The following is a 60,948-nucleotide window of genomic DNA, read 5'->3' as shown; positions in this document are numbered from 1 at the left end:
GTGAGTGCATACGAGTTCAGTGTCAGACGGAAAAAATCGTTACCTAAGCCCACACCATTAATGATGTCTATAAAAGTGAGCCAGCAGGGAGCACATTCAAACGGACATTTAAGTGACTGTGTAACTTTCAGCCTAGCAGATTGTGTGATGTAAAGGATGTTTCTTGGCTGACTCACTCATACCTTTGTTGAGATAACCCATGACATCACCTAAAAGTGTGCTTATTTTAACCATTTTGTGAGCTGTTTGCACATCTGTGAGGCTACTTCCGAGCAGTTTAGTGGTCTAATGTGTGGCACCATGTGGAACACCTGGGGGAAAATGAAAGACTGTGCACCTAAATCTCACCAAGAACCAGCACAAAGGAGACAAAATCGTTGTGCAAAGAAATGGTGATAAACAGTGTCACCCATTTTCTCACCATGCTCAGAAAGTAAGTGTGCTCATCCTTAATCACATTCTCCAGGAGTGGAGAGGCTTTCAAACAATAAAGGAGGCACTTCTGGAGGTAGCACGCTAATAGAGAAAGAGCTACATAAATCATGTGAACAGCTAACACAAGCACAGCCATAATCATGTAATTAGATTTGATTTATTTGTCCCATTCTCACACACAAGTGATTTAAATCTGAATGCCAGATACCAAAAAAAAAAATAAGAATGCATATTATATCATGGCTCTTTTTTTTAGGCGCCACAACATGTAGTGCATGGACATACAGTACAGTAAGTGGGTACATGAGTATTTAAACACTTACACACACCTGAATAGACCTCCAGAAAGATCAGAATAAGCTCCCCTGAGAGGGGTATAAGTGCAGGAATCAGTTTAAAGTATATTCATGTCAATAAGGTACACATCACCAAAATCAATACAAAGCAAAGAGAATGATCATGTTAATGTGCGTTATTAAGTAGTGGTAACGACACTTTTATTGACCAAATACCTGCTAAAAAGTTGCATTTAGAGTACTGAATCTTGAAATTGCATGCACCTATACTCAATCTTCCTCAAGGAGCTATAAAATTAGCCTTGGCAATCTATCTGCAAGCTAAAGTATTTCAATCTTTCATCTTACTCTCATACACTATCATCACACTTATTAGTAGCTATTCCCAATCTCACTCCAGCAGCCAAGCACGAAACCCAGCAGATGGCAGCTAAACTTTACAAGACGACCTTGTTTTCAAAGGCCATTTCTTGCTAACTCCACTTAATTATTTTGTTCTTAGCTTGTCAACATTGAGTGTTTTGATAAAATAAATTGCTAAATGGTAGTAAGAGGATACCTCTGGTCAGGAGAGGCCTTGAGCAGCTACGCTTTTTTTGAGGTGGATTGAGCATCACCTAAGAGGACTGCACATATTTATAATTTATATTACCTCAATGCTGGATATCTAAAAGTAGATGCTGAGTCAGCATGAAGAAGAAGAACTTGCAAGGACTTGCCGGGGGCACGGAGAGGGTTATGGTTCATGAAAAACACTGTTAAATGAAGTCTGCTGAAAAAGGCAAACTGGGTAAGAGGCAAGCAATCCTCTTCAGAAGAACACATTCAGTTGGTCAGTCGCACAAAGCCAAGCCAATAAACTTGCAGACTAACTCTAAGGATACGGCTGTTGGATTGTGCTAGACCTGGGGCATGGAGTATTGGCATTATTTATGGCTTTATACATTTAGAACAGTATAGAAATGTAATAAGAGTAATAAAACGATGAGCAATGCACGTAAAGATTATGGTTAGACTCTTATAATAAACAGGAGTACTTCGTACCAAATGACTTTTGGTAATGTAGAAGAAATTTGTATAGTACAGTAAATTTAGAAACTGCTTCCTCGCTTGGAATGGCTGTAGCTTTTGTTATCATCATTTAAAATAAAATTCAAATTGTGCAAATAAGCATTGCATAAAGTACCAATGTAAAGAATTAAAATCTCATCTAGAAGGTTTAATTCATTGTTAAAGTACCATGGGTTAAAGTTGTATAGGCTGAAGCAGTTAAAAATATATAAACTTTCCCTCACTAAAACTGAAGAATAAAGTTCCTTGGATCACCCCACACCTTATCAGGATTAAATGTTTCTGTTAATAAACAAAAAATGAGGACAGTGCTTCTAACTTTAAACAAACAGGCCAGTAAGAGCTAGATGTAAACGTCAGATGGCATTGAAAGTTGCCCCTGCTGACACAGACTTGCTCATCATGACTGGCACCATCGACTGCCCCGCCTCTTCCGACACCTCTCCACCAATCAGATGCTGTCTGTGCAGGTTCAGGATTGAGTCAGCAATGATACGTGCTGTCTTCTTCTGGTAGCCGCCTGACGTCACCATGAGAATGGGGATCCCTCTCCTCCGTGCAGCCCTAAACACGATCTCATCTCTCTTCACGATGCCCTGAGAGCAGAGGAAAAACACGATGCACTTATTGCCATAAAGACTGTGATAACACTAACTAAGCAAAAACTCTCAGAACCATTACTATAATAAAGCTCTTGTCTAGCTTGTCAGAATGATACAATAATTATTAAGTAAGGAATAAAACTCTTCAGGATGTGCTGTTACAGGAAAATAATCAATGACAGATGCCAATACCACTCAGATTTCCAATAAAAGCAAATCCTGTTGTGCATTATTTCTCTTAAATCACAGCAATTTGCCAAAGATTAATTAATTATTATTGTAATTAATTGTAATGATTTTTATTTATTAAAGAATGACACACTTTTTTTCATACTTATGTTTAATATTGTGGAATGTCCGTGAAACATTTTAGCTCCTGTTATCCTTATGCAATAGCAGCTAAAAACAATCCACCAGCCTCTCTTTTTTTTCTCCCTCTTGTTTTTGACGACAAAAAAACATAGCTTTATCATGTTTATCATGTTACTGAGAAACCACAACTGTCCTGAGCCTTAAAGTTACAGCTTTACCTCTGAGTGTTATAAAATGCTCACACCAGAGACTCCTTCTATAAATGCTAAATGAATGTCTCTGCACAGAAAACTTCGACATACTATTATAGGTTTTTAACCCTTTTATGTGGTGTACAAGTCATTTTGAATGAGCTGTTACTATGGAAACCTTAGAAAGATTTGAATTACAGCCGACACAGCTGTCAGAGTTGTGCTGTTATAGAATATTAATCAATGTCTTTTGATCAGAACATAGAATTTAACAGTGTTGTGGTAGAGGCAGCTATAATTCATATGAACATGTTAATGCTCCGTTTGTATTAGAGGAGAAAATGTAACATTGCCCAGTATATCACCAGTACGAGCTATTATTATAGTTTTGTATGTCATGGCATCTGTGCACACCTTTTAAATCTAAAAGAAAAAGATCCTACTCCAGGGACACAGATGTGTACAACAGATACTCTTAATGATTCAGGTCACGATTCATTACTGAACACTCTTGGCCTTTGCCACCCTTTGTGTTCGTATTAAAATGTATTTTTCTAAATACTTAAAAAGGATTTTTTTAAAAAGGTTTTTGAAGTCCTTCATGTACTCAAACTTTGTCTGGTAGAATTTAATAAAGCACATTTTGTGTAAAACAGCTCCTTATGCAGAAGTCTAATTCAATATTGCCTCTATATTTATATCCAACCCAATATTTTACCTGCAAAATAAACCTAATATTAAACCTGGTTACATAACACCATATTTGAATAGAAAACCTAATAGACCTGGTTCAATAAAATCACCTTGGCATACAGCTAAGCTATTGTGAAACTACTTCTCAAATAGTTCAAATAAAGATGTCTATATCTCTGGGTTCTGTACCTGAGGGGAAATGGCCAGGCCTCCAAGAGGATCACCATCCAGGATATCAGTACCCGCATTGTACACAATTACGTCAGGTCTGATCTCATTCAATGTGCCCTCACAGTGGAGCTCCACCTTCTGGAGATACTCGGTGTCTTCTGTGCCCCAGTCCAGCTCCACTTTCCTCTTAATGGCCCCTATACAAACAAATGAGGTCCAATTATTCTTTCATCTCAGTTTTCAGCTTCAATCACTCATTCATACATTCATTCTTCTTCAGTAACCATTTTAGCGGAAGCGGTGACTGGTGAGGCAACAACACTGCATGCTGCACCACCATGTCACCCTCACAGTACAAATTACTACCCTAAATAATGTTATTACTATTACTAAACTAACCTTTCTGCTTGGTCTTTGACCCAATATATAATATTAATGACATCGTACAGATTTTCCTATGAAACTGCAACATTTTTCCTGCTTTGCTCGACTGTCAGGTCATTTTCATACAAGAAGTGGATTTGCATGTTAATTTTTTTAATACTTTTTGCTCATATGGCCAATGATTGAAATAAAATTTGCACTGCTGTAAAATGAGAACAGATGACCTAGATTACTAGGACATCCAAAATTAAACATTGTGTAATGGCATGGAGACAAAGCACTTTTAAACACTTTCAAGACATAATTAAGCACTTTTGCCTTTCAGTGCAGATGAAGACATGGCTGGAAAAAGTTTTTGAAAAGCAAGCCACTTTCTATTTAAACACAGCATAATGTCACTGAAGGAAAATGTCTCAAAAAGGAAGTGAAAAAAAAACAAAGCCAAAAACACACCTTATCTTGGGAACCCAGGCTGCACTTTCTAATGAATATGTAGGATTGATGGACAAATTCATTCATATATTCATATAATAGAGCTTTTGTTTAGAAAATAAAGACTAGAACTTTTGAAAAAAAGAAACTACATATTCACTGGAATTGACAGGTTGAGTTTGTGGAGAAGAATATGGAATAATGTATATGCTGCCACTCAGCTCTACCACAGCGCTACACAGCATTAGTGACACACAGTAGAGTTAATATACATTAGGGTGCAAAAGTCTTATAAGTGTAATAAGTGGATCTGCAGGAACGCTGGATGCGAGGCAAGAATACCAGGAATGCCAGTCCATCGCAAGGCGCGATACACACACATTCATTCACACCTAGGGGCAATATAGAGTCACCAATCCATGGGCGGAAACCAGAGAACCTGGAGAAAACTCATACGAATACACACGGAGAACACGCAAAACTCCACACAGACAGCAACCTGAGTTCAGTGTCAAACTGGGAGTTGTGAGGTGGCAATGCTATCTGTGCCAATGTACACCATCATAACACATGTAGGTTCCTAAAAAAAAAAAAACAATATTAACTATTGATGTGTCTTAATGATCACATCTTGTAATGAATTAATTAGTGCATAGTATAGTCCTATATGCCAGTGGAGCCAGTTCTGAAGTACGGTGTACCTTAATGCTGAAGATTTTATTGTCTTCTCTGACCCCAAACACCTGATCCAGCTAATCAGCTTACTAACAGGCCTTACCTGAGTCAGTACTGGCATGCTGGAGTAGGAAAAACACTAAAAGGAAGGGGTACTACAAGTTGCTTAACATGTACTAGAAAATCATTTCATTTGGCAGCCTGTTACCTGTAGAATCGGCTACGAAATTTTATTACTAGTTTTTAAATCTCTTAATAGATAGCACTTACATCTATATCTGTGAGTGCCTGATAAACTGTGTTCTAGTCTTCTCCACTTTACATGTATGAAACATAACAAACAGCCTTATTTTTACACCAGTGATCTGGAACACATTACCATTAAACATTTATCAGGCTCCATCTACCTCTGTTTGAAAAAAAAATAATAATAATAAAACATAGTTTCGTTCACAACAGCATTTAACTAACTTTTAATACTTGCCTTACTTTTACTGGCACATATATTTTACTCTTATTATTTATAATTTTTAATTCACTATTTATTATTTATTCTATTCTACACACTTATTATGATATATTTTTACATTTTTATATCGTTGATATTTTCTTCTTTCTGTCACAGCTATTATTTATTGTATTATTATTATTATTATTATTATTATTATTAGTTGTGTATTTTATACTTTTTTTTTCTTTACATCTGTTTTTTTACTTTCCATGGTAAAACATGTTGTACTGTATTTTAAAAGTATGGTATATGTAGTATATTAATAGTTTATTACTGTTATTATTATGTTATTATTGCTGTTTATTACTCAGTTTAGTGAAGAATGATGTAAGAATGACGTAAAGTACCGTACCATTAACGGATAAAAACTCTCGTATCACACTTCATCATTTTGTGCTATATTGCTACACAAGAATAAGAACACTTTTGCAAGATCACATAACATTGCAAAATAGCTCTTCTGCACAACACTGCCCCCTAAAGGGGGCAGTAGATGCACTGTTCCCTAACTGAATGTAAGGTCTGGGTTCCCTGTTTCTCTCTCTGACTAACTGTATATGCAAATGCTAATCATAACTGTGCAGAATTGCTCAAAGTGCCATAATACAGGATTACAGTTTTTCATATCAAAGCCATCTTCAGATAATCCCTTTATGTGATGTGATTTTAAGATCGAAGCTTTGAACACTTACTCTTGGCGTATCCGTCCCCAGGGTAGATGTGCCGATTGTAGACGTCCATTATGTAAACCCGTCTGTCATCCAAGAAATCCCTCTCATGTCCATTTCCCTGGACAACAAAAGGAGAGAGCAAAATACATAAAAGTTCACATACTTAGAAAGTAAAGTGAATCTAGTTGAATTTATCCAACACTGAGATTATGATAAAACAAAGTATTCACATGTCTTCAGTTTTTGCACACCTTATTGTGTTATAGATTTAGAGCAAAAACAGGTTTTTAGATATTTCTGCAAATTTATTAAAAATCAAAAACTAATTCTCTCATTTAGTTAAGTATACACACCCTTTATTCAGTGCTTTGTTGAAGCATCTTTGGCAGCAATTACTGAAGTATAAGTCTTTTTGGGTAAGTCTTCAAGCTTTGTACACCTAGATTTGGGCAATTTCTCCAATTATTCTTTAGGTCCTTGTCAATTCTGAGAGGTGAAACTTCACCCCAGTTTGAGGTTGAGCACACTCTGGAGCATGTTTTCTTCAAGGACCTCTCTGTGTTTGGATGCATGTATCCTTCCCTCAATTCTCCCTGCAGTGAGAAGTACCCCATAACACGAGGCTGCCACCACCATGCTTCACTGTAGGGCTGGTATTAACCAGTTTCTGAGCAGTACCTGGTTTAGCCATTCTACCATAAAGGCCTGATTGAGATTGAGTATTGCTGGTTATCCTTGCAACAGGTTTTCCTATATATGAAGCTCTGTTAGAGGGGCACTTGTCACTTTTTTGACCACAGCCTTTCCAGCCCAGTTAGTTTGGCCTGATGGCCAGCTTTAGGAACAGTCCTGATAGTTCCAAACTCCATTTCACAATGATGGAGCCCACTGTGCTACCTTGGCAGCTACAGCTTTGAGATGTCTATGGTAAGATGTAATTTGTTTTTTTTGCAGCATTGTGGTTCAATTTTGGCCCATTCCTCTGGCCAAAGCATCGTCAAGTTCCCAAGGGTGCAAAGGGCGTTTTGATAGGCTTACAATTTCAAAATCCTACATAAATTTTCAATGGGTTTCAACTCAGGATGTTGGCTAGGCCATGCAAGGCCTCCTTGAGTTATTTTCACTGTATGTTTGGGGTCATTGTCTTGAAGATCATCTTTTCATCTTTTCCCCAGATTTAGTTTCTAGACTGATAATGAGGTGAAATTCTCTTCTAGTATATCCCAGTACATCGCTCCATTCATGTTTCCTTCACTGATGTGTAATGCCATATGACCAGTTGCAGAGAAGCAGCCCCATATCATGATCCTCCCACCTCTGTACTTCACTGTAGTATGTTCTTGGGATCTCCCTCTTTCTCCAAACATGACAAGTTGAATAACTGCCAAAGAGTTCTAGTTTTGTTTTGTCTGACCAGAGTATATTGTTTCTGATTTGTTTAAATGCTTTCAGATGCACACCTCTGTGCTTTATTTATTTATTTATTTTTAGCTGGGGTGTAAGAACGATGACGACTGCAGTGCAGTTCATTGGTTATTGTTCTCTGTGTAACTGTTGTTCCTGCTGTTTCAAGTCGTCCTGCAAACATGACTGCTGTCTTCTCTCTTTCCTTCCTTATCATTACTATGAGAGCATGAAATCTCATGTAGCGCACCTGTCCAGGGACGATTAGTTGCAGTTCCATGAACTTTCCACCTGCATATTATTGAAAAAAAATTGTACTGACAGGGATGATTAAGGGCTTTTCTATGGCTCCGAAACTTTTTCTAAGCATGTTGCTTAATAATATTGTCCCTGAGAACTTTAGGAAGCACCTTTCCCTTGCGACTTTTTACGGGAAATCTTCCCAACCAATGGCAACGCCTTTTATAACGACACCAGGTGCAATTTGCAGGAGGCCATTTCTTGCAGCATTTATATTTTGATTTATGGCCAGTGTATGTACATTATATACAGTGCCTTGCACTGTATTATGCACTGTATTTATTTTTCATAAAAATATTTCCCAACATAATGTCACAAAATATCAAACAGAATGAAATTTCAATGTACCACTTGTAATTCAGTAATACGAGAGAATTGGTCAGGGCTCTGAATACTTCTGCAAGGCACCGTGTTTGTGTGTGTATATTAGATCAAAATTATTTTTTCCCCTATCAGTTTCATTTCTTAAATCTTTTTATGCTTATAAATTTATATCACATTGGATCAGGTTTGACAGCAAACTGCAGAGCAGAGCAAACAGCCATGGACCAAGACGACTAACATGAAATGAAATTCCTTCCCTGACTGCTTAGTAAAAAAGCCTAGAGTGTGATACCAACAATCGTAATGAAGCCTGTATAATCTGGGGCTATGATGAATGAGCAGACATAGCAGACCACTTTGCCATGGGAGCTTTGTGCCACTAGGACAGATTTTAATTACTCTGTGCTCTTTGATGTACTGTATAAACTGCCAAAACTGGAGGAAAAGCTCATTCATTAACACAGAACTGTGTGCAGTATTGCTTCACAATTTAGAGAAAAACCTCAGGTGTTTTGAGAAGTTTGCCCTATAGGGACTTCTTTTCATTTATTATTACAGTGACATGAATTTTCTGTTTTCTCTCTCTCTCTATCCTAATTAATCCAGAAACTCTCAAACAATATTGACAGTATACCTCTTTGTACATAACAGGTGAAAAACTGTACTGTTTTTTGTAAAGTATAACTGATGATTACATGCATGATGAACACTTCCTGTCTGATCACAGACGTGTCACCAAAACCTCTCTCTTTATTATCCCTACTCCTTCCATCACAACCAGTGTTCAAGTGATCGCTCTCACATTTTCATTTATGTCTTAAAACATGTCAATATTGCTTTCAGAACAAAGTCTCTAAGAGAGACCGCTGGTTAATTATGAGAACAAAAACACACATTAAGGACAAATCCCATTCTTTTCAAAGCTCAATCCGTGCAATGAAGCAGTAAAATTCTATTCAGCTTCCAAAAGCAGGAAGATACATCCATAAAGCTCCTCTAATCACCTTCATCAACGGTGTAGCAGGTTACTATTCAAACCAACTGAAATGTGAAGGCTATCAAAAATTAATCTTTGAATAGGAAAATAAAGGCAGCCTAGTTACGTCCCTCAGCAGAAAATAGAACAGCCGATCTGCTTTTGTGTTTTATATGCTGATGAAAATGAATACAGGATCACCGAGATCTTATTTTTCCGCATTCTCTAATTACAGCATGGAATCCATCCACTGGAAAACTGAACAAATGGAGACTTTGAAACAGGAAAATGTTAATTTTCTGCATACAATTGGGCTAATGGACATGATCTTTTAATCCCAATGCTGTCCCGGACAATTAGAGGTGAACCATTGTAGACAGAGAGCACCGTCCTGGTGAAGCAAAGGGGACAGTTCTGCTATTGCATAAAAAGCATTGAATCACCTACAGGCTCTATGGCCCAAACACTATTTATAGCACATGATGAACCTGTCAGATGGACCTGTGGTGAGTTTTATTGTTCTTGGCTATTTTTCAACTCCTGAACTGCCCCCAGGCTAAGCAGCAGCCATCAAAGGAGTCGTGTAATGGCAGTGTGATGACAGAAGCTGCCACAATAACTATAAAATAGTTATGTGAAGGGACTGAGAGCATTTTGCGCATCGTAACTCATTCTCAGAACAGTAAATGGCAGAAATCCTAGATCCCAGAATCCTAGTAACTTGTTCTTATACAAGACTCTGTCAGTCACTCTTGGATTGGTACGCCAAGTCCTATCCTGGTGCTCTGCTGAAAATCCTTCTAGTCTTCAGGCTAATCATGATTTTATTGGCTTTTCATGGGTTTCAACATAGGGTTGATGTGGATAACGTTTATGGATTACACCACTTCACACTTCACGCTAGATGGCTTCAATATAAGCCTGATATATTTCATCTTCCAAAGATGGCAGTTTCCATAGGAACCCATGTAACACAATAGGTTCAGTGGTGGGAGATCCACACTGGTCTGTTCTCCCAGCCATGGAGCATTCTAATGATCATCTAATGATCAAAATTGATCATTGTTCATATATATTGCAAGCGATTTGCTCTTTCATTGTGCATCTAATTAGCACTTATGAATTCATATATGGAAAGTACTTTGCCGGCAGAGATCATTTCCCGAAATAACATGTCATAATTCTGGTTGGTTAATTTGCATTTTAATGCCAGCTTTGCACCTCTCTGTATTCTCTACAGCCTCTAAGCAGAGCTGAGACAGAGCTTTCATGCCTGTTTATAAGCCCACAAGCACATTTGGACTCTTGTTTCCCATGTGGACCTTCATGAATTATTTACTCTGTGTGTGCATTGATTCACTTCCACCTTGTCTTCATCGATAAGCAAAAGACCATAATTATAATCAAGCTATGATTCAAATTGCTTATGGCACTTCTGTGGACAGAAGCCAAAACACAGAGAAAGTGCTCAGCCCATCATCCATTAAATGGCCTGCCTCATTAACAGAGTCATTACAGTGATGGGGCACAGTTAAATAGAAACTAAGATTCCAATTGCCTGCTTGGCAAAGATTAAGAAAAATAATAGAAAAAAATTCACTCCATGGTCCATATTCACACAAAACAAGTTACTGTAGTGAATAATTACATATTAACACCCCTTTAAAACATGCTATTATCACAAATAAAGACTGCACCTGCATCACAATTTTCTCCTCCATTAAAGACATTAGGTATGATTACTGATTGCTGTGTTCTACAATAAACATGTAAATGTTCCATAAACAAACACTGACATTGGTCAAAAAAAGTCTGAATCATAATTACCTATAGCACAGCATTGTTAAATTCTCTAATTTGACTGATGAAGATGTGCTGATAAAGAGCAGCTCTGACAGTAGTCTCAGCTGTAATTAAAACCACAGCTTTATAATAATGCACTTGTTCTAATGCCGTATCATTTCTTTCGTAACAACTTTTTGAGAGGGACTTGAATGGCCAACAGTCCACATAACCTAAAGCTAACGATAACCAAGAAAAACATGTCATCTTTTTATAAAGCTTTCTGTATAAGGAGACGGATTACGGTTATTTAACATTTATGGAAGGAGTCTCCAGTGTCAGAGCTTTGGTAACATGACAAGCTGCTTTTTGTCTTATTAACTTCAAGAGAGAAAAAACTGAGAGGTTGGTGATGGAGTGCCTGCTTACAGCTGCTATAACTTCTCTCACAGACATTCCACTAAATACACTATATTAACAAAAGTATTGGGACACCCCTCCAAATCATTGAATTCAGGTGTTCCAATCACTTCCATGGCCACAGGTGTATAAAATCAAGCACCTAGGCATGCAGACTGCTTATACAAACATTTGTGAAAGAATGGGTCACTCTCAGGAGCTCAGTGAATTCAAGTGTGGTACCGTGATAGGTTGCCACCTGTGCAATAAGTCCATTCGTAAAATTTCCTCACTACTAAATATTCCACGGTCAACTGTTAGTGGTATTATAACAAAGTGAAAGCAATTGTGAACAACAGCAACTCAGCCACGAAGTGGTAGGCGACGTAAAGTCACAGAGCGGGGTCAGCGCATGCTGAAGTGCAGTGCGCAGAAGTCTACAACTTTCTGCAGAGTCAATAGCTACAGACCTCCAAACTTCGTGTGGCCTTCAGATTAGCTCAAGAATAGTGCGTAGAGAGCTTCGTGGAATGGGTTTCCATGGCCGAGCAGCTTCATCCAAGCCTTACATCACCAAGTGCAATGCAAAGCGTCGGATGCAGTGGTGTAAAGCACGCCGCCACTGGACTCTAGAGCAGTGGAGACGTGTCGCGCTTCTCTGTCTGGCAATCTGATGGACGAGTCTGGGTTTGGCGGTTGCCAGGAGAACGGTACTTGCCTGACTGCACTGTGCCAAGTGTAAAGTTTGTTGGTGGAGGATTATGGTGTGGGGTTGTTTTTCAGGGGTTGGGCTTGGCCCCAGTTTGGGGATCGTCTCTTCCTGTTCCAACATGACTGCGCACCAGTGCACAAAGCAAGGTCCATAAAGACATGGATGAGCGAGTTTGGTGTGGAGGAACTTGACTGGCCTGCACAGAGTCCTGACCTCAACCCGACAGAACACCTTTGGGACGAGCCAGGCCTTCTCGTCCAACATCAGTGCCTGACCTCACAAATGCGCTTCTAGAAGAATGGTCAAAAATTCCCATAAACACACTCCTAAACTTTGTGGAAAGCCTTCCCAAAAGAGTTGAAGCTGGACCAACTCTATATTAAACCCTACGGATTAAGAATGGGATGTCATTAAATTTCATGTGCATGTAAAGGCAGACGTCCCAAAACTTTTGGCAATACAGTGTATGTGAATGTTATGGGTGTAATGATAAACAAATTTAAATTTAAAACACAAAACAGTGGTGACTCAATACGTTACATTTTCAATACATCAAAAATAAGCACTGTCTGAATATGTGCCTTAGGTTTTGATTTTCAATTGATTAAAACATTCAACATTTTAAAAGGAAATTAATTGAAACTTAATAAAGACAATTTTTGTATAATCCATTCAGTCACTTAGCAGCATATAACAAAACAAAAGCTTTACATTAGAATGTAACAAAATTAAAACATGGCTAATTAAACACGAACACTCTGGCCAAGCCTTCACTGATGTGCAGGGTTGCCAGGTCTTTGAAAAAATCCACCCCAACTACATCTCAAAAACTACACAAGACCTGAATCTAGGTCAAAAAGTTTAGGCACTGGAAAAAGGAGACACATTCTTCTTCTTTTTCTTTGTGTCTTTACTGACTTAAATTCCACCACGCCACACCCCTGCTAGCGTGACTCTCAAAGGGGGTGTTTGAGTCAGGCAGCTCTCTGTAGCTCAAACTTGGTTTTGAACCCTGCGTTCTCCACTAGTGAGCAAAGTCTCATATCTGCAGCTATGAACTTCCCAACCGCCATGGTAATTTCTTTAACCCGGATAGAACCAGCCAGGAAAAGCAGTGACAGAGAGAGAGAGAGAGAGAGAGAGAGAGAGTGTCTTGATGTTCGTCTACAGTACATGATGTTGGTGCAGATGCAACGGTATTAGTGCCAGCTAGTTTTCTAATGTATTAGCTCATTAAAAAAAACTGTGCTTAGGGGGTGTGTTTTTACTTAAACCCTGTTGCCTCTCCTGATTTGAAATAAAGAAGACGTTACTTTTTCAGAGGGAGTGAGTTTAAGTATATAACAGATATTTTATGAAGAACTGTTAAGACTGTTAAATGTATCATTTGATACTTCGACACATTGAATCGAGATATTTCATATCGTGGTGTACATGCCATATCGTGATGTATAGACCATATTGTGGTGTATAAGTCATATCGTTACACACTTGGAATGACATGTCATTTATTTTAATAAATTAAAAATTTAAATTGTTGGTAAACTGGTGTGGTGTAAGAGGAACAAAAGACTTTGGTCATGCTGTTATTGGAAAATAATCAACTTCGGGGTGGGCACTGTAGCTCTGATATGCATCCGGATGCATCACTTCACCCCATCTTTGATTATTTTCCAAAAACATCATGTCTCATTGTGTTTTATTATTTAATTTATTACCTTACTTAACCACTTGCATGACAAAATATTTGCAGCTTTGTCATCTGCAATATAGGTCCATTTTAATTGGCCATATATTTTCCAGTTTATTAGGTACACATTCTTTTTACTGACACTCAATGTCCATTTAATCAAACATCAGTGTAGGTCCATTTTGTAGGTATAAAATTACAGTCTATTGTAATAAAAAGAGGCTTTCTGACTGACCGGGCAAATCATAAATTGCTGTTTTTGCCTCATGTACAGGGGAGAGAGTTGGGAAAACGTCAGCAAACATACAAAGATATCACATTTCCTTGCCACTAATTGATTTAAACAGAACATCTCAAAAACTTTTTTTTAATACCTTTCCCTGGAAAGCTCATTACTGTTACAGTGTTCTGATGTTTGTTTCTCCATTGGAGTGATTAAAAAAATGAAAGCACAGAAGCAAATGCATACATCTACCATTAGCTAATGAGATTGTAAATGACTAGATAAGTGTAGAGTATACATCAGACAGCCAGTGAGCTGACTATCTCATGCTGACACTACCACAAGACTAACAATTTGAAAAGACATGTCAAACATACAGTCAGGTCCATAAATATTGGGACATCGACACAATTCTAACATTTTTGGCTCTATACACCACCACAATGGATTTCAAATGAAACGAACAAGATGTGCTTTAACTGCAGACTGTCAGCTTTAATTTGAGGGTACTTACATCCAAATCAGGTGAACGGTGTAGAAATTGCAACAGTTTGCATATGTGCCTCCCACTTGTTAAAGGACCAAAAGTAATGGGACAATTGGCTTCTCAGCTGTGGTGGTGTATAGAGCCAAAAATGTTAGAATTGTGTCGATGTCTCAATATTTATGGACCTGACTGTAAGCAATAGTCAGTCTCTTAATATAAACAACATGTGTCTAGTAAGTATGAGATGATCCATTAGCAAAATAATATCTGGTCAGCTGTGGTGTTATGGTGGCTTTTTTCCACTGAAGGATGGGGCAGAGAGACAAAACTGTAAAACTGTAACTAGGTTTTCCACCACACACAAAACTTTGCAGGACAGAGGAGTTTACACTTTGCTGTTTCTCTGTAACAGGACAAGCTTCATTTTTTGTCTTAACTGCATTTTTATCTTAATTAATGACTTTAAAAATGGCTAATGAAGAAAAGACGTTTAAACGAAGTTTACAGCTGTAAACTGTTATAATGTAAGTGAGAACAGGGTCTTGTTTTGCAAATTTTCCACAGCATTAAATGTAACTATGAACAGCTCAAAAGCATAAAGTGTCATTCATTAAAAAATTAAAAATCACAACTTCTGGCAAATAGCTGTGGTGTAAGCAGAATAGAACACTTTGGGACATGCTGTTATAGGAAAATAATCAGCATATACCCCGTCATGTTTTATTCCCTCCTTGGAACATTCTAAAGCTAGATACTGTATAATTCTCATAGAAAATTTGTTACCTGGTGAGAAAAATTACATCACACGGCACTGTATGTATTAAGAATGTTTCTGTCTCCTAATGTTTCTGTCTCTCCTTTTGTCCTGTCTTCCCTCGGGTGCTCACTGATATCTCTCTCTCTCTGCTCACCTTCACTTGTCCTGGGCTCCTGGGCTGAGAGCTAAAGAACTAAAAATCCTCAGGTGACATGCATGAGTCTCGTAAGGTCTTAATCACGGTTGCGTAGCTTCAGGTGACTTGTGATATGACAGTCTCTAAATGAACAGCAGAGCCTGTGGCTGCTGGTGAAGGATTATTCTCAACGTGCTAATTTTTTAAATGAAGAAAATCTGCCATGCTAGTGTAGTTGGAAAGTACAAAAAGTGCCCAAGCACAGGGACATTAACAGAGAATGAACAGCTGACTAATCTAGCAATGAATGCAAGAATGGTACGCAAAATCATCTGCAGAGTTGATAATCATTCTAAGCTTTGTGTCATTCAGCATATTGCATGCACGCACACACGCACACACACGCACACACACGCACACACACAGAGTCAAGTCCATAAGTATTAGGACAGTGACACAATTTTTGTCATTTTGCCTCTGTACACCACCACAGTGGATTTGAAATGAAGCAGCATTTGACTGAATCTGAGCAGAAAGTATGGTTCTATACACTTCAGTATTCATCCTGCTACTTCTATCAGCACTCACATCACCAATAAACACCAGTGACCCAGTTCCACTGGCAGCCATACATGCCCATGCCATAACACTTCCTCCACATGTTTGACAGATGATGTCGAATCTTTGGATCATTAGCCCTTCCTTTCCTTCTCTATACTCTTCTCTTCCCATTATTATTATTTATTATCATTATTATTATTATTATTATTATTAATAACCTCCACGCTTCTTTCCACTGAATTTCGGAGCATGGCTGTGGTGATTTGCTCATTCAGTCACAAGAGCATTACCGAGATCAGGTGCTGATGTCAGGTGATGTGCTAGAACAGGTTTGGACTTCTTCCTTCTAGTGAAGGGAAACTGTAATGCTTCAGCATACAAAGACATCCTATGCGATTGTGTGCTTCTAAATTTGTTTTCCTGATATTTACATCTAGATGTGTCAAACAACTTGGAACATGGTACCTCTGGTGGCTGATCATCTAATTTATAGCCAAGCAAAATTATTGGACAATTTTAAAGTAATTTAAAGTACATAACGTAATATTTGGTTGCATATTACTGCAACTATAACTATATCAAGTCGGTGACCTGTTGATATCACCAAACTGTTAAATTCTTCTTTTGTGTTGCTTTTACAGGCTTGTACTGCAGCTTCTTTCAGTTGATGTTTGTTTTTTGGCATTTCTCCCTTCAGTCTCCTCTTCAGGAGGTGAAATACATGCTCACTTGGGTTAAGGTCTGGTGATTGACATGGCCAGTCTAAAACCTTTTCATCCCTGGTAAAGTCTTTGGTTGTGCTGGCAGTGCGTTTTGGGTCATTGTCTTGCTGCATGATGAGGTTCCTTCCAATTAGATTGGATGCATTTCGCTGTAACTTGGCACACAGAATGATTCTGTAGACTTCTGAATTCATTCTGCTGCTACCATCATGAGTTGCATCATTAATAAAGAATAGTGAGCCCATTCCAGAAGCAGCCATGCCCAAGCCATGACACTACCTCCACTGTGCTTGACCGATGAGATATGTTTTATATCATTAGCAGATCCTTTCTTTCTCCACACTTTGGCCATCTTTTTCCATGTAAATTGACTTTTGATTTCATTTTCCTGCTATCAGCATAAGTTACATTATCAATAAAGATTAGTGAACCTGTTCCAGAAGCAGCCATTCAAACCCAGGCCATGACACTACCGCCACAGTGCTTGACCGATGAGCTTGTAGGTTTTGGATCATGAGCAGATCCTTTCTTTCTCCACACCTTGGCCTTTCCATCACTCCATCACTGGTAGGGGTTTATCTTGGTTCCAGAATTTTTGTGGCTCATCTCTGCATTTCTTTGCAAATTCCAATCTGGTCTTCCAGTTCTTCCTGTCTGTTTGCATCTTGTGGTACGACCTCTATATTTCACTAGAATTTTGTTGGTTACTATTTCACATTAAAAGTAGAAAAAGCTCTGACATGATTTGTCTTTTCATTTTTTTTTATCTTTTATCTATCTCTTCTTTATCTATTACTTCACAAAAAACTGCAATTTTAACAGTGTTTTTATATCCACTGTATACCCACTTCAGGTTTAAAAAAAAAAAAAAAAGGAGACAGTGAAGGACATAACATTAATGATGTTTCTGCTTCCACTGCTAGTTGTTATGATGGAAGCAATTAAGTGAGAAAACATAGGAAAAAGAGCTCATCTACACTCTCAGCACTTTGAAGCCCCATGAAATGAATGTCATGTTTTGACAACAGCTATTTTCATCATCAACCATTCTGAATATCTACTGAGATCACCTTCTACAGCCTCAGAATCACTCTGTTTGCACAGCTGATGAAGGACATGTATCCAAAACATCATGTGTCTTTGGAAACTTTCTGTACTACACCTAAAATATAATGTGCAGGGGTTCCTATTAAACATCTGAAAAACAGGCATAAGTATTTACAGTAAATATCATCCTTTCTGTCATTATCGTACAGTAATTATCCTGCAATTATTGTAATAGCACACTGAAAACTTGGCAACAGACAGTCCAACTGATTGCAGTGCTATACAGGAAGTATTATCTTGTCTATAGCGTCAATTCCTTTGCAGCATCTCAGAAAATTACTGCTGCTCACCTGATGAGCATCCAGATCGATGATGGTGGCCCTGGAGACGCCCTCCACTCGCTCGAACAGAAACTGTAGAGAGAAAACACACAACGGTCGGATTTTACAGTTTCACAAGAAAAAAGACGCCGTGCTTGTGTGTACATTTACATGCCAACAATCAGTATGTATGTGGGAGAGGAGGGCAAAACAGAGAAAAAGACTGATGTCTGAGATATTTATGCATTTGTTGAAAGAATTCTTTTTTTTTTCCTTATTTAATGATGGCTATACCATAATAAAATATATTTTTAAAAAATGACATTTGTATTAAATGGCATTTGATGTTCTTGGCTCACTTCCTTTTGAGCTGAGTTATTAAATGTTTACAAAATGACTAGTCTTAAAAATAAAAATGGTTAATATATTCCCAGTCACATTTCTTTTATTTGCACCCTATGGGACAATTTGTGCCTCTGCGTACAAAGAGTATCCATGATGCTGTTTATTTGAGTAAGGTCTATATGTAGACTGCAAGCTGGGGAGATAAACCCTTTAATGTTAGTGAAGATTATGTACATCCCCGAATACGAGCTAAAATCCTCTCAGAAGACCTGTCTGCTCGGCTCATATTAACTAGCTGGCTATTGCTAGTGGTGACTATTTTGATTATTTATTTAAAAAAAAAAAAAAAAAAGCCTGGTTATCTAATGTTATCTAGCTGACTAATATATGCAGTGCATATTCAGATCATATATAAATATGACTTAAATTTCTCAGAAGTTATATCTAGATGGTTCATTCCAAAATCTGTGAAGATACAAGGAGAAGCTGTATATGGAACACATTCTTCCTATTTCCTACTTCCTGTGGTCTGTGATCTGCAGACAGACATTATTGGTTTATTTTGCTAATAATGCAGATATGTATATATTGGATATTTTAAATAAATATTCTAATTATGTTGCCCAAAAAATGAAAAATGATTACTTGTACGTTACATTCTATGCTAAGCAGTGAACGGAATGTGACAGTTAAATGGCCTAAAACAGAGGATAATCTACATCTGCTGCTACATCTGCAGCCTATTATTCAAAAAAAGGATGTTTTGAAATGCTTGTGCTGTACCTTAATAGCAAGTGTGATGTCGGCGTACGCACAGAAACCCCCTCCCTTGTCGCTGGAACAGTGGTGAAAGCCTCCTCCTGAGACAGAAAGATAGAAAGGCAGATCGAGTGCTATCAGCCATACACAGCCCCTCAGGAGATCCCATTAAAAAAAAAAGAGTCCCACTGGGCGGATAGCAGGACTGAGGTGCAATAACAAAAAAGGATCCTGTTTTCCAATACAACAACAAAGCTTATCACCTGGGTAATTCATGCTAAACAGCGATTTACATGTTTATCTGAAGACAGAGGTTCCCAACTCCAGTCCTGGAAAGCTGGAATTCAGCACAGTTTGGAGATTTCCCTGCTCAAAAACATCAAATTCAGCTCAATCATGTTTAGCGGGTGTGTTAGATCAGTTTCTAACCCAAGCACCAATGTTGGCTAGATGTTTTTAAGTTGACGCCTACTCTCAACCTGTTGAGGTGTTTAAAATATGCTGCTGCTACCAACACAACACACACTAACATCTCCATTTTACTACTGTGTTAGGAATAATCCACTACCCAAATAATATCAGGAATATCACAGCTAGTGGAACAGTGGATTTACCCAGGTGAAGGTGAATAGCAACACTTTTCCATGTCTTAACGTTATATTTACAGCTTAGGACACAAATAAAAATAAATATATGCCAAATATAAACATAATGTAAACTTACGATGAATCACTAGACATAGCAGGCTTTTTTAAACTAGATCGCCTGTGTGTCTAAGCAGAGAAAATCTCCAGGTTAACACTTCTGGGGTTTGCTACACTGATTGTGATTTGCTGAGTAAGAGAAAGCAAAAAAAAAGGCCAGTGATTGGTCATTTTGTTTAGTAGCCGTATGTTTCCCTGATTAGCTTTACGATTTATTAAAAAGTTTATTTAAAAAATGCATGACCTTTGCAGCACTGTGAAGTGCATTATGATTAAACATGCATAATAAATTTAAACTTCTGTTCTGAAAAGGTCAGAAGGAAGTAGAGTTTATTTTCCTCCTCTGGTTGCTGAACATACTTATCCACCAGGCAACTATGAATAAGAATCTAACAGCCCAGATATGGATTCTGCTTGTCCCAGGCACCTGAACTACTGATCTGTACAACCCTGTAATTCTGGAAATATCAAGGTCTGAAGTTTCTCTAAGTGCTTTATAATAACATAGTCAGAACACAGAATGGAGTACAACTTAGCAAACATTTCATCCTAATCGCTCTATTTATGTCACAACAGTGCTTTTGTTAAATAATAATTTTTAATAACAACTCACGGTAATTACACAAAATAACAAACAAATGAAACATACGCGCTGACTAACATTACCATTTAACATTGCCTAAACAGCCTGATAACAAGATAACACTGTAGGCTAAACAAAATTAAAGACTATGAAAAAGAACTCACCCACGTTAATTGCCCATCCTCTGTCCATGGCGAGCTTTCCAGCCTATAAAACAAAAGAAATCTGAAGTAATCCATTATATACACACATATATACATATACATACACACACATAATGTGTGTGTGTGTATGTATATGTATATATGTGTGTATGTATATGTATATACACACATATATATACACACACACACAGACACAGACATTCTAGGGAGACGCCACACGTAAATAAGTTTTTTGAAGAGTTTTTGGAGTGTCTGAAGAGTTATGAAAGGGCCATGCTTCAGGATCTGTGACTACATTATGCACGATGATGCAATTTTAACACAGGCTTTGAAACATGCTCTTATTAAATCTATGGAATTTGGAGGGTTGGCTGCTGTAAAAAAAAAAAAAAAAAAAAAAAAAAAAAGAAAAAGAAAAAATTGCAAATGTTGAAATTAAAATAGCAAGTGCTTTTCTGAGGAAGGCCGTTAGCACTGATTTATTGGCACAAATCAACAGTCAAATACTTAAAGTTTCCAAAAACCTCACACTGTTCTATTCACTGCAATCCTTAAGCATTTCATAGCTACTAAAGTACATACATAAAGAATGAAAGTCCTCATGGTAAAGTTTTAAACTTGCAATCATGATGTTAAAAATGGGTCTATCCTAAAACAAGACAACCATCAGAAACATAAGACGAAATCAAAAATCTTGAAAAATATTTGAAATGGTTTCCATAACCCTCTCAGTCTCCAGAGTTTATCTGTAGAAGGCAGTGTATGACTGAGTTAGACATTCACCGGCCACTTTAACAGGAACACCTGTGCCCTTGCATATTCATGCAATTATCCAATCAGCCAGTCAAGTTGCAGCAACACAATACATAAAATCATGCAGATACACGTCAACAGCTTCAGCTAATGCTCACAACAAACACCAGAATGAGGTCAGAATGTGATCTCAGTGATATGTGGTATGGTTATTGGCGCCAGACAAGCTGGTTTGTGTATTTCACAAACTGCTGATCTCCAAGTATTTTCACACACAACAGTCTCTAGAGTTTACACAGAATGGTGCAAAAAAAAAAATCCATTGAGAAGAAGTTCTTTTGATGAAAGAAGTCAGACCAGGAAGGCTACAGTAATTCAAGTATCCACCCTTTACAGGAGTGTTGAGCAGTCAGTCAAGAAGAGGAATCTGAGGCTACAGTGGGCACAGGTTCACTGAAACTAGACAGCTGAAGATTCAGTGAGTCTGTGCAGGTGTACTAGTGTTCCTACTGAAGATGTCAGTCATTGTATCTCAAAATCTGGAAAGAATAATGGGAAAAGGATCCAAAAGATGTTCAGAGAATATGAAAGGCACTTATAAAAACGTTGCCATACAACGTTGCTGTAGAAAACGTTGCCATACAAGTTATTAGAGAATATATACAGAAAGGCAGGTGCAAGCTTTTGAACTGACAAGGTATTATTTTCTCACTATTAATATTGTGCATATTTTGGCTATTTTACCATGTAAATGGTCAAGTAAAGAATAAAACTGCTTATGTAAAAAATATGTAGAAAAGATTCCATAACATGCAAGCAGAATTCCTAACAGGCTCTACAGAGGATTGCATCACAAGTAAAAATGCATAATGAATATGCAATTTGGAGTGTTTCTAATTTGGAGTGTAAATTAATACAACAGAAGGGTAGGTATTCAATTTGTAAAAGCTGATTTCTGTCATTTGGACCAAAGATAAGGCAAACATATTCAAGTTTCTTGAAATCATTATTTAATATTACAGCAGTAAATGTGATTTCATATTAGATTGCACGGCCGAAGCCAACAGGATTCAAAAAAGCCATTATAAAGTTTTTTTTTAATAGTATATTTAAAAGAACATACAATCATGTCTAACCTCTTTTCTCTTATATTTTTTGAAAAGTTTTGTGTTTCGTCGCCTTTAAATCTGTTATCACTGAGCCATATTTATGCAAATGTCAGCAAGTTTCACATGAAAACCTAATTTCCATACTGCTTCATCCATTATATAGCACGTAACATCATTCAGCGATGTTTAGCAATTTAGCAATCTTAGTAAATGTGGCTTCAGTAAAGAAGACATTCATTCAAGGGTGCATATTCAAGAGCGAAATACGTGGATGAGGTACGGATAAATGTTTCTCTTAAATTGCTATATCTTCTCAATTGTATATTTCAGACACTTTTTCTGTAGTGTAAGGTCGTATAAAAAATATTACCATAACGTGCATGTCTGTTGGAAATTGCTTTTACTGGAGCATGTGTACAACATTTATAAACTCTACGTAACAGTTTATAAAAAATCTGGAAAGTAATTATGACACAAAAATGTGGTCAAAAAAAGAAATTTACAGGTACATTTACAGCCAGTGCAGGTACATTAACAGGTTAAATGGTTACGGCTCTGGGTTACTGATAAAAAGGTCGAGGGTTCAAGCCTCAGCACTGCCAAGCAGCCACTGTTAGGCCCTTGAGCAAGACCCTTAACCTTCTCTGCTCCAGGGGCACCATACTGTATATGTGAACAAAAGAATTTCACTGTAATGTATATGTGACAAATAAAGGCTTCTTCTAATGCATATCTCTCTGATGTTGTTAGACATTTATACCAGAATTTTTAGCAATTGTCAATTTATTATTTCTACTTCCAGTACACACAAGTTTATGTGCAAGTTCAGGTAGTAATCCAGAGGCAAGCACTGGTGAGAAAAGTCCATGTAATCAATATACCATACACTAATGCCCCTCTCCTGTGAGGAAGCCACAGCAGGAAATAGAGAACCTCACTCACACATTTTCTACAGTTACACTAAGAAACCGCACATGCATGCACACACACACACACACACAGATACAGCCTTATTAATACAGTGATTTTCCCGAGTCCCAGTACAAGGCTTTGCATGATGACAAAGTTATCAAGGTGTTGGCTCCAAGAGGCACATCCCTCCCTCTCTCACTCCTCTCTCTCTTTCTCGCCCACCACTCTAAATAACTAATTCCTCTCTCTCTCTCTATGTTGTTCTTCACCCTTTGTTTCTCTACCAATAGTTCCCCTCTCTTTCTTTCCTTTTCTCAGCCTCCATCTCCTTGATACTGGACCCACCTGCTAGAGCATACGATGTTTGAAATTGCAATCATCCTTCACCAATTTGGGGAGAATAGCTCGCATATATTGGCCTATGTATTACATTTTTGGAAAGCTATTAAGCTGCCGCTCCAAATGTCAAGCAGAATCATTTTGATGGAACCATCAATCACTGACACATCTCATACCTCTCCACAACCCTCATTCACACACATTAAGCTGAGAGGAAGCGTCACACATGGCTGCCAGCGGCAAACAGCCACGGCAGCTACAGACTGCACTGCCTGTGTCAGCGTGGCCGAAAAAATGCCACGTGTTGTTTTTTGTTGTTTTTTTTCCTGCAAGATGGATGGAAGCAGTTTGGCTCTTTTTAAAGTCCTAAAAGGGAGACTAGGCGCTGCCTACATCCACTTTTATGTCTCTTCTTTATTTCTGTACCACTGCTGCCTCTCAGGACAGTGTAAATTCAGACCATGTCATATCCACCCCAGTCTTGATGAAGAAGAAAAGCAAGAAAAGAACTGCAGCTGAAACATATATTGTACACAAACAAAGCACACACACACACACACACACACACACACACACACACACACACACACACACACACACACACACACAGAGTCCCAGTCTAACTTCCTCCATAATGGCCTGGAGAATTTAATTAAGAGGTTTGGGAAAAGGTTTGAAGCCTCTCTGTCCCTGTGGTACAGCAAACCAATTCCAAACAACACCTACACACAAACTCTTCCCTCAAAGCTCTGCCACATGCTGCTCCACAGCCAGACGAGACCGGTGGTCAATTAGCAGTGCGTGGATGCTAGTGAGAAGGGCTAGACGGGTGGCGTAATTACACTCTCCATCTCAGAGACAGAAAGAGTGATGTGAAGCAGACTTATCACAAGCTCCAACCATTATGGATGAGTCCACCAAGGCGCAGGTGCCCCACCATCACCATCTGGCACAGCTATATAGGAAAAACTGATGTATTTCTGAAATCTCTCTCTCACTCACTCATTCACTAGTTATTATTTATACTGAAGTGCTATTGAATTCTCTGTTGTGATTGGTCAAAAAGTGTTGATTAATTTTCTATAACAGTACAGATCTGACAGTAATGCTGTCAGACGTCCCTAATAAATATAGAAATCTGATGCTGAAAATATACTTGTCTAACGTTAGCTAAGATGAATATATTCTGACAGATTTTATTTCACATTAATGAACTGAAAATATTCTCCATTTACCATGAGGGAGCCCATGCGAGCATCTTCTTGTGAGATGACTTGTGAGTGTGCATGAGATTGGTGGAAGGTGTGTGGAGCTTAAAGGAAGTGTGTAAATATTGGTAAGCTCAAAACACCTCCTACGCAAAACGCATATGAAGTTGGCAGATCTGGTACTTCAATATAATCTGCGATAAATGTCACTGGATATCATAGTAACATAATATTGTGTAGGTCATCAAACCGCTCCAAACTGGTTCTGAAGCAGCTGAAACCTGGTCAGCAGGAGCCATCCCTGGTCTTCAGGACTATTTTGTGCACACTAACTGGTACATGGTCAGGGAGGCTGCATCCAATGGCGACTCCACCAACTTGGAGGAGTACATGGCATCAGTGACCAGCTACATCAACAAGTGCATTGATGATATAACTGTCTCCATGACCATCACTACACACTCCAACCAAAAGCCATGGATGACTCCAGAAGTGCGTGTGCTGCTGAGGACCTGAGACTCCACCTTCAGAGCAGGTGACAAGGTGGCCCTAACAGTGAGGGCCAAACTCTCCCAGGCCATCAGAGAGGCAAAGTGCACACACGTCCAGAGAATCCGCAGCCATATCCAGGACAGCGGCTACATGCGGCACATGTGGCAGGGCATCCAGGCCATCGCCAGCTACAGGACATCACCACCTGCCTCTGACAATGGTGCCTCACTTCCAGATGTGCTGAACAACTTCTACACTCTGTTTGAGGCGCAGAATGACATGGTGGTGAGGGAGACCACCCCTCCTCCAAATGACCAGGTGCTGTGTCTTACCACGGCAGATGTAAGAAAAACTTGCAGAGTCAACCCACAGAAGGCTGCTTAACCAGACGGCATTCCTGGCAGAGTGCTCAGAGGATGTGCAGACCAGCTGGCATATGTTCCCACTGACATTTTCTCAATGAAGTCTTCAGTGTCCTGCCTCAATGACTACTGTCCTGGCGCACTCACACGCATCATCATGATATGCTTCGAGATGCTTGTCATGAGGCACATCAAGACCCTGCTGCCCCTCATGAGGCACATCAAGACCCTGCTGCCCATCCAGACAACGCCATCAACACCACTCTCCATCTGGCCCTCACCCATTTGGACAAAAACATATGTTTGAATGCTGTTCACAGACTTCAGTTCAGCATTCAACACAATCTTTCCTGAATGGAAAGCTAAGCCTGCTGGGCCTGAACACCTCTCTCTGCAACTGGAGCCTGGACTTCCTGACTGGGAGACCTCAGTCAGTCCAGATTGGGAGCAGCATCTCTAACACCACCACACTGAGCACTGGGCCCCCCAGTGCTGTGTGATCAGTTCACTAATGTTCACTCTGCAGACTCACGACAGTGCGGCATTGCACAGCTCGAATCACATCAGCAAGTTCGCCCATGACACGACCATGGTGGGTCTGATCAGCAAGAATGATGCGTCAGCATACAGAGAGGAGGTGCAGTGGCTAATGGACTGGTGCAGAGCCAACAACCTGTCTCTGAACGTGGACAAAACAAAAGAGATGGTTGTTCACTTCAGGAGAGCATGGAGCGACTACTCTCCACTGAACATCAAAGGCTCCTCCGTGGAGATTGTCGAGAGCACCAAATTCCTTGGTGTTCACCTGGCAGAGAACCTCACCCTGGTCCCTCAACACCAGTTTAATAGCCTAGAAAGCCCAGCAGCGTTTCTGTGAAGGCTGAGAAAAGCCCATCTCCCACCCCTCATCCTCACCACATTCTACACATGGACTATCGAGAGTATCCTAAGCAGCTGCATCACTGCCTGGTATGAAAATTGCACTGTCTCGGATCGCAAGACCCTGCAGCGGATAGTGAGAACAGGTGAGACAATCATCGGAGTCTCTCTTCCCTCCAGACATTTACACCACACTCTGCATCCACAAAGCCACCAGTATTGTGGATGCCCCACACACCCCTCACACAAACTCTTCACCCTCCTGCCACACACATACACTCATGCACACACACACACTTATACTCAACTGAACACCATTCGACTCCCTTAGCAATTTTTGCACATTTCTTTCTTAAACTGCCACTAAAACACACAAAATACTGTATTGACCACCTGTATTTTTGCTGCTAACATTTATAAAAATATTATATTTTTTGTCACTATACTTTCTACCTGGCTGCTACCCCAATAACTGCTATGTCCATATATGTTATAAGCTTATCTTCTGAATACTATGTCATAGTATGCTATGTTTACATTTACAGCATTTTATTATTATATTGTTATATCTTTCTGCACAACCTGTTTACATCTGGCACTTTATCCACACTAGAACTGTGTATTGGTCAGTGCTGCACTGTCTTTTGCTGTGCATATTGTACTGTTTCAGTAATTATTTTACTGTCTTCCGCTGTTTGCACGTCTGCACACGTGAACTTTATGTAGTCCTGTGTAGGTCTGTGTAGTCTTACTTAGTTCTGTGTAGTTTCATGTAGTTCTGTGTTGTTTTATGTAGCACCGTGGTCCTGGAGAAACGCTACTTCATTTCACTGTGTACTGTATCAGCTGTATATGGCTAAAAGGACAATAAAGCTACTTGATTTGACTTGATCATTATATCGCACAAGCTTAAGTACCTCACCTTTTTTCAGTCTTGCCAATTCCAAACCACTAGCCAGCTCACTTCTATTATACGACAGCTACCCCAACTGGAAAGGGTGAAGATTAACCCGAAACATGTGAAGCCAGCAAACTGCAACTTTTCGAACTGCTGCTCATGCTGCATCACAGGGCAGTGTAACATACGTGCAGGGAAGTGCTATACGCCCTCTTCAGCATACACGAGCCCACAAATACCTGCAACTGGTTAGTGTCAGTGTGTTTGACAGGGGAGAGAAAGAGTATGTCATCCCTACCACCCAGAGAACATGCTCAGTATGGCTCCCTTGGATTACTGGCCACAGATGGCTGTGGCTTCCTTGGGATTCTCACAGTCTCACATCAGAAGACTGAACGCTTTTCTGTTGCGCCACTAGGGAGCCCCAATTTGTTCCCTATTAACCACACAGTGCACTATTTATGTGTCAGCCATTTTGTAGTGTTGCTTGAAGTTTCAGTGGACAAAGCATATTCACTGGTCAGTTCACTATATTGTTACCCACAGAGCACCATAAATCCAAAAACTGATGCAGAGTACTTCAGCACTAAAGCAACACAATGTACAGCAAATTTTTTTAGCAGAATTTTACTGGTCAGGACGAATAACAAAGCAGCCAAATCTGTACAGAAATTTCATATTTACTATATATGATCTTCACTAAGTTAATAGAACTAAGGGTTTAAACCTTTTCAGCATTTTAGCCATCACTGTGCAGTTCTACATGCAGTACATGGGCACTTACACAGACTGGAAAAGGTCGTAGGAATTAAGGGCTCAGCCCTTGACTGGTTTAGATCTTATTTAACCGATCGCTATCAGTTTGTAGATGTAAACGGTGACCACTCAGCACGTTATCGAGTAGAATATGGCGTTCCGCAGGGTTCAGTCTTAGGCCCACTGCTTTTCACGTTATACATGCTCCCTTTAGGTAACATAATCCGCAAACATAATATTAGCTTCCATTGTTATGCTGATGACACACAGTTATACGTCTCAGCTAGGCCAGATGAGAATTGCCAGTTAAAGAAAGTTGAGGCATGTGCGATAGACATAAGAGACTGGATGCTAAGCAACTTTCTCCTGCTAAACCCAGAAAAAACAGAGGTTCTGGTACTGGGACCACAAGCCGCTAGAAGTAAGTTTAGAGATCACACTGTTACTTTAGATGGTCTCTCTGTTTCAAGTAGTCTAACAGTAAAAGATCTCGGTGTGATTATAGACTCTAATCTCTCATTTGAGGCGCATGTAGATAATGTAAGCAGGTTAGCATTTTTCCACCTCAGAAATATTGCTAAGATTAGAAATATACTTTCGCTAAGTGATGCTGAAAAACTAGTCCATGCATTTATCACGTCCAGATTAGATTACTGTAATGCTTTACTATCTGGATGCTCGTCTAGATGCATAAATAAGCTTCAGATAGTTCAGAACGCAGCAGCGAGGGTCCTTACTAGGACTAGGAAGTATGAGCATATCACGCCAGTCTTATCTACATTACACTGGCTCCCAGTAAGATTCCGCATCGATTTTAAAATATTACTCCTAACCTATAAAGCATTAAACGGTCTCGCTCCGCAGTATTTAAGCGATATGTTAGTACCTTACGTTCCGCCACGCCTACTTCGCTCTAAGGACGCAGGCTGTCTATCAGTACCACGCATTGCCAAAACCACGGCAGGGGGCAGAGCTTTCTCTTACCAAGCCCCAAAATTATGGAATAGTCTCCCAGTTAATGTACGTGAAGCAGACACGGTCTCAGTGTTTAAGTCGAGGTTGAAGACTTATTTATTTAACCTAGCATTTAGCGACTAGTGTTTTTATCAAAGGAGTAGATCTGGGGGACTCGTGGATGTTGAGTTTTATCTCCACACGGTGACTGTGAGTGTACCTAACCACTTTCCTTCTCCTTCTGCCGAGCTACACTCCTGAGCTGCCGGTGATCCAGACCTCCCCCCCCCCCCTTCACTCTGGACCTGTCCACCGGCAATGCTTCATACTGCCACGAAAACGCTTCAGCTGTTTTCCATGGACTACACCAACACACATTGTGCTCACACACACACGCACACTACAGTGTAAACCCATATGAGGATGGGTTCTCTGTTGAGCCTGGTTCCTCTCAAGGTTTCTTCCTATCACCATCTCAGGGAGTTTTTCCTTGCCACCGTCGCCCTGCTTGCTCATCAGAGACGGCACACACACACACTTCACTTTACTTTTGTTTGTGTAAAGCTGCTTTGAGACAATGACCTTTGTAAAAAGCGCTATACAAATAAAAATGAATTGAATTGAATTGAACTTACAGTATATTCATCCAATCAACATATTATAATTTGTTTAGGTATTGAAACAATTAGTTAAAATCTTCAGTGAAATATTACAGAAGTAAAACCTCAGAGGAAGTAACTACATCCCAAGTGTATGCCACTTTAATGCCTCCCTCTGAGAATATCCACTTCTCCGCGCTTAGCTAACTTATTAGCAATTCCTGAAACTCTCTCTCCAAACACACTTAGCTTTGACAGCGCAGCATTCATGCTTCCTTTGTGCTGCTTATCTCCCCTGCCAAAAAAACCCAGTCATAAGTCTATTCCTATAATAATTTCAAAAGGGGATGTTAGGCTTAATGCAGCCTTGCTATCTGGGTGTCCTGCAGATGTTCAAATTAGCCATTCCTCCCCAGGTAACACTTGCTTCTGCTAACGAGGTGTGCACAATGGCTCTTCTCTCACTATCCCACAACCAAAAGCACTTTGTTTTCTGAATAAAACACTAAATTGTGCCCAGTGACCATTGACACTATTCCCCTTATTGCTTATGCTACAACATATAAAACGCTGAGGCAGTAAAAGGCAGACCTGGAGCATGATAAACATTTATGAATGAGATGTAGCAGCCATTACAGGCTGCTATAAAACCACATTCTGAGATGGAAAATTAACATTTGCTTTGAATGAAACATGATCATTGGTTGTATAATAGCCTCAGGCAAAGATTAATAATATGGGATGTAAGGCACACAGTGTCACTACTCAGTGAATTTAAAAACACACCACTTGCTCCTCTAACACTGATGTTATTGGTCATTTCTAAAGGCCATCTTCCCATGTTTAGAAAGTAGTCAGTTTAGAAGAGCACTCAGAATGCTCATTTAGCTATAACTTCCCACTGGAAATTCATGAGTATATAAATATCAAGATCAGATCATTGAAAAAGAAGACCTTATATACTTTATCTGTATCTAACACTACAATGGCATTCTTCAGTCCCAGATTCTCCACCCAAAGGGAAAGGGAAAGAAATGTCACATCTGTGCTGACGATGAATGTACAGCATTCAAATGTAACACAGAATCTAAAGGTCTTGATATCATTTTGTTCTGCAGTGTGTGTGAGATTCTCTGAGGGACCTACCATAATAGTGCCGCCAGTCTGGGTGCGTAACGGTCTCAGCACCTTGCGTTGCACCAAGAAGTTGGGCAGAAAAACGAGAGGAGGGATTTCTGTGATGGTGGCAACCACCAGAGACCACTGGAGACATAAAAACACACACATTTGCTTGCTGAAACATAAGTGTTGGTTATATATTGGGATTAAAATGACAATCAGATCACAACAACAAACAAGGGACAACAAAGTACCTGTGAGACAAGAAATAAAAGTATAAAACAAATATGTGATGGCCTGGGAAATCCTTTCATAGGTTCAAAATTTCTACTAAATTTAACTGTTTAACTGTCTCTCTTTTGCATGTATCTCAACCAGAAGTAAAGCTCCAGCATTTTACATCCTGGTTGCCTCCAGAAATGAAAAGGGGGAAAAAAAAAAATCACATTTAAAGATTTTATTCCAATTCCACTAAAAGACAGCCCATCTACCCTGATGTTTATAACCTAATCTACTTATGAAAAAGTCTATTACTGCCATTTTTTTTAATTATACGTTTATAAACGGAAATGACTTGAGTGCTGAATTTGATTATCAGTATCATTCTCATCAGTCTCTGTCTCATCACTTGACTGATTTCTGTTCTACTGACTAAAGTTCTTTTTATTGTTTTTTTTTTTTTTAGTTTGTTTAAACATTTTTAAAACTTTGTTTGCTCTCATCTGTATGGAGTGTGTACTTCTCAGTTTTGACCATGATATGATGGTGCAGGAGCATCAGAGACATTTTGAGAATTGCTATCTGCTTACAAATTGAATTGCTTATGCTTATGTCCATTTCTTGCATGTACACTATATGGCCAAAGGCTTGTGGACACAAAGAAGCACACGATTATACAGAATGTCTTTGTATGCTGTAGCATTACAATTTCCCATCACTGGAACTAAGGGGCCCAAACATGTTTCAGCATGACAATGTCCCAGTGCACAAAGCGAGGTCCATGAAGACATGGTTTGCCAAGGTTGGAGTGGAAGAACTTGAGTGGCCTGCACAGAGCCCTGACATCAACCCCACTGGAACACTTTTAAGATGAACTGGAATGCTGACATCAGTGTCTGACCTCTCTATTGCTCATTTGGCTGAATGGGCAAATCCCCACAGCCATGTTCCCTGAAGCATGGAGGTTATTATAACAGCAAAGAGGAACTAAATCTGACATGGGGTGCTCAAAAGCACATATGAGGGTGATTATCAGGTGTCTACAAACTTTTGGCCATATAGTGTATCTATCCAACAGCTTCATCAAAGCCTGACATTCTTTGCATGAGAAAAGAAGGCAGCGAAGGCAAGGTTAGAAAGCACCCTAAATAAAAATGTTTTCAACATTTCTGTTTTCTTAAGTTGAGATGTCAAGGTGTATTATTGGCAGAAAGACCTTTGGTCAAAACAAGGTTTTTCATCATTTTTTCTGTTTTCCAGAATTCAGCTACGGCGACATCTGATGGGTTTTCCCAGACCACCACACAAATCATATCATTTATATTTAATATTGTGGGCCCAGTTTCCCAAAAGCATTGTAGTGTTATGTTCATGCTCATTTTAAGCATGTGTTCACACTACCAGCTTGAGATACACAATACTTTTGAAGAACTTGCCCACAGTCAGGTAAATCAAGTCCCAAATTAACATATGGCTCTTTAGTGTCAGTTTGTTGTTTGGAGTTACTGATTGACAAGTCACTAAAGTACACTATATGGTCAAAGGTATGTGGACACCTGACCATCACTCCCATATGTGGGTCTTCCCCCAGACTGTTGCCACAAAGTTGGAAGCACACAATTGTTAAGGATGTCTTTGTTTGTTGTAGCATTACGATTTCCTCTCACTGAAACTAAGGGGCCCAAACCTGTTAGAGCAGGACAATGCCCCTGTGCACAAAGCAAGGTCCATGAAGTCATGGTTTGCTAAGGCTGGTGTGGAAGAACTAAAGTGGCCTGCAGAAAGCCCTGATCTCAACCCCACTGAACACCTTTGGGATGAACTGTAATGCCGACTACACCCCAGGCCTCCTCACCTGCCACCACTGGCTGGCCTCACTAATGCTCTTGTGGCTGAATGAGCAAATCCCCACAGCTACGCTTCAAATTCTAATGGAAAGACTTCCCAGAAGAGTGGTGGTTATTATAACAGACAAGGGAAACTAAATCTAGAATAGGATGTTCAACATGCACATATGGGTGTGATGGTCAGGTGTCCACAAACTTTTGGCCATATAGTGCATGTTACACAGCACTAGAAAAGGGTAAAGCATATACATATTTGGCCACAGTGGAACTGATATACCTCTCTCGAGCCCTCCAAGATATCGTTCTGCATGCAGAAAGAGAATAAATACACAGCATTTTTAAGGGTAACGAACTCTGTCCAATTTATAGAACTGATACTTCCTAACTGAACAAAAGTTGTCCATCATCTGAGAACAGTCTCATGCTGGTAAATGGTAAGATTTGAGGGTGGAAAACACATTCCAGCTCAGTGGTAATTCCCCAGTGCTCTGTTGTCAATACACATTCGGATCACGGAGAGAAATGGGGATTCACACTGCACTGAGTCATGCATCAGCAAACACAGGCAGTGGCCAGGCCACATACTGACCTTGGCTTGTGCGTTCTGAGCATTAGGGAGTCCCTTAACTTAGACTTCTTGCAGAGTTAATAAAGAAGTGTGGTTGACTCATGCTTTAAAAAAAGCAGGGATGACTGCGACCTGATCGATCTGGAAGGGAACCCGGGAACAAGCTCTCCTTGGGGTATGTTTTAATTGTGCATGCTTTTTGCCTGTTAGTTTGTCACTAATTGGAGGAAATGTGAAACCCAAAAGGAGGGTGGAATGCGAAGGCAACAGAAACTTCATATAGGCAAGCTGGTTATTTGCTACCCTAAGAAGTCTGATTTGTTATCCTAGTCTATTCTCTCTTTTGACATCTCACCACTGAATGCAAGAACAACAGTAATAATTGCATTGTTTAACTTATAATCTTCCCATAAGTAGCACAGAATGGTAATGTTAGTGTTTTCAACATAAGTTAGCTGATGCTAGCTGTTTTGAATTTGAAAAATCCAAAGAAATACAGCATTCTCTCCAAAGCCACGCCCCAAAACACATCTAGGTTTAATGCAACTGCAAGATGGGGAGGTTTCTTAATTGACAAGCAATGAGACTGACAGAAAATTAGACACTTCTCTTTGTCCTGACTTGTCTGAATTTTTACTAAGTAGCATAGATTTAACTTAAGTAAGTAACTTAACGTAAGTTTAAGTTATAACTTTAAACTTACACCTACCCTCTAGTAGATGCAACATCTGCCATAAACAAAAACTACTCTTTAATTCTGTTCAAAGTGCACCCTGTACATGTCTACAGAATATAAATGCATTTTATTTTCTTTTATTTAGCAAGGAGTAGAAGGATTTTTTAATGTGGGAACTGGGAAATGTTTTTGTGGTCTGTGATCACTACACTTGGACATCTCACTGAAATACAGTTTGTCATATCAGATATAAACGTAATGGATCATAAATAACATAAATCTATGAACAGTTTTTAATTTATAATTTTATATCAGGCAGCGCAACAGGCAGTTAAATGATACATACAGGACTGACTTTACCTCAATTTAGGGTGGTCCTTTGCTCACAATCTGAGGAGAATTTTCACTAAATATTACCTAACTTTAACATTCAATACCTTTAAATGCTAATCTAGCAATGAAACGGAAAATCATTGTTTCTTTTTTTCTCAAAAATGAGACCCAGTAGCCAGTTGCACCAGTTGAATTTAAGCTTGATTGTAAGTCAGCATGTAAAGTCAGCCCTAAGCCATACGTTGAGAGGAGTTAGCATTGTGTAAAATTTTGGTTGCACCAAAGACACTTAAAGTGCATCATAAGTAGTAGTGCATAAAGTGATCGTAGATTAAACTTTGTCGGAAAGAGTGATGTAGTTCATCATCACCAGCCAATCAGAAGCATGCTCTACATCCACAAACTACATACACATACTACATCCACGGTTGAGACATGGGAAGTGGTAAGTGCTCCTCTTTTTGAGTATAATACAGTATTTTCTTCAATATATATATATATATATATATATATATATATATATATATATATATAAAATATACAGACACTGTATTAACCATAGATAAATAAACAAAACCAAAATAGATTTCGCTTCACGATCAAGTGGTGAATCAAATTTCAAATTATTCATCTCTTTTACCTGTACTTTATACTAGTACATGCTTGTTTGGTTCTGCTTCTAGGGCACTCAACAAATATAAAAGTAATTTTAAAAATAACCCACAGCGATGAAGTATAACTAAACGCTTGTAAACTTAATCTACATTTGAATATGCTGAATACAAGTAAAACAATTACATTAATGGTAAATGTCACTGTCATCACCTCAGTCTGATCAATGACATTTTGCACTACCAGAGGAAAAGAGCTATCTACGCTTGAGCACATTATCCGTCTCGTTTAGATGTGCCATTACAGACACTGTACTTCAGAGAGCTGTCTGTGTCCGGTGATCATTGATTATAATTTTGGCCATGACGAAATTGTTATCCTCCTAACAAAATACAGAGAAAATTGATTTATAAAAATAGATTTATAGATTTATATATAAAAATGCTCTTTTTACTCTTGATGGAGCCGATTTTTTTTAGTAGTTTGCAAACTCAAATGTAGTCATATGAAAACTAGCCTATGATGGAGGTCGACTGGTGTGAAACTGGCTGCTGATTCTTTGGCTTTTTCTATCCATTTAAATGGAACAAAGGCAGGAGGCGTGGATAAAAGCACCATTTTGTTTCTTTATATAGTCATTGCACTATTTATAAAATAGTGCAATGACCGGTACAAAGGCAGGGAAATACCTTGAGTCTGCTCAGATAGCGTTTGGTGTGAACCACCAGGAGATCCTCCTCACTGGCCTCCCTTGCTTCAACAATGGTCTCATCTGTGATGAACTGCTCCTCTATGTGTGAAGAGAAAAATGGATGTGAACATTGGGTAAACACAGCATTGTCTAGTAGTGAGCCCATCTGGACTTTTGTTTGACAGTGCTTTGTCACTAATCAGAGGGACTTCATCACCTGATGATCTCAGTACTGATGAACTTCCATACATCAGTAGTGAAACTAGTTATGGGTGGGAGAAGCTGACTAACTGAATACCCATCACCTAACCACATAACTGTATAGTAAAAGAGTACTCCAAACTGATTTTAAAATGTGAATCCGTGGCATGACACTGTTGCTTGTCTTTAGAGCACAAAACACAGTGAGTTTGCTGGCCTGCAGTAATGACAGCGAGTAACCCAAATGATGCCGAGTGCACTAATACTTTACTCCTAGTGACAATAGAGAGAATGTTGAGCACAGAGTTTGTCAGACTACGATACAAAGCAACAAAATTACAATTTCCACTTAGCGAGACGATAATGAGGCCTGCCTGCAATGTGGCTTTTAAATGTTTTTCTATTGGGTTACATAAACAGCATAAAAATAAAATGATGTTGTCTCCTCATCATTTTGTTTGATTAAGTAAGGGACAACTGTCAGCTTACAAGGTTTTCAATCACACAGTGTATTGCTACTGATCATGTCTGCTTTTTCTGTGGCAGTACACAATGGATGTAAAAAGTCTTCACACCCCTGTTAAAATGGCAGTTTTTGTGAGGTAAATAAATGAAACCAAGATAAATGATGTCCGAAGTTTTTCCACCCTCAATGTGAAATTACAATTTATAAAAATTAAGTGAAAAACAATCAAATTTCCTTTTTTTAGGGGAAAAAAAGGAAAAATAAAAAACTTGCAATAAACTAATACTTTGTTGAAGCGCCTTTTGATTTTATTACACCGAGCAGTTTTTTTGAGAGTCTATCAGCGTGACACATCATGACTTGGCAATATTTTCTCACTCTTTCTTGCAAAAACATTCTAGATACATCAAATTGTAAGGCCATCTCCTGTGCACAACCCGCTTCAGGTCACTCCACAGATGTTCAGTTGGATTCAGGTCTGGGCTCTGGCCAGACCATTCAAAAACATTGATCTTCTTTTGGTTAAGCCGTTCCTTTGTTGATTTGGAGGTATGCTTTGGGTCGTTGTTGTGCTGAAAGGTGAAAATCTTTTTCATCTTCAGCTTACTAGCAGACATTTGAATGTTTTGCACTAAAATCGACTGGTATTTGTAGCTATTCATGATTCCCTCCACCTTGATAAAAGGCCCAGTTCTGGCTGAAGAAAAGCAGCTGTAAAGCATGATGCTGCCACCACCATGCTGCACTGTGGGTATGGTGTTCTTTTGGTGATGTGCTTTTTTTTTTTTTTTTTTGCACCAAACACACTCTCAGCATTATAGAATTATTATACCTTTTGAAATTAGTCTCATCAGACCATAATACATTTTATCACGTGGTTTGGGATGATTTAGTTGCGGTTGGATGTTTTTTGTGAGAAAGGGGCTTCTATCTAGCCACCCTACCCCATAGTCCAGATGTGAAGAATATGAGAGATTGTTGTCACATGCAGAGAGCAATCTTGTCAGATACACTATATTACCAAAAGTATTCGGTCACCTGCCTTGACTCACATATGAACTTAAGTGCCATCCCATTCCTAACCCATAGGGTTCAATATGATGTCGGTCCACCTTTTGCAGCTATTACAGCTTCAACTCTTCTGGGAAGGCTGTCCACAAGGTTGAGGACTGTGTTTATAAGAATTTTTGACCATTCTTCCAAAAGCGCATTGGTGAGGTCACACACTGATGTTGGTCGAGAAGGCCTGGCTCTCAGTCTCCGCTCTAATTCATCCCAAAGGTGTTCTATCGGGTTCAGGTCAGGACTCTGTGCAGGCCAGTCAAGTTCATCACTCTGTACAGCTCTGTACAGCACACCAGACTCTGTCATCCATGTCTTTATGGACCTTGCTTTGTGCACTGGTGCACAGTCATGTTGGAAGAGGAAGGGGCCCGCTCCAAACTGTTCCCACAAGGTTGGGAGCATGGAATTGTCCAAAATGTTTTGGTATCCTGAAGCATTCAAAGTTCCTTTCACTGGAACTAAGGGGCCAAGCCCAACTCCTGAAAAACAACCCCACACCATAATTCCTCCTCCACCAAATTTCACACTCGGCACAATGCAGTCCGAAATGTACCGTTCTCCTGGCAACCTCCAAATCCAGACTCGTCCATCAGATTGCCAGATGGAAAAGCGTGATTCATCACTCCAGAGAACGCGTCTCCACTGCTCTAGAGTCCAGTGGCGGCGTGCTTTACACCACTGCATCCGACGCTTTGCATTGCACTTGGCGATGTGTGGCTTGGATGCAGCTGCTCGGCCATGGAAACCCATTCCATGAAGCTCTCTGCGTACTGTACTTGGGCTAATCTGAAGGTCACATGAAGTTTGGAGCTCTGTAGCAATTGACTGTGAAGAAAGTCGACGATCTCTTTGCACTATGCGCTTCAGCATGCGCTGACCCCTCTCCGTCAGTTTACGTGGCCTACCACTTCGTGGCTGAGTTGCTGTTGTTCCCAAACTCTTCCATTTTGTTACGATAAAGCTGACAGTTGACTGTGAAATATTTAGGAGCGAGGAAATTTCACGACTGGATTTGTTGCACAGGTGGCATCCTATGACAGTTCCACGCTGGAATTCACTGAGCTCCTGAGAGCGGCCCATTCTTTCACAAATGTTTGTAAAAACAGTCTGCATGCCTAAGTGCTTGATTTTATACACCTGTGGCCAGGCCAAGTGATTAGGACACCTGATTCTGATCATTTGGATGGGTGACCGAATACTTTTGGTAATATAGTGTATTTCTTTAATGTTGCTGTAGGTCTCTTGGCAGCCTCCCTGGTAAGTTTTTCTCTTGTCTTTTTATAAATTTTGGAGGGACAGGTTTGAACATGATTTATCTCGAATTAATATTTTTTACATCAAAAAAACCTGCTATTTTAACAGGGGTGTGTAGACTCTTTATATGTAAGATTATAGGTGCATTAGCATTCAAATGCATCTAACACTACCGTTATTCAACTGGATGCCTAGTTTTGGCTACTCATGTTGCTTCTGTTATTTAATGTTGTTTAGTTTGTTATTTAATGACAGGATATGGATTAGAAAATAATCAGTGATGAGGTAACAGCACACCCTAAAGTGTTTTATTCCTATTATTCCACAGCAAATTGTCAATAATTTTTGAATTATTAAACAACAAAATGTCATACATATTATGTGTTTATACGTAGTTATGTTTAATGTCACAGAACATCCACAAAAAACAAGTTAGTTCCTGTTATCACTTACATTACCACAGGTAAAAACAACAGTTGTTCCCTCACCAGCCTATCTCTTTCCTCTGTCTTAAAATTAATAAGACAAAACAAACACAGTTTGTTACCAAGAAACCCGAATGCACAAAGTCCTCTGTCCTGAAGACTCTCATACAGCGGAAAACTTACTAACAGTTAGAAAGTGTGACTCCTTCAAGAAATGTTACTTAATCATCTCTTTACGGAAAACTTCGCCAAATCAATGATTAGAATGAAGTTTCTTCATTATAAAACATCACTTTTTAACCCATTTATTATCTTAGATTATGTGGAGCATCTCCCAAGATACAAGTCTCTGTGAATGAGTTGTTATCATAGAATCAGTGTATTAGAACAAGAGCATTAATATAAACCTGTGGATTTTCTAGCAGCCAGCACTAATGTCAGAGCTGCTGTTGTAGAAAATTAATCAACCTTCTGACTAATCAGATTTGAGAATTCAACAGCGCTGTGGTATAAGCAATATTATCACTACTAGACATTCAAAGATGACTGAAATCCTTCGGTGACGTAAATAATAGATGACTTCCCTAAAATTACTACACAGCTACTAAATACATAGCTCAGTAAACTTCCCTCCATGTTTTCCGAATAGCGCTCGGCTAATAAACAAGCTCATTAGAGGATCTGGACACTACGCACTATTGCTTCAAAATCCTTAGTATAATTACCTTTTAAGAAGTGGATGACTTTGCCCCATTTACCAGCGTCAAATGGATGGAGTTTCTCCAGACCCATGAAGGTGATGTTATACACAGGTGAGTAAACGATTGGCAGACATGTTGCTGGGACCTGTGCATACAACTCTGTCCGGTGGGACCTGGACAAAAGAAATCAAATAAACAGCCATTTATGTTATGTCATATTGTCAAGAATATTACTTGCATATATACTTTGAAATTGTATTAATCACTATAATATTGCAATACATTTGATGTGGGAACTGCATGCAATGAATGTGATATTTTGACATCAACTATTACAACATCAGTCATTTCAAATCTAAACTGGTTTCACCTCGGACAGTCTCACAAGCACTTTACTTGCACAGATAATGAAGGATTTCTATCCAAAATGCCGTTTCTTCAAAAACCTTTCTGTACTTCACTTACATTTTACTACATCTACAATAATTACTTCTATACACAAGGGTGATTATATTGGTTAGTGTGGTATATAATGGCACATAGGCTGTTTTGAATAGGTTTGTATGTATTACATACCCCTTTTTTCCTTCTGAACTTTCTTTACTAGACATGTCGACGACAGCATCCCAGATTTCAGCTTAAATTATGGATTAAAAAATAAAACACACACAGTGAGTGGAGCAATGCATGCGAGCTAACTGGCACAAAGAAAACAATAATGAATACAGCCTTTTTGTTTTTGCCTTCTCAGAAGACTAACGGGGGGAAAAAATACATTTCCCACAATCCTCTGCGGTTCCTGCGCAAGCGCAGCAGGAATTTCTGAGACGCAACGCCTCTTGCTTTGGAAATATTTTCGCTTTAGCATTTTTACTCGACTTGTTAGCGAAATACAGTGGGCTTGTTGTACATTAGAGTTCTGGAGAATCTATTTACAGAGAATCTATTTGATACTGGCTTTCATGGAAAAGCGCTGTAAATGCACCAGAGGCACGACTCACCTGCTAGCCATTTAATTTGCTCTTTATTTCTAGAGTCAGCTTATTTTCGTCGTCTAGTCGTTTATTATGCAAAGGATATACGCTGACATCTTCTAAAAGATCTATTCATTCTGTATTCACATGCCCAAATGTTTCCAAACAAAGCTGTCACTGCTAGTCACGACCATCCCTCGGTTCCACTTTGCTGTTCCTGCTTCTCTGCTTCCCCCCGCGCGCGCCTGCGTCTCGTCATGACGTCATAAGTCATTAACCGGATAGGACCAAAAGTATCTTTGGGACCCGTGAGAACTTTCCTAAAAACAGCCAGGAATAGCAGACAGAGAGAAATTAGTTAATCTGAAAAAGAACAGAAATATAACTTAAAATAGTCTGAATTCAATTACACTGACTGAAGTTTCTGAATATCCATTTGGTCTAAACTTCTTGACCATTAATAAAAACAAAATCCCCCACACTGGGGTGCATTAAGCTCTGCACAGGCCCCCAGGCTCAGGGATTTCAAGAGCCTTTACTACTATCCAGTTAAACCTGACCCATGATCAAGACTTGGCCTCCAAATTCCCCAGAACTCAATCTGATCAAACATCTGTGGCATGTGCTGGACAAACAAGTCAGATCCATGGAGGCCCCACCTCGCAACTTACAGGACTTAAAGGATCTGCTGCTAAGATCTTGGTACCAGATACCACAGCACACCTTCAGAAGTCTTGTTGAGTCCATGCCTCACCAGCTCAGAGCTGTTTTGGTGGCATAAGAGGACCTACACAATATTAGGCAGGTGGTTTTAATGTTATGGCTGATCAGTGTATGTATCGTGTCTCCTCAGAAATTATTAGAACAGCAAGGCCATTGTTTTTGCTGTACACTAAAGACATTTGGGTTTGTGTTCAAAAGATGAATATGAGACTGTAGATCAGAATTTCAGCTTTCATTTCCTGATATTTACATCTAGATGTGTTAAACAACTTAGAACATGGCACCTTTGGTGGCAGACCACCCAATTTTTAGGTGAGCAAAAGTATTGGAACAGATAGAAGAAAATTAAAGTAAGTAACACTTAATATTTGGTTGCATATCCCTTGCCGATCACTAAACTGTTGCATTCTTCTTTTGTGATGCTTTTCCATGCTTGTACCGCAGCTTTGGAAAAAGCTTTACCGCTTTTCTCTTAGGTAAAGTTGCAGATCTGGAGGGTTTATGGGCATACAGAGTTGTGGTAAACTGAGAGATTTGGATGCTGTAAGCCCCAACCCCCCCACACACACCTCCCATTCCACTCTCACATGTTCACTCAGGTTTGTTGACGGTGAAGTGGCTGGCTGCTTTATGTCTCAGGTGTGGCCTCATGCATTTATTATCTTCTGGCTCTCCCTTTTAGTTATGCTGTCATAGCTAGGCTTGCCGGAGTCCCTGCTTGCACAATGTACATCTTCTTAAACCATTGCAGAACATTAGCCCAACTAATAATCTCAACCCCCTCTCCACTCCTCCTACTGCCAGATGAGATACCTGCCCTCCAGACCTGCCTGCCACAAGATTGCTGTGGATGGTACCATGTGGCCTAAAGATGGCTTTGGATGTTCTTGCTTGGATTGCCTAAAGACTGCACTTTAACTAACAACAGTTTAACAGCTCAAGTCCCAGTCACAATGGAAACCTTCAAATTTATACTATAGACTTAAAGTTAAAACTTTAATGAAACCAAAATGCCCCCGATGCTCTTACTCAAGATCCTTCCAACAAATGTAGCATGTGCGACTCTAGAGTATACAGCTGTGAATAAGTAATGATTCATAATCCCACTATCCAGTGTCCACAGAAGAGAATGGGTTCCCTTTTTAGTCAGGTTCCTCTCAAGATTTTTTCCTCATGTTGTCTCATCGAGTTTTTTCTTGCCAACATCACCAATGGCTCTATTTCCAGATTTCTGTAAAGCTGCTTTGTAACAATGTCCATTGTTGAAAGTGTTATATAAATAAAATTTAATGTAATTGAATAGTTTCCAGAAATATTCCCAACAATGATTTAATTATAACTAAAAGCCACAAAAGTCTTATTTTCTGTCTGATCAGAACTGTATGTGCACTGTCAGTTCGCATGATTGACACTGGCATCTGTCTTGCATTGTAATAATAATTAAAAAAAACATGAGGCAGAACTATTACAGCACATAAACTACACTAACATAATGCATATAAAATGCTAAAAATTCTAAGTAAATGCAGTTTCATTTACAGTCAAGTCACTTTATTACAGTAGTCATCTAATTCTGATTTTGTAGACCTGAAGTCAACTTTACACTATAATCCCACCCAACTCAAATCAGGCAAAAAGAAAACGGCAGAAAAAAGGAAATTCTAAAATGTCTTACCTATAAAACAAAAGTCTTCTTTCTTTTGCAGTCTGTGGTAAATTCAGAACAGAAATTAATAGCTAATAGTAAGATGCTAATTCTGAAAATAAATTGACAGGGACATTAAATGATATTAAAGTGTAATAAACATTTGTCCTATAGCAAGTGTTCTGTTATCATTGCCTTGACACATTAATATTATCATTATTATACAACAGTAGGTGAAATAAATGGTGTCGGACAGAAAAAGGATAGAAACGTAGGCCCCTATAGTAACAATGATTCATGCTGTGTAACGAGCAAGTAAAAGTGGCTTGGAAACACTTAAATTTTCAATGCTAAACCTTCAAGGCAATAGGAACATTATTATACAGAACTGCTAACCTACATAGATGTCTAACTACAAACAATATGTCATTGCAGCAAGATAAACTATTAACCTACATAAGTCTAATTTCTTGGGAGTTGCAATATCTTGAGTAGTTTTCTAGAATTATGACATGCAATTTGTCTGAATAGCTTTGCTAGGTCAACTAGCATCATGACAGCAGTGCTGTCTGCTATTAAAAAAAGAAAGAAGCAGCATGTGTATTATAATGATAATGTCTCTGTACACAATCAGAGATGAGTTAACTCTGAATCTGCTCTCTCATTGGTTATAAATTTTCAGTTGACTGTATAGGCCAAGAGGAAAAACCAGCCATCATACCAGCGTGTTCACTGGTTTAAATATTCAACATTTTTATTAGCAACATTAATGTATTCAGAAAGCTCAGAATACAAAGTGTATTCTGTCTGTAAGCCTGTTCATTTAAGCAAGAACATTCCATGGCATGGCCTGAGCATAACCATACAATGTGATTACATTAATTAATGGTGCTGTCAATTTTCATTTACATTCATTGTAGAAATAAATGACCCCATTCCTAGTGAACTTACATAATACCTTTACATTAAAAATGTTCACTATCTAACTTGAATAGAAGTGCCTCTAGGTACCATATCCACTGCCTTTATAATCCTAGCAAGTCTCCCTTATTGAATACATACTGCTTGTCCATGTAAGTAGTTATATATATTACAGTGGATATGCTTTTATTCATTTTTTATTTTGAAATAATTAAATAAATAAATAATTCTGATTTTTTTTTTGAACCACAGTAAAATAGGAAAATTGCTATTGTTTATTATAACTAAAATTATTTTTAAAAAGAATATCTTGACTTATGTTTAGTTGCTTCTACTTGTTTCACCATACAAAGCCTAGAAATCAACTATCTATGAATCTAAATATGAAAAAAGGTCACTGCAGTACATTTGAGCATGAAGAGAGTTGTCACATATAGGTTATACATTCTATCCTCTGGTTAAGATGTACACTCTGGGATTGTATTATGTTTTCATAATACAATGCCAGAGTATAAAAATGATAAACAAGGGATCAAAATATGTATAAATAAATTTTGAGGGATTAAAATATTTAATTGCAGCACCTAAAAAAACCTGCAGATTTTTTCATCCACAATGTTGTCCCCCTTAACCATCACTCTCTTGTTATTTTTAAAAAGCACATAGTGATCTATATCAGATTGCCACTAATGGAAATCTGCAGTCTACTTGCTTGTTGTAATTGCTAATACACATCCAGGTCATTCATTAATTTGAATCCCAAAGTGAATCGAAAACGATAAAATACAAGCAAAGGAGAAACATGGGAACTGTTTGTAATATTAACTGCGTTAAAGCCAAGAAATAAATGAATGAATGCATTGTAGACAGACCTTTACTTTTTTAGAATTAAATAATTAATTATATTAATTATGTTCATTGAGTCATTATAGCATAACTTTGATTAATTAAGTGATTAATGATAGTATCTGTACCAACATTGGCCAGAATGAACTAGAGTAAGCATAGAAGCGTTTTTGTAATATTTTTGTGGTAATATTTAATTTTATTACATTTCCTTTTTCATCAACACTTTCACTAAAGACAGAGCTTAATCCTTCAAACTGGTCAATTCTGCATTACACTTGTCACTTGGCTTCTAGTCACGAATAACTGCAACTCGTGGCCTTGGTGTTAATCCCACAGCAACAGGAATTGAAATAATAACATAATCCCTGCTAAAACCTACAATATATATGATTGCTATGTCAGTAAGCTCAGGGCTAATCCTGGACCAGCTTGAAAAGCTCTCTGATTGGGTCTTCAAAACCGCAGTCAGGATTTAGTCCTGCAGTAGCAAAAGACTTTAAACAACAATCCAATTCTCAGAATGATGGTACCAAACTGTATTTTTCTCTGTTGCTGTGGTGGTACCATCAAGGGTATATCTTTAGTACACATACCTTTTATCTTTCACCTGGAAACAAAAAATAGAGTATAGCATTAAAAATAAAAGTCACACAACTGAAGTTTAAGGATTACTAATGTACCATTAAAGCTTTATTATAAAATCTATTCCATATTATGAAATATAATTTTTAATAAAAGATAAAAAAAAAAAAAGATGTATCCCTGATGGCACCACCCCAGAGACAAGGACAGGTACAATATGGTACCTTTATTTCTGAGAGAAAAACACCAGAAGACCACTGAGATACATGCAATTGCCACACTAATTCTGTCATACCACTATGATATGTTTAAGCCAATAAGGCCAGTGTATATCTAATCATTTTCACTGTAACTTGTTATTATACTTGGTGTTATTCACATCCTTGCACATAATATTCAATATTAAGATGAAAACAGTGTGCAAAGAAGAGGAAAAAATATTGTTTTACACATTACTGTGAAACTAATGAAAACACACAAAACAAAACTCTAATAACAGGACCAATTACATCAAAACTATCTATTAATTAAAATATTTTACTGGAAATCTCTTATCATTTGTGCCTATTTTACCACCTCCATGTGATCTGTTGATTTTAGGACCTAAAAACATTTTGATGTGACACTGAAAAAAATGATGTAGTGAATGTGTCAGCAGTGTCACATTAGGTCTTGAACTGTTAATAAGACATCGCATGTAAAGGTCAAGCTGTGTATTAGAGACTACTGTTTACTTCATTTTTTTCTCAGTTCCTTCAGTGTTTATGCCGCACTTCTAAACAATATTTCCTTGGTTCCTTGACTCATCCTTTGAAAATCTTTGTGTTTATTGAAGGTTTTTTGTTCTTGACCCACAACTGTTAGTTTGGCGTACAGATACGGACTCCCACATCTGTATTATGCCCATGGTTTAAGGAGAAGCCCTGATATACACATTCATGCATCCAACTGCATCCAGCTCTCCTTCATTGCATTGCAATAATTTATTCTGCATTTTGATTGCTCTATATATTTGCATTACATATGACAAAAATATACATAAGCTAGCTTTAAAAAGAATAAAGAGTCCTTTTGAGAGACAGAAGATGTGTAGATGGAGAGTGGTTTGTTGTTGTGGGACAATGCTGCAATCACAATCCAATGTGAAATCAGCAAGGCCATGCACTGTGTAATTGACTGTCAGGTTAAATGCAATTGGCTCTTTCAGGAGATGAGGAAGTAAGTCATACACCTGGCATTAAAGAATCCCACTTTACTTTGCCTGTCACCATTTTTCTTCTCATGGTTCTTTATGCTAAAATGATGAACACAGAATCTTTCTGGCCTTTATAGGATGTCTGTGTTGAGCAAATCTGGTCCCTGTAATCTGGTTTCACATTGTTTACTGCATTTTCTGTCCTTTGTGACACCAAATCTCTACCTTCAAGAAGTAGAATGTGTTTAAAGACAGCTCTTGATAAAAGCCTGGTGGCTGAACACTAACTATGTGCCCACTGACTTGGCAAATGAGTTGACAGTGATACTGTGTAAACACTATACTGAGAGAGTTAAGGAAAGTTTTAAGTTTTATGCCATGTCCGGGCTCTGCAGCATGCACCTTGGCTAACGTGATGCGATACAAGAAGGTTGGCCTAGGCTTCATGTCTGCTGTTGATACTTGCATCAAAGAAATGCAAAGAGCAAGATACGATAAAAAAATATCTTCTCAAGGCACTAGGCCATATAAACAACTTAAATCCACTCCAGTATTCCAGTCCAGTCTGTTCACCACACCCCCAACCTCAACCACCACTCCCCCTCATGGACACACTGTGCTCCGCCAGTGTAAAGCATGTCCTCATCCTAACCAGAACCTGTGTGTTTAATCAATCATACAATCGCTTGCAACACTGGAAAACCTCTAGGTAGCCCTGGAAACAAAATGAAGAAACTCAGTGCTCTGAGAAACAAAATGCAAGCCACACATACACACAATGGATGTATTCTTGCTTCCTTTTAAATCAAGGAAGATGCGCTCATCGACATTTTCCATATCCAGTTTTCTCAGGAGGGCAGCACCGAGTTGTGCTGTGTTGCATTGCTGTTAGCTGTCACTGATGTGGAAGCTGTTGAGTTGAAACATGAAGCTGTCTCAATTAGGTCCTGATGACAATATGTTTGTGACCTCTGTGCATATATGCATATTCCCAGGAGAATGTTATCTGGGTCCAGAAATGGTGTCCCAGATATGGCAATAGTTTGGCAGAGTACAGGTGGACCTCTTCGCCAAGGCCAAATAGACCAGTTCCTAAATGTGGAATGTGGAGCTCAACAGTTTTCAACTGGCTGCATGTCTGTTTTCCACATTTCTGGCTCTAAAGCTAGTTCTGCACACATTGCACAGAATTCAACAATCGGACCACAGAGTCCTGCTTGGGGCCCTGAAGTTAACCATGAGGACTTGGTTTCCAATGCTGCTCTCATCAGTGGATGAAATGCCTTGGCAGCTTCCTCTGGAATAGATCTGTTGTCTCAAACGGACAAAATGATTTGGTACCCTCGGCCAGGTTACCTACACCTGTGGGTTTGGCCCACTGGCTTGTAATACAGTGGTATTTACTTAAAAACTTCATCCAGTCACTTGGTGACTTTGCTGAATGTCTTAGCATGTGATGTGCATACATACAAAAGGGATCACAGTGAATCTCACAGCCCTTGGTTATAATCTGGTGTTTATAGAACCACAGTTACATACATAACTAGCTTTCAGATTATTTCATCTTTCATGTGGAACTTCCAGTCTACAGTTAAGAAAAGCACAATTTTCTCTTGGACTCCCAGCCAGGATGGTTGTGGCATTACCATGATTTGAACTCGTGATCTCCAGATGATAAAGTGAATGCTTTTCTGTTGCAATTAAAGTTCATTAATCCAGTGAGATGTTCACTCCTGTGCTCAGTGTTTTACCTGATGTGAGGGTTCACAGCTGCTTCTGCATGTCTACAGGCTGAAACCTATATTATGTGCAATATGTTTTGATTATGGCCCTATATAGATGCGACCCCCTGGTCAGTGTAAGGAGAATGAGGACTTGGGAAGCAGGCATGAGAGACAGTGGTGTAACGTTTATTTTTGTCTTTTCAGCTTGGAAACTGTCTAAACGGAAATTACTCAAAGTAAACAAAAACTTCCAAAATTCTCACATGCACACACATGCTCAGCAGGATGCTGTTGGGGAAAGCATGAATGCTAATTAACCACATTTTGTGTATTTGCTACTTCTATGGAAAATAACAAGCTGCACTGTAAGAGAAAAATACGGCCTGTCAGCAAATAGCCCTTGTGTAAAAATATATATATATTGCTGTTGTCTGAGATGGGTTAAGAAATTTTGAATGGTTAAATGCATGTTTTATTTTTACAAGGGCTACAAGGGCACACTCATAGAAATGCCCATGTGATTAGTTCACTCTGTCGGATATGTGCTGTTTATGATCTTGCAGAATGAACACCAACTCTTCCATCCTATAAATCTGAATGCAGTCAAAAATCAATGAAGAGGAGAGGAGAGAAGAGTAAAGGAATAAAAGGAAAGGAAGTAATTTAGGCAGTTCTGATAATCATGATCTGAGCCCATTCAATATAAATATATGAAAGACTTTTCATGGAGCACAGACAAAACAGTACATTTACACAGACTGGGCTGAAAAAACAACAAAAGGCGTAGGAGCTGAGGAAACAGAAGTTACCAGGGCGGTTTTGTGAAAACTGTGAGAAACCTTGGCTATATCTTTAGTTTATGATGCAAAATTTGTATCTGTTCAAATTGTTTTATCACGGGTTTGACTGCAAACTGCAATTGTGACCAATTAACCAAGGTTGTGTGGATTATGAAGTCAAATCCATTTAAATACATTCAATCTAGGTGAATACAGTAAAACAAAGGAAGATATACAGCTTCATATTGATCAGGTAAAAAAAAAAAAAGTGTAGTGTTGTGATGAGGCAGCGTACACCTAAGCAGGTATTTGAAATATGGCTCTGACTTTCAGGGATGTTTGTTACAATTTCTTTGCATTTGAAACACAGGGGCCTAGTGTGAGATGGATATTGCACATGACTCTGGAACATCTGTTGCTCTCTTCTCATGCTCTGTGATGTTTCAAAAAAGCTCACTGCTGAGGATCTGACACCTCCTCTCTGATGACCAGTTGATCTGTTTCCATGACAACAGTCAAAAAAGGATGACAGCAGCAGTGTACGTTGTGAGGCACGGCACAGTGTTACAGTGATGGATAAGGAGTTAGCCATCTTAGCACCTGAATTTGAAGTCTCCTTATGTCTTAGGTGTGAATCACACAACTTCTCAAGAAATTTCCCAACACTCCTCAGTAGAACTGTTGTAGATCAGTGAGGGGTGAAATATTTTCAGGTTTATAGCATGTCTAATTGCCTTGACTTTCTACTTATGAGACAATTAAAATAACCCAGATGACTGAAAACCTTCATAAACTCATTTCCATCTTGAATATGGCTGGCTGAGAAATGGGGATATTAGAGCATTTAAAGGCAATAAACATTTGTAGTTAAAAGAAAAAAGACTGGATCTAGTACAGAAGTGTTGTAAAAACCTGCCTTTGCTAGTAATGTTAAGAGGCATGGGAATTATTTGATCAATTGCAGAAGGCTCAACTGCTAAAAATTAAAATTCTGGTTGAAGACTGTTATAGGAAAAGTTCCAGGGCCATGAAAATGCAAATGAAGGAATAATTTAGCCCTGTGGTGTAATTAATATACAGGATACACAACTAGTGCACAACATTCATATTATAACATGTGATAACATTAAAACAGCTGATTGTTTTAATCCCCAACAACTGGAACTGATTGTTTTCTTACTCCCAAACATGCTGTGAAAGTGTTTAGATGATAAATGTGTTTAGAGATTGTGGCAGTTAAAAGAATTGCATTGTCCTACAACATTTAAAAAGCAATTTACTATCTCATCAAATCCATGTCATTCCCTGTGGCAACAGTGCCTGGTAAAATTATTTCATATGTAAGACAATACAACCTACAAGTGAGGCATTATACTATGTAAGCATGCAGCTGTGTATCTGAGGAGCCTTGTTTATTCGCTGTGTGGTGGGCCTGTGATACCAGCCCAATAGCCTTTAAACAATAGGCCAAAAATGGATGAATGGTCAATAAAAACAGTCCAATGCGAATCCCAAACTCCAAAATCACTTTATTAGAAACAGCTGTACAGTAATACAGTAATACTGGATAGTTGACGAATGGAAAGAAATTTTTCCAATCTTCAACTGTCCAGTTTCAGTGAGCCTCACTGTTCCTTTAAGCTGCATACTGTGCAGTCGCACACTTCTGATGATGCTTCTGTGCAGAAAAACATAAAATCTATGCAGAATGCCGGCACAAGAATGTGTTAGTGAATTGAAATTACTGACAGATGATTGCAATGCAGTTTGGACCAGCCAAACATACAAATGACTCTCATAACAGCATTGTGTTCTTATTTTGAAAGCCCAAACAGGAATGCACATCAAAACAGAGACAGTCCAGCCAAACTACTGCCAGCCAAATTCAGTCCCAGCCACAGCTAGCTTCATTAGCTGGGAGCTTAGCAACACATGTTAAGCCAAGCCATGTCAACACCTCTGACGATCACTCGTTCAATCTTGTTAGTGTAGCAGTGCTGCTGAGAGATGTCTTCCCAGCTAATGCTAACCAGGCAGCTGCAATCTGTGCAGCTCTGGGGGTATTTCTGGTCAAATGGCCTTAATAATAACGATAATAATAATCTAATTTCTTTACTTGTTTATTATTATTATTATTATTATTATTATTATTGTTATTATTATTGGAGCCAACCCCAGGAACACTGCCACAAGAACACTTTTGTTTTTTGTCAAGACAGCGAGCGGAGGCCATCCACACCGGATCCATGCCATCAAAAATAATATCAACAAATCTTCGACTAAGGTATGTTAAAAAGTGTCAAACATTCAGCTTGTTCAGGGTGTTGAATGCAGGATGTTAAGTCATTCTTCCTCCCTCATTAGTAACAGCTTTATTTGTGATAAATGTATGTTAGTTAGCACTGACGGAGAAGATTGCAGCATTAGAGGTGTGCATTCAGACTCTAGAGGGTTAGTGAGAGTGAGAGCAGCGTAGTTCCGGCATTAGAGCCCTCACAGCGGGCCAAATGGGTGACGACTCAGCAGCATAATCGCAAAGCCAAAGCTAACGCTAAGGCTGCCCCATGGGAGCACCACTCCTCTCTGCTTCACGAGTCTAACAGGTTTGCATTCCTCAGTTAAGCAACCGCTAAGAAACCTGAAAGAGCTCTGGTTATAGGAGACTTAGCACGTGAAATTAGCTAGGCCTTTAGGGGCACCAGCAGCACTAGTTAGGTGTACACTGGGAACCAGAGCACTGGACATAGCAGGTAATCTTAGGGTCTTAGGCAAGCACAGGTTCTCAAAGTTAGTTATTCATGTAGAGGCTAATAATATACGCCTTCGTCAGTCAGAGTTTACCAAGAGTAACACTGTAGAGGTGTGTAACTTAGTGAAGGCGATGTCCGATGCTGTAATATGCTCTGGCCCCATCCCAACGCAGCGTGATTATGTAGCTTACAGGAGGTTATGGTCGCTGAACTGCTGGATGTCCAGGTGGTGCTCCGAAAACAATGTGGGCTTTATAGATAATTGGCATTTAATGAGTTTAAGGAGTTTAATGTACTGTGTTTAACAGAAACAGGGATTAAACCAAATAACAGCATAGTACGTAGCATTAAATGAAGCTAGTCTTCCCAGATGCAGTAAAATACATCAGCCCCATCTAACTGGCAGAGGAGGAGGTGTCGCAGTTATTTATAATGATAATCTAGATGTCACACAAAAACCTAGTTCTAAATTCAACACGTGTGAAGTTCTTTATACTAACATAACATAGGTAGCCACAAAAAATAAGTCTACTCAGACGATTCCGCTAATTATTATTAGGGCCATATTCTGAATTCCTTTGTGAATTTGCGGATTTCATCTCTAACCTGGTCGTTTCTTTAGACAAAGCATTAATTGTTGGAGACTTTAATATTCATTTTGATAATCCAGATGACCCTCTGAGAACAGCGGTTGTGTCCATTCTTGATTCAGTAGGGGTTAATCAGAATGTAATAGGACCCACTCGTAATGGTGGTCACACTCTTGATTTAATACTAACATTCGGATTAAATATAGAAAATATAGTCACATTTCCACAGTCTGAAGCTATCTCAGATCATTATCTCATCTTATTTACAATGTATCTTAATCATAATATTTGCACCTTGCCGTCCTGCAGCATCAAACGTACATTCACATCAGCAACTGCACAGAGTTTTATCAGTAATCTCCCAGAGTTACCAATCATGATTGGATCACCGTCTGATCCCAAAGAACTCAACCAGGCAACTGAATGCTTAGAATCAACGTTCCGCTACACACTAGATAAGGTAGCTCCACTTGAAAGAAAAATAATTAGAGAGAAAAAGCTAGCACCCTGGTATAACGATCACACACACACCTTAAAACAGACCACTCGAAAACTAGAACATAAATGGCATCAAACTAAATTGGTAGTATTTCAAACAGCATGGAATGTGAGCCTTTTGAGCTATAGCTCTTAGTGCTGCTAGATCAATGTATCTCTCCACCTTAATTGAAGATAACAAAAATAATCCTACATTTTTATTTAATACTGTAGCAAAATTGAATAGAAATAAGATCACAATAGAAACATGCACACAATCATTATATAGCAGTGATGACTTCATGAATTTTTTCAATGCTAAAAAATTTAAAATATCAGGCACAAAATTCCTGCACAAAAAATATAATGATATCAGATCAGAGAGACCAAACTAATTTCATTACTTTCATCATCAAAATCGTCAACCTGTATCCTAGATCCCTTACCTGCATGTTTCTTCAAACAGATAATTCCAGAAACATTTAAACTTTTGTAAAGATTATCAGTTTTTCCCTTAGCACTGGCTATGTACCTAAATCTTTTAAACTAGCAGTTATCAAACCCCTGATTAAAAAACTAACCTTGACCCCGTCAATTGTCTAACCATAGGCCAATATCAAACCTCCCCTTTACCTCCAAGATCCTAGAAAAGGTTGTAGCACAGCAGCTATGCTCATACCTCAATAGGAATAACATTCATGAAATGTATCAGTCAGGATTTAGGTCTCATCATAGCACAGAGACAGCGTTGGTTAAAGAGGTAAATGACTTACTACTGGCATCTGATCAGGGTTGTGTCTCCTTGCTTGTGTTGTTTGACCTTAGTGCAGCTTTTGATACCATTGATCATGCTATTGTCCTCGATAGACTAGAAAATGTTGTAGGCGTTAAGGGATCGGCCCTCTCCTGGCTCAGGTCTTATTCGACTGATCATTATCAGTTTGTAGACGTAAATGGTGACTTCTGTATGCATACTAAGGTAAAGTTTGGTGTTCCACAAGGCTCTGTTTTAGGCCCACTGCTCTTTTCTTTATATGTGCTTCCTCTGGGCAAAATTATTTGTAAACATGGTATTAGCTTCCACTGTAATGCTGATGACACACAGTTGTATGTTTCAGCAAAGCCAGATGACAGACACCAGCTTAATAAAGTTGAGGAATGTGTAAAGGACATTAAGCACTGGATGCTTATTAACTTCCTTTTACTTAATTCTGACAAGACAGAAGTACTTGTACTAGGACCTGCGGCTAGAAGTAAGCTTTCTGATTACATAATAACTCTGGATGGACTTTCTGTTTCATCATGTGCAGCAGTAAAAGACCTTGGTGTGATTATTCACTCCAGTCTTTCATTTGAAGCTCATGTAGATAATATCACTAGGATAGCTTTCTTTCATCTCAGAAATATTGCTAAGATAAGATGTCACTACACGATGCAGAAAAATTAGGTCATGCTTTTGTTACCTCTAGGTTAGATTATTGTAATGCCTTGCTGTCTGGATATTCTAGTTGATGCATAAACAAGCTCCAGAATGCAGCAGTGAGAGTCCTTACTAGAGCCAGAAAATATGACCACATCACCCCTATCTCATCCACACTGCATTGGCTCCCAATCAAATTTTGTATTGTTTATAAAATAGTACTATTGAACTATAAAGCACTGAACGGTCTCGCGCCACAGTACCTGAGCAAACTTTTGGTCTTATCTGATCCACCACGCCTACTTCGATCAAAATGTACAGGCTATTTGTTGGTACCTCGAATAGTGAAGGCTGCAGCAGGGGGGTAGAGCTTTCTCTTACAAAACCCCACAGTTATGGAACAGCCTTCCAGTTAGTGTTCGAGGCTCAGAGTATTTAAGTCTAGGCGGAAAACATATTTGTTTAGTCAAGCCTTTTGTGAGTAGTTTTTTCTTAGGTAAAGGAGCAGGTCTGGAGGGTTCACAGGCATGATGTGTTCTGGTGAACCGGGATGTTTGGATGCTCTCTCACACATTCACTCAGGTTTGTTGACGGTGGAGTGGCTGGCCGCTTTATGTCCCAGAATGCCCTCATGTCTGTGTTAACTTCTAGATCTCCCTTTTAGTTATGCTGTCATAGCTAGTCTTGCTGGAGTCCCTGCTTGCACTCTGCACACAAAGTACATTGTCCTTAACCATTATGGGACAAAAGCCTACCTAACAATCTCTCCCTCTCTCTCCCTCTCTCTATCACGCTACATATGCTACTCCTGAGATACCAGTGATCCTGACCCCTTCTGCTCTCTGGACCTGCCTGATTCATCCTGTTGCCCTACTTCTGTCGGAGTTCTCATTGGTTAAGATTGCTCACTGCTGCTGGGGGTGGCCTCACATGGACGGGCTTAAGATCAGTGGGATTGCTGGGGATGTTGTCACTTGGGGGCCATGGAGATGGCTTGGGGATCTCACATGGGGAGTCGTACTGTGATGGCTTGGGACTGCGATTGCTGTGTTGGCTTTGCAGCTGCCAAGAGCAGCTTTGTACTCAGGACTCCATCAGTGAACAGTGTATAGGTTAACAAACCAGACTTCTTGTGACAACTGTGATGAATTTACTGGTTGCATAATTGCACTATTTGTCCATATAGTACACAGTTATAGAAGGGATTTATTTATAATTGCATTTATCTGTTAGCACCCAGATGAGGATGGGTTCTCTTTTGAGTCTGGTTCTCCAGATTTCTTCCTCATATCATCTTAGGGAGTTTTTCCTTGCCCCTTTTTTATATAAAAAGTATATAAACAAAGTGCTAATTCAAGTGCATGGTGAAGACGTAGGTCTTTAGCCAGTGACTCAGCTATTTGGACAGCCAGGGGGAGTTCATTCCACCACCTGGGTTCAGGACAGAGAAGAGTCTTGATGCAGAAAAGCATCTCAGAACGCACAACATGTCAAACCCTGAAGTGGATGGGCTACAACAGCAGGAGATCAGCAGTTTCTGAAAAACACAAACCAGCCTGTCTTGCACAGACAACTATGTCACAAAGTCAGACAGATTTTTCTCCATTATTATGCTCTTGACCTGTATATGTATGATTTTATGCGCTGCACTCCTACCATATGATGTGCTGATTGGATAATTGCATAAATGAACAGGAGTACAGATGTTCCTAATAAAGTGGTTTGTGAGTGTATATATCAATCATCCTAAGGTTTTCTTATGGGTGTATAACAACAAAAACAAAATGGAAACACACAATCTGGCAACCTTGCCCAGGATGCTTGAGGGATCATGCTTGCTGGGAGGATGGATGAGTTGATCATTACACTCACTTTACACTGAAAAAAATCAATCCTGGTGCAGAAATGTTTCATCACAGGTTAGAGATGATCAGTCAGAAGAACGTTGTATTGATTTGCAGTGAGGTACCCCCCCATAACCACCCCCAAGCCTCTCACCCCCACCACCAACAGTGTCACCTGTTTGTCTAGATAGGCTAATTCTATTGACACACATTCACGCATAACATGGACATGCACTAATCCCACCTCACCCTCATATCTCTGCAGTGGAGAGCCAAGATCATATACTCAGTACTCTGCATTGTGGATGCAGCAACCCTGGTTCAAATCCAGAATTTAACAGGGCTGTGGTATAAAAATAATATGCTATTTTGCCGCATTTCCTATTTACCCTTGCAGACATGTTCTTCATTTTGTTTTGTAAATCAGCATTCAAGATTAGACGTACTATTTCATAATCAAATGGCACACAGAACTTCTTTTAGAACATGCTGACCAGTACTTAGAGAGTTTGCTTATGCATTATGGTCCCTTGTATTTCTTAGAGAAGGAAAATCTTTGATTCATATTGCAAACTTTTTAAAGATTTAAAGATCCAGTCAAATCCTTGTACCCATATACTGGTATAACCATGATTCTTGTTGTTTGTTCAATAAAGCCCAAATCCGTAAACAATTTATTCAATATGAATTAGACTTAATCATAAAACCTATTTTATAAACAGTATTGGTTCATAATTGGGAGCTGGTTTGTGAAAATGACTAATAAACGCACTGTTAATTGTGATAAATGATTACATGCACTTGTTATGCAAATTATTGAGCATGAATTAATCATTTAATAATTTAATCTTGGATACAGCATATACTGGCCTATTTTGTTACCAGAAAGACATGAAATGATCTTGACTTTAGAATATGGGATGCAAATTGACTTATTGAAAACTTATTTAGTGCTTTTTAGCTTCTATTTAGTGATAATTAAAACTCTACTTTAGAAAATGGAACACATGTTGTAATATTAGTGACTTATTTAGGGATTATAAACTCTTAAAATAAATTGCAGGTCACTTGATACCACCAACAAACTACAGGTATAACATGTTACCAATTCTACACTAATAAGATAATAATAATTTAGATGACAAATCTATGTTCAATAATTTAAATAACAAAGCATTTATTGCTCTAATAATGTATTCATTAGTTGTCCTTAATCTTACAGTTTATAGTAATTTACTCATTTACTCATTACTCAATTACACATCTTTACAGTAAAGCAATATAATGTCTTACATAGTATAAAATAACACATAATCCAGTACATTTGCTCATATGGCTGACGCTTTTTCAAATAAGCATCTTAAAATTGATGCACGATACAACTGAGTTGAAGGTTAAGGATCTTGCTCAAGGACCACTGAGCCACCACAACTAGCTCAACTAACTAGCATTGATTCAATGCAATCTTTTAGTGCGTTAATTGAATGGTAGAACTGGTTGAATCAATTTAAGTTAGTTGCTAGTTGTGCTAGCTGTGGTGACTCAGTGGTTAAGGCTTGAAGTTACAGCACAGAAGGTTGTGTTTTCAAATCTCAGCACTGCCAAACTGCTCTGGTTGTGTCCTTGAGCAAGATCCTTAACCTTGGGCTCGCCTTATCATCCGGAGATCATTGTTCAAACCCTGATGATGCCATAGCTATCCGTGTCTGGAAGTCCAAGAGAGGAAAATTGTCCGTGGTGTACTCTCTCTCCCCTATCAATCACAGTGACACTAATCAATCATGGGTGACTGTGAGCTCATGCATGCAGTAGTGGGCGGATTGCATGAGCGGCTTCATTTTCAAAAAGATGCAGTTGGCTGGCTTCAGGTGCCTTGGAGGACGCACATGATAGCCTTCACCCAGCCTTTGGTTGGTGGCTGTCATGTGATAGGGGAGAGATGCCAGATGGGTGGGAATTGGCCATGACTAAATTATTTTTGTAAAGCTTTTTTTTATAAAGCTTGAGCAAGTACTGGATTATGTGTTATTTTATGCTATGTAAGATATTACACTACTTCATCTTTACTGTTATTTACTTTTACGGTAATTTATGGGAAACCCTGTTATTTAACCTTAATTAACCTCTAATATGTCTTCCTTAGAATACATACAAGAATTTGATTAATCTGACATTGTGTCTCAAGCACAGTTGCTGTGGTACTTCAGTAGTAGTTGTGTGGCAGCCATGTGGGAAAACCCTTCACAAATTTTGACATTTTCTACTATATATAGTTCTGAAATCTAGAGGCTTTCCTGAACTGAAATTAATGTCTTATTTGCACATCTCACAAAAACAAGTTCCCTGACATAGCCTTAGGACTGCAATTGCTACAGACAGTTTTGCAGTCAAGTCTCCAGCATTGAATAGTTGAAATTAACTAAATTAATACATTCAACACAACTGACTTCAAGTTAAAACTATAATGAATTTAGAAATAACTCTAATCCTCATATTCATAAGCTGCTCATAAGCTCATAAGTTCCTGGTTACACAATTGCACTTTTTGACTATATAGTATACAGTTATAGAAGGGAAGTTATTTACAATCACACTGTCTTGTGTCACCCTGATGAGGATGCGTTCCCTTTTGAGTCTAGTTCCTCTCAAGGTTTCTTCCTCATGTAGTCTCAGGGAGTTTTTTCTTGCCACATTTGCCTCTGGCTTGCTCATTAGGGATAAATTTATAAATTTAAACTTTATATCCTGAATTTATATATTTCTGTAAAGCTGCTTTGTGAGAATGTCCATTGTTAAAAGTGTATACAAATAAAATTTAATTGCACTGAACTGACATTCATTGCATGAGGAAATCACACTTAGTTAGCAAGGTTTGAGACATCTTTAGGCAGACTGACTGTGTTTATTGCTGCATTTGTTAAACTGACTCCTTACGCAACATGATACTTGCAGGTAGACAGCTAAAGCAAGGTTAAAATGTAGCCTAAATAAAAACATTTAAACATTTTTTTGGTTTAAAAAATCCTAAAGTAGAGGTGCCAAAGTATTTTATTGGCAGACTCAATTTTGGTCAAAACCAGATTTTTCATAATTTGTGGCTGTTTTCTAGAATTGAAATTGATAGTGGCATCTAATAGATTTTCCAGGCGAAGAGGATCAAAGTAGCTTTTATTTTTTGTTCTAATGCCATAAGAGTCAGCTGTACATATATGAAGACTGATGACACACAGCTAGCATAGAATTGTTGTGTTTTTTTTTTCTTTTTGAGGCTCAATCCAATAGTTGTCTGTATCAACAAAGTACAAACCAGTACAAATTTATGTCCTGATATTGGCCTTCCCAGAGCAACCAGAGCAGCTAAGCTGTGACAAATGTTAAAAGCCCAAGATTTTGTCTCCATCATTTCTGTCTTCCTGTCTCTCCCCATCTGTACCAATTCCTGAACTCCATTGCCTTCTGTTGTTACAAAATGGCATGTGACCCTCAGCCTGCTCAAACAATGGTCCCATACAGAGATATGTGCCCACAGTCACCGAGCTCCACTGACATAGCCATCTGCCACAGACAACTTACACCGCTTCCAAGAACACTTCCAGACTTAAACTTCTGCTGTCAGAATTCTGTGATTATTTAACCCTTACTTTTAAGCAATGCATCACTCATTGACCATCAATTTTGATAATATGTTCATTTATTTATTAACTGTCGGTGACAGCTTCATCCTGGTCAGGCTCATGGTGGATCCAGAAACTATACTAGGAACACTGGGTGCAAGGCAGGAGTGTCACATGCATGCACACACACACACACACACACACACAGAAGCAATTTAGAGTAGCCAATCCACCAACCAGCATGTCTTTGCAAGGTGAGAGGAAATCAGAGAACCGAGAGGAAATTCACATGAATAGCAGAGAACACACAAAAAAAAACCTGAGAGCTATAATATCTACAAATCAGTAATACTTATAGTTATAGTAAATAGGATCTCTCAAGGGTTTTTTGGATAGTTAAGGGTTCTTCCTTTCCTAACAGAGTTCTACATAGAATCCTGTTAATATTCCCCGTAATACCTGTATTACCCCATATTCATAAATATTTATTATATATGTTGGCAATTTCACTACAGCTACCTCAGTCTGATGTTGTACAGCATTATATTGCACAACAACTACATATATCTGCACTTTATTACAAA

The 60,948-nt window shown here is 38.8% G+C and overlaps 1 protein-coding gene across 2 annotated transcripts; it reads right to left on the bottom strand.

Annotated features, from left to right (window-relative positions):
* Positions 1 to 573: 573 nt before the first annotated feature.
* Positions 574 to 41,513, bottom strand: hdac11 (histone deacetylase 11). 2 transcript variants are annotated; one of them, XM_026932743.3, is made up of 11 exons: positions 41,279 to 41,513; positions 40,854 to 40,914; positions 40,302 to 40,450; positions 36,164 to 36,264; positions 31,247 to 31,363; positions 20,840 to 20,882; positions 19,413 to 19,489; positions 18,315 to 18,377; positions 6,466 to 6,562; positions 3,790 to 3,968; positions 574 to 2,398 (listed from the first exon to the last, which is right to left on the bottom strand). In XM_026932743.3, exons 2-11 carry the CDS (start codon positions 40,886 to 40,888, stop codon positions 2,159 to 2,161), a joined length of 1,101 nt encoding a protein of 366 aa, XP_026788544.1. In that variant the 5' UTR covers positions 40,889 to 40,914; positions 41,279 to 41,513; the 3' UTR covers positions 574 to 2,158. The 2 variants fall into 2 exon arrangements, with proteins under 2 accessions (XP_026788544.1, XP_034170261.1); XM_034314370.2 differs by lacking the exon at positions 40,854 to 40,914.
* Positions 41,514 to 60,948: the final 19,435 nt, after the last annotated feature.

The sequence above is a fragment of the Pangasianodon hypophthalmus genome, chromosome 20, assembly GCF_027358585.1.
Source record: "Pangasianodon hypophthalmus isolate fPanHyp1 chromosome 20, fPanHyp1.pri, whole genome shotgun sequence".
Taxonomy (NCBI): Eukaryota; Metazoa; Chordata; class Actinopteri; order Siluriformes; family Pangasiidae; genus Pangasianodon; species Pangasianodon hypophthalmus.
Note: the sequence above shows the minus strand (reverse complement) of the source record. Positions and strands in the feature narration are given on the sequence as shown.

Coding starts and splice junctions, on each gene's coding strand:
- hdac11 (XM_026932743.3), bottom strand. CDS start 40,888: ATGTCTAGTAAAGAAAGTTCAGAAGGAAAAAAGGG. Junction 36,265..40,301: donor AGTCATCCACTTCTTAAAAG/GTAATTATACTA, acceptor CTTCACACATAG/AGGAGCAGTTCATCACAGAT. Junction 2,399..3,789: donor GCCTGGCCATTTCCCCTCAG/GTACAGAACCCA, acceptor CTCTGCTCTCAG/GGCATCGTGAAGAGAGATGA.